This window comes from Salvia miltiorrhiza, chromosome 2 (genome assembly GCF_028751815.1).
Source record: "Salvia miltiorrhiza cultivar Shanhuang (shh) chromosome 2, IMPLAD_Smil_shh, whole genome shotgun sequence".
In the NCBI taxonomy this organism is placed as follows: Eukaryota; Viridiplantae; Streptophyta; class Magnoliopsida; order Lamiales; family Lamiaceae; genus Salvia; species Salvia miltiorrhiza.
The window spans coordinates 71,099,928-71,172,016 of record NC_080388.1 but is presented as its reverse complement, the minus strand read 5'-3'; the positions used below and the strand labels follow the sequence as shown (position 1 = coordinate 71,172,016).

Below are 72,089 nucleotides of genomic sequence, written 5' to 3'. Positions count from 1 at the left end.
TGGCAGAGATCTTCCTAGGCCATGGAATATAAACACGCTTAAAAAATTCTATGTGTAACTGCTGCCTAGCAGGAATGATCATTTGTAGACCGGATACTCTTTTTCCCCACAGGGGTTTTAACGAGGTCCGGGGCCATAATATCAATAAAACAGATATGTGGTTCTAGGGAATTCCCTGGTGTTGTTTTATTTACTTTCTTTTATCGTTTTCTTACATTACAAATGCTACTTAACATGTTCATGCAGAGCATTGCACATGTCACCAGAGGGGGGAGTAGGGTGTATACCCGTAATCCTCAATTTACAAATTCAAAATACAAACTGTTTCTCAACAGGTCAGGGGCGAAACAAACACAAAAAACTGCTCCTCAGCAGGTCAGAGGGAAAACAAACATCAGGGATGAACACCTTTTCTTCTACGATCCAACACTCCGAGTTCTTCTTCGTTACTGGGACATGCCCATCTCTCAGACCTACTTCAACTCCACTTTATGTCTGCAGAATATCAAGGAAAATAGCAAGTCAAAATGCTACAAAGAAGAAATACAGAAGAGGAACAAACCAAGGGCCAGATCTGAGGAACCAACGCTCAGATCTGAGGAATCAACGCCCAAATCGGGGAAGTCAACGTCTAGATCTGGGAAGCCTGGTTATAAAACACTCAAGCAAGGGAACTCCACTCGTTACAACCACAAAGTTAGAGATCTACACCAGAAGCACAGGGGAAAAGGCGGAGCCCTCAGGGATGTGAGTGTTTAGAGGGGAAATTCCCTTACCTGAGTGCCTTACAACCGATCTAGGGAGGCAAAACATCAACAGATCCAGGGTTTGAAGGATCGGAAGAGGATATATATATATAGAGGCGATACTGGGTTTAAAAAATGGGCTAAGGGGCAATGGGCCCGCGTGAGCTCACGGGCCGGAGAAGGGAGTAAGAAATAATTGGGCCAACATGTTCATAACAGAGTATTGCACATGTCACCAGAGGGGGGAGTAGGGTGTATACCCGTAGGTCCCAATTTTTAAATTCAAAAATTGCTTCTCAAGCAAGATCAGGGCAAACCAGAGGAATCACGCTCCACCAGAGCAGAGGGGTCACGCTCAACCAGAACAGAGAGGTTGCTGACAATCGTAAGCCGCGAAAGTTGGTTGTGCCACTCGGGCCCTCCATGCTCCGCGCAGAGGTTGCTGATAATCGTAAGCCGCGAAAGTTGGTTGTGCCACCCGGGCCCTCCATGCTCCGCGCAGAGGTTGCTGACAATCGTAAGCCGCGAAAGTTGGTTGTGCCACTCGGGCCCTCCATGCTCCGCGCAGAGGTTGCTGACAATCGTAAGCCGCGAAAGTTGGTCGTGCCATCCGGGCCCTCCATGCTCCGCGCAGAGATAGCACTTAATCGTAAGCCGCGAAAGTTGGTTGCACCCCCCGGGTTTTCCATGCTCCGCGCAGAGGTTGCTTTAACCGTAAGCCACGAAAGTTGGTTGCACCCCCCGGGTCTTCCATGCTCCGTGCAGGGTGTTCCTGACAATCGTAAGCCGCGAAAGTTGGTTGTGCCACCTGGGCCCTCCATGCTCCGCGCAGAGGTCCCTGACAATCGTAAGCCGCGAAAGTTGGTCGTGCCATCCGGGCCCTCCATGCTCCGCGCAGAGATAGCACTTAATCGTAAGCCGCGAAAGTTGGTTGCACCCCCCGGGTTTTCCATGCTCCGCGCAGAGGTTGCTTTAACCGTAAGCCACGAAAGTTGGTTGCACCCCCCGGGTCTTCCATGCTCCGTGCAGGGTGTTCCTGACAATCGTAAGCCGCGAAAGTTGGTTGTGCCACCTGGGCCCTCCATGCTCCGCGCAGAGGTCCCTGACAATCGTAAGCCGCGAAAGTTGGTCGTGCCATCCGGGCCCTCCATGCTCCGCGCAGAGATAGCACTTAATCGTAAGCCGCGAAAGTTGGTTGCACCCCCCGGGTTTTCCATGCTCCGCGCAGAGGTTGCTTTAACCGTAAGCCACGAAAGTTGGTTGCACCCCCCGGGTCTTCCATGCTCCGTGCAGGGTGTTCCTGACAATCGTAAGCCGCGAAAGTTGGTTGTGCCACCTGGGCCCTCCATGCTCCGCGCAGAGGTCCCTGACAATCGTAAGCCGCGAAAGTTGGTCGTGCCATCCGGGCCCTCCATGCTCCGCGCAGAGATAGCACTAAATCATAAGCCGTGAAAGTTGGTTGCACCCCCCGGGTTTTCCATGCTCCGCGCAGAGGTTGCTTTAACCGTAAGTCACGAAAGCTGGTTACACCCCCTGGGTCCTCCAGGCTCCGTGCAGGGTGTTCCTGACAATCGTAAGCCGCGAAAGTTGGTTGCACCCCCTCTGGGTCTTCCATGCTCCGCGCAGAGTGTTCAAAGCTTGGATGGGAAGCAGCTTGGATGGGATGCAGCTCGGATGGGAAGCAGCTTGGAAGGGAGGCGCAAAATCATGGACAGAGAAATTAACCAAACCCTCGTAAGAGGAGGCGGTAAAATCCCTATCATAAGGGTCAACCAAGTCCTCGTAAGAGGAGGCGGTGAAGCCTCCACCATAGGGGTCATCAAAATCCTCGCCAGAGGAGTCATCAAAATCCTCGCCAGAGGAGTCATCAAAATCCTCGCCAGAGGAGTCATCAAAATCCTCGCCAGAGGAATCATCAGAATCCTCGCCAGAGGAGTCATCAGAATCCTCGCCAGAGGAGTCGTCAGAATCCTCGCCAGAGGAGTCGTCAAGATCCTCGCCAGAGGAGTCATCAAAATCCTCGCCAGAGGAGTCATCAGAGTCCTCACCAGAGGAATCATCAACAAGCAACAAAAACAATATAAACAATAAAGACAAAAGAGGCGAGGAAGGGAAGGAAATTTCATTAAAACGTGCCCGGAGGGCAGAGCTATACATCAAAAATTAAAGGTAAATGTTCAGCTTATACAAATCTAAGAGTTACAAAAAGTCCTTTTGGTAAAGACAGGAGCATTAGGAGGGAGGGACAGAGGCAGCTGGGGCAACAGCAGAGGAGACAGGAGCAGAGGCAGATGGAATGGGGGAAGGAGCACCACTTGCAGAAGCGTGGCCAGAAACGGTTTTTTTCTGTGAATACGGGCAACAGGCCAGTCTCCACCACTTGGGGAAGACGAACTCCCAAATCCAACAACTTTGCAGCTTCTTGCACATACAGATCCTCATTTTGGTACAGGTCGAACAGCTGTTCCACCGCAGCGGAGGAAGAGGCAGAGTCGGTGAAAGCAGAAGCCGCTAAGTCAGAGGGCAGAGGGGGCTCTAGGCCGAACTGAAAAAATGTTCGGGAGCTCTCGCCAGAGGGATCCCGCAGCCGGTTCACAAAGCGCGCCAGGGAAGCAGAGAACGCAGGCGCATACACGGGAGCAGAGGGCAGCGAGTCAGATCCAATCCCAAGAGAAAAGTAGGGAATGGCTTTCTCTAGCACAGGGTACCACCACTCTGGCTTCTCTGGAGAGTGCTCAGGGATTCCCATCCGCTTGTTTATTTCCTCGTCCTGGAGGTTATCCATCAGGGCTCTGAAATTCAAAGTGGCAAGTTGCTCTGGGGTGGCCCCTGCCATCTCCAATGCCTTGGAAGCTGTTTGCTCTATCACATAAGCAAAGAGGGGTCCGAAATCCTCCAAGTATTCGGGAGTCTTTTTGAAAGACTCCAGAGTGCCTTCCAGCATCACCCCCAGGAAGTGTTGACCTCGCGGAGACAAGAAGTACTCCAAGCGTTGATCTCGGGCCCCCAGGACATACGCGCGGTTCTGAGCTTCCACAAGTATCCTCTTCCAGCCCCGCCTGGCTTCCCTGTAGTCTCTTTCATAGCCAGCTTTGAACCGGGCCAAGCTTTCGTGGCTCTCCTTTGTGGCCCTCGACAGTTCGGAGGCCAAGGACGCTCTTTCCACTTCCACCTGGGCTAATTTATCTTTCAATTCAGCAACCTCTGCTTCAGCTTTACTCAGACGCTCCACCACCCCAGCGACAGCATCATCACGCTTGGCCACGTCCGCTTGTTCCGTCTCTCTCTCTTTCTCTGCCATCTCATAGTCATGGATGCACTTAACAGCCCCCCACATCCCCGACTCCACCTGCAAGAAAATAAAATGGGTTCCAACAAAACAATAAAAGGTTAGTAATTTAAAAGTTTTTCTTTAACAAAAAGCATAAGATGCAGGATACCTGAAGAGCCAACCGGCAGAGATGGGTAGCTAAAGCCGATCGGGTCAGCTTCTCCATTTTCTCTTGGTCCTTCGAATGGACTCGAGCTATCACGGCATCAATCAATTCCTGCCCCGATAAACTTGAAATCGGCCCAGGGACAAGATCCTCTGGTTCGTCAGCCGGGGGCATCACAGCTTTGCCTTTACCCCTTCCACCGGCCGAGGGGAGAACCTTTGAACCACTAGCCGACTTCTTAGCTGGCCCCTTGCCTTTGTCCCCAGCAGAGGGAAGAATCTTTACGCCGCCAGCAGATTTCCTTGCTGGCTCTGAAGATTTACCAGCCTTTTTCAGGCTCGCCTGTCTCTCCTTCTCACCCACAGAGATCAGGGAACCTCTCTTCCTCTTCTTCGTAAGATCAGCAAGGGTGGCATCGGGAGCCGAATCAGGTGAAGGAACCTCATCGGTGATATCCACGACTTGGATATCTTCTTCACGGGTGCCAGCGGCATCACCAGCGCTGGAGTGCCTCCCCCTGTGAACAAGAGCCCCCGCATCAACTTCCTCCGCATCAAAGGGGCGCGAGGCTTCCACATTCCCCTCTGGGATTTCAACTACAGGGGGAATGGGGATCAGTGCGGACCCAGTAGGCTGTTCCGAGGGACTTGTTCCGGAAGCAGAACCGCTTGGGCCATGTGCTCCGCTGCCAGCAACAGAAGGGGTGTCAGGCAAATTGTCCCCACATTTCGATCTCCAAGACATATCTGCAAACCAAAACTTCACATCATTAAAAGCAGGGTAACAAAAGTTAATGTGTTTTCTAATGTATATTTTTTACCTATTGATCTCTCTGGATACAGGGGAAACAGACCATTATATGCCAGAGAGGAATTGTTCTCGGCCAGGTACCTACAGTCTAGAGGCTGGGCCTTATTCATAGCATTAAGGTGAGCTATAATATTCTGGTCACGGGTAGAAGGGACTTCGGAAGAGGCTGGTTTATAGGTAGTGCGACTTGTATGCCATTCCAGCTCCGAAGCACCATAATCGCGCCAGTTGCCGAGAAGGGTGCGCACATAACAATAATATTCCAGGAAGCCTTTATCCAAGGAATTCAGGGAGGAAAGAAAAGTAGTAGGATATTTAGGGTGAGAGGCAAAACTATACAAAGGATTGCCTTGCATGCGAAGGGTCTGGGTCTGACAAAATAGCTTGGCGGTGTCCCCAACGCCGTTAGCCCGGCACAAAACATGGAAAGCATATAACCTCCGGATAGCAGAAGGAGCGACTTGAAAAAAGGGGATGTGAAAGTAATTACAAACGTCAACCAGCAAGGTAGGGGGAGGAAGCCTTAAACCAGCATCTATCTGTGCTTTCCAAACAACTATCACCTTGGGATGACGAAGGCTTTCAGGAGGCGTTGAATCTTTAGAGAAGGTCTCGAACTTCAAACCTGCAGGACGCCTACATTTGCTTTTCAATTTTGCCACCTCCGCGACACCAAGGCGGGATGGAGGAACACTTTTGGGGGGTTGGCGGGGCTTTTTCCCTTTTTTCTTAGATGGAGAAGGAGGGGGTGCAGTTTGAGATTCGTCAGAAACAGAAGGGGAAGGAAGATTTTCAAGATCTTGCCGCGATGGGGAGGAAGATGAAGGGTCTCGGGCAGAAGGAGAGGGCGAGCGAGAGGGTTGAGGGGCGGAGGTGCAGGCCATGATGGGAGATGCCAACCCTAGGGTTTCTAGCACGCTCAATCAGAGCACCAACAGTTATACCACTACGCTACGATTAAACACAAAATTGCAGTGAAGAGGATACGCGAGTTACCTAGACCAGAGAAAGATGGACGGTAAAACCTGGAGCGGAAGGGTCGTGGGAGAATGCCGGAACAGTGAGGAAATCGCCGGAAAATGCAGAAAATTTGCTCGGAAAACTTGGAGAAGAAGAATAGTGAAAAAAGGGGAGTTCGAATCGGCTAAGTAAGATTGTACGCGGGTAACCACCAACACACGGGATGAACGACGCGTGGCACACGGGGAATAATCGACGGATGAGGATTTCTACGGAGAGACGAAAGGACGCAAAGGTTAAAAATGTAACCTCGGGGTACGGGGAAAGTACTGTAGATCGGGCAGGCATTTAATGCAGGTGACGTCATCCACGCGGGCGAGTCCTCTGGCTAGTTGCACCGCTCCAGAGTGAACTAGCCAGACCAGGGGGTGGGAGCAACAAAAACGCCAGAGAACAATTTACAGGGCTTATCTTTACTCTCTCATAACTGCAAAATGCTTATGTCTTTATGATTTACAGGGATCAAGGAAAACAACAAAGTGTTGATGCTAATAATACACCACTGGTTGAACACGAAGAGTACCCGGTTCAACCAGACTAGAGGGGGGAGTGGTTGATGAGGAGTAATGTGTGCAGAGCAGAGAAGGGACATAAATCAGAAGAATCATGTGGAAAAATGGCCATTGCCAGAGAAGCCATCGCTACCAAAAGAGTCATCCTCGTCAGAGGAGTCATCTTCGCCAGAGGAAGTATCCTCGTCAGAGGAGTCATCTTCACCAGAGGAGGTATCCTCGTCAGAGGAGTCATCTTTGCCAGAGGAAGCATCCTAGTCAGAAAGAATATCCTTGCCAGAGAAGTCACTACCGCCAGAGGAGACGCCTTCGCCAGAGAAGACGTGTTTACTAGAAGAGGCATTTCCACCAGAGATGTCAACATCACCAGAGAAGACGCCTTCGCCAGAAAAGACATTGCCATCAGAGGAGCCAACAAACGCGCGGGAAGATCTCCCTCATATTATCAAAATTACCAGCGTACCCTTCCATCACGCAACACGCATGCACCGCAGATGTTTTTACTATTTTACCCCTCCGCTTGTAAATCTATAAATAGGGCCCGAGCTCGTGTACGGTGACTTACGCTATCTCATATTTTGAATACAACTGCTATTTTCTCTTGCGCAAGATTTCCGATCAGCCACTTTTACTCTTCTCGACTAGGTAGAATTCGCGATTTCCCTTTATAGATTTAGGTGTTGGTTTCGCAAACACCAGAATCTTATAATTATAACTTAAGAATGTTAATTTGATTTGAATCATCACTAATCTAAGACTAAGAATTCAAGATTCTTACTAAGAATCTTATAATTATAATTTAAGAGTGTTAATTTGATTAGTGATTCACTCATCACTCATCACTAATCTAATATTTTTACTAAGAATTGAAGATTCTTAATCAGAATCTTATAATTATAACTTAAGAATGTTAATTTGATTAGTGATTCAGCCATCAATCATCACTAATCTAATATTATTACTAAGAATTCAAGATTCTTAGTAAGAAACTTACAATTATATATAACTTAAGAATGTTAATTTGATTAGTGATTTACTCATCACTCATCACTAATGTAAGATATTACTTAAGAATTGAAGATTCTTAGTAAGAAACTTATAGTTGTAACTTAAGAATGTTAATTTGATTAGTGATTCACTCATCAATCATCACTAATCTAATTATTATAACTAAGAATTCAAGATTCTTAGTAAGAAACTTATAATTGTAACTTAAGAATGTTAATTTGATTAATGATTTACTCATCACTCATCACTAATGTAAGATATTACTTAAGAATTCAAGATTCTTAGTAAGAATCTTATAATTATAACTTAAGAATGTTAATTGATTAATGATTCACTCATCACTAATCACTAATCTAAGATAATATTCCTAGTAAGAATTCAAGATTCTTACTAGATTGATAAAACACTTGTGGTGTATAAACTAAAATATAATAATAATAATAATAATAATAATAATAATAATAATAATAATAATAATAATAATAATAAAATTAATAAATAAATATTTTTCTGACATAAAAATAAGGATGAAAACGAGCCCAATCCGTAATTAACAACATTTTTTTGATATCATCTCGACATATTCTAAGGTTATGAATATATATGGTATTGTATATTGAAGTAGACTTTAAATGAATTAATAAGTACTAGATATTTTGATAGTCCACTGGATTCTCTCTCTAGAGAAGTCAAAAAAGAGGATTGCTCGTATCTCTCCCACCGCGCTGCCGCTCGCCGGCGTCGCGAGCCTCACGTCCAATCGCCCACTGCGAACCTGCTACCTTTGCCGCCTTCCTTGCTGCCCTGGTCCTGGTCCGTTCAGAGAGACTAAAGACGCGCCGCCGCAGCTTTGACCATCGGAGCAAGCAGCAGCAGTTTTCGGCCACTTCTTTGGACTCCCGTGCAGCCTTCTCCTCCGAGAAGCATCTGTTTCGATCAGCATCTGTTATTCCGATCAGCATATTTCCGAGCAGCGTCTGTTATTTGACAAGAGAAAGAAAAGTCACGAGGAGAGAAAAGTCGATCCTCTTCCATCAACCGCTCCGCCTCCGGAGGGGCGTCTTCGTCGGAGATCAGAGGGGATCTCCCGCGGGGATCTCTCGCGACAGGGAAGCGAACAGCTTCGAGCTCACATCCGGTTAAGCCTTCCCACTTCGGTGATTTTTTTTCAGATCTACATCTACTCCCAGTCGCTCCCACGTCATTCTCACGGCCACCGGTCCACGGCGGCCCAGCACCTCTCGCTGCCATCACGTGTCCGCCTCCGGAAGGCCGTCTTCGTCGGAGATCAGAAGGTGATGAAACTCTAGCAACTTCACGACGCAAGCACATATGGATTCCGGCGACCACCTACCTCGTGGCGAACATGATCGATCGGCGCTCAACCTCCCACCCGTTTCGAACAATTTCTCACCGAACAAGGGTGGCTCTCAACCGCACAAGGCCAGTTCATCACAACTGCTCCCAACGTCTTCGATGATTGGTGACAAGCAACCGAATGAATTTGTTCCAGTTGGGAATACTGATGATAGAACGGTGGAGCAGACCGCTAAGCAACCAGAACGAACCTACGCTGCTGCTGTCACTCCTCGACCGCGGAAGCCAGATGTCCCCGCTCACAGATTTCAAGCCCTAAACACAAGCAAGATCAATGGCGTGGACACGCTCATGATACCCAAGGAATTTTACAAGCAGCGGGTGGCTGACTTTAAGCATGCTCTTATTGGAAGATTGATACTTCGCAAAGGGATCAAGCCACGTATGGCGCACGAGCTAAAGGCGGAACTGCAGCGACTCTGGCAAGTTCCAAATGAGTGGCAACTAATACCCATGGGCAAAGGGTATTTTACGTTGAAATTTGGATCGATGGATGAGAAGAAGATAGTTAAGAAAACTTTGACTCAAGAAATTTCTGGAGGTCAATTTAGACTACGTGAATGGGTTCCAAAGTTTAATCCTTACAAGGAAGCCTCAGCGTTGGCACAGGTTTGGGTTCGCATTTATTACCTTCCCATCGAGCTTTGGCATCCGGAAGTTATTTCCGCAATTGGTAGGTATCTCGGATCTCCTTTAAAAATTGACGCTTCCTCGGCGGTTGGAGAAGTAGGACATTACGCGAGGGTTTTGATTGAAATTGATATGTCTTTACCCCTTCGTGAGTATGTAATGATTGATGAAGATGATAGTTCCTTATATGTGGAATTCAGTTATGAAAATCTTCCTGCTTTCTGCACTGTATGTAAGATCACAGGTCATTCGACTGATAAGTGTCGTCGAGCAAGGGATAGAGCGGAGAACGTCAACAATAAGGGGAAGAATGACCCACCTAAGCAGGACACGCTTGGAGTTGCTATCACTAATAAGGAACAGCAGAAGGCTGTGCTGCAGCAAGGAGCGGCGGCTGCTTGGCAACCAAAAGAAGTTGTGACAGATCAGCAATTGCAGGACATAGCAGAAAAAACGATCGACGAACGGGATGCTGGTGAAGCTGAAGACACAGGTGACTATCAACTTGAGTCTATACAGGAAAATCGGAATGCTATCTCTGGGCCTGATATGCTTGGAAAAATCTTGGTGCCTGCAAAATATTTGAATAATCACGAAACTGCAAATGTTGAAAATGTCAATGAACTTGACAAGTCCTCTACTGAAACGCTTACTACAGGAACGGTGAATGATTCTACAAGGGAGATGATGGAAGAAGTGCTTACTTTTAAAGAAGGGACGATACAGGAGACCGATCTAAAAGCTTTAGCGCTTGAGAATGCCATGAAGATTCAGAGACTTGAATCTTTTTTTAAAGAAATTCCTAAGGATGCCAATCATGCTGCTGCAAAGCGGGGTCGTGGGCGGCCGCCAGGAAGTGGACGAGGTGGGAGAAGCATTCACACTCCAGCCACAGATTCTATTAAGAACAGACTTCGAAAATCTATTGATTTGGGACACCAAGTTCATGATTTTGTGGTTGAGCATCCGGATACGCCGAGTATCCGCACCATGCATAATATGGCAGCTAAGAGCTGGGCTGCTGAAATGGAGATGGGGGACACCCCATCGCCAGATTTTTAATCTCTTTTCTGATGAATCTTCTCGTTTGGAATGTCCGAGGACTTACGGACGAGTCTAAACGACTTCTCAAGGAGCATTGTCGTTCCTTTTCTCCATTGATTTTGGGCATCATTGAGCCCAAATCAAAGTTTCGCAAAATTCAGATGAGTTTCTGGCAATCTCTGAATCTCACGCCTCGCCACCAGAATTGTAGATTGCCGCGGCGATCTAACATTTGGTTTTTGGCCCAGCCTGCTGTTGCCACTACCATTCTATTCTCTTCAGATCAGGTGGTTCTTTCTAATTGTACTTGGCAGAATCATTGTTTTCGGGTTGCTGTTATTCATGGTGCCAATGATGCAGTTCTCAGAAGGAATCTCTGGGCTGACCTTCTTAATTATATTGATGGAAACACGGTTTTTATTGGTGACTTTAATGCTGTGAAAGGAGCTCACGAGCGTCTCAGCACGGTTCTCCCTTCTAGAAGTTCTTGTGCGGATTTTTGCAGGTTCATCGATGACACGGGTTTTCTGGAGCCCTCCTCCTCGGGTCTGCAATTTTCCTGGTCGGGCAGAAGGTTTTTACCCAATCATGTGGAAACTCTTCTGGATAGAGCTCTTATTTCTTCTTCTTTCGATAATCTTTGGGATTTTGTTAATTCTCATGTTTTGCCAAGGCTTACGTCGGACCATTCAGGCATTGTGCTTCAATGCAAATCTCGTTTTGCTCCTGGAAAAAGGCCGTTCTGATTCCAGCATTTGTGGATAGGCCACGCTGGTTTTCTTGATCTTGTGCGGGACTCCTGGGATGCCGTGACTTACACTCCTTGCCCGATCTTTAAGGTTATGATAATGTTGAAAAGATTAAAAAGTGTGCTAAGGGAATGGAACAGAACTACCTTTGGCAACCTTGATGCTAAGTTAGCTGAAGCTCAGGAGGAGCTTGCTTCTGTTCAGGCGCGTATTTCAAGGGAAGGGTACACGGATGATAACTTTGATGAGGAAGTAACTAAGCAAGCTGCTATAAACACGATGCTTACCAGAAAGAACGTACAACTTCAGCAGCAAAGTCGGGTCAAGTGGCTTCAAGATGGTGATAGAAACACGGCTTTTTTCCATAAGGCGCTTCGGAATAGGAAATCGGGTATGGTAATTAATCATCTCAACTTTGAGGGTGACATGGTTTATGAGCAGTCAGCTATTGAGCGTCACATTGTGGAACATTTTACTGCTCTTTTTTCGCAAGGAGCTGCCACCAGTGTGGATTTGGTTGATTTGGAAGCAAACATCGACATGCAGGTCACCGAGGCACATAATAGGTGCTTGATTGATATTCCTTCTGATGAGGAAATCGCTGCTACTGTTCGCAGCATGGATGCTTCCAGCGCTCCGGGGCCGGATGGGTTCTCAGGGGTGTTCTTTCATCACTGTTGGGATATTATTAAGGAAGATATAATCCGTGTTGTGCGTTGTTTCTTCCTAAATTCTTTTCTCCCCGATGGTTGCAATGCTAATACTCTGGTGCTGATTCCTAAGGCAGAGGCGGTGTCTTCGGTCTCTGACCTAAGGCCGATCATCCTTTCCAATTTCTTCTTTAAAATCATCTCTAAAGTTTTAGCGGTCAGGCTCAACAGAGTTGCTTCTGATATTGTTTCTCAGAATCAATTTGGCTTTATCAACGGTCGGTCTATCCATGATTGCATCATGCTTGGTTCAGAAGGCTTCAACTGCATGAATCGCACTAATCGAAGCGCGAACATGGCTTGCAAGATTGATATCAAGAAAGCATTTGACACCATGAACTGGGATTTCATTCTCAAGGTTTTTCGTGTTTTGGGCTTCCATGAAAGATTCATTCAATGGATTTCCATCATTTTTAGCTCGGCTAGAATTTCCATTCTTTACAATGGACATCTCAGTGGTTATTTTGCTTGCACTAGAGGGGTCAGATAAGGAGATCCTCTTTCTCCTATTATCTTTGGCATCGCCGAAGACATGCTTAGTCACCTGATCTTGAATTGTGTCGCTGCTCGTCGCCTAACTCCCATGAGCTTTTGTAGATCGATGTTGTTCCCAACTCATCTTCTCTATGCCGATGATATTCTCATTTTTTGCAGGGCTTCCATTCGTAATGCTAAAACGATAAAACATATTCTGGAGTACTATGGGGAGCTGTCTGGACAAGTTTGCAGCTTGGAGAAATCACGCATATACTTTGCGAAGGGAGTTTCCTCGTCTATGAAGCGTGGAATAAATCAGGTCTTGAATTTCACTCAGGGGAATGATCATATTACTTACCTGGGAGCGCCGTTATTTGTGGGGAAGCCAAGGGCTTTTCATCTCACAAGCATCAAAGATAAAATTATTCATAAGTTTTCAAGATGGGCGGGTTTGCATCTTTCGATGGCTGGCCGAATTTGCCTTGTCAATTCTGTCATTCAAAGTTCCTTAACTCACACTATGATGGTTTACAGCTGGCCAAAGTCGCTTCTTTTTGAGCTGGATCGAAAATGCAGAAACTTTATTTGGACGGGGAACACTGAGCAAAAGCCTTCTTGTTCGGTAAAATGGAGCAGATGCTGCGCCATTAAGGAGGAGGGTGGATTGGGGATACGCTCGTTTACTTTAATGAACAAGAGCTTTCTAATGAAGCTGGCTTGGAATATGATAAAAGGTAATTCCTTTGCACACAAAACCCTATCTTCTCGTTATCTCAATCCGCAGGGCTATGCCAAAGAGAATGTGGCAAACTCCTCGATCTGGATAGGTGTTAAGCATGAAATTAATGTACTGATGGATGACTCTTATGTCATGGTGGGGAACGGGCGGTACACCCTCTTTTGGCTTGATGATTGGTTGGGGTATAGGATTCGTGATAAACTTGGCATTCCTGCCTTTTTATGGGGTTTATTACAGCAGCCAATTTCAGATTACTTCTTTGATGGCAAGTGGCATTTCTCTGAAAACTTTGTTGATAATTTCCCTGAAATTGTGTGCGATATACTTCTTATTCATTTGGGAGATGGGCATGATGAGCGCTTTTGGAAGGCCTCTTTACGCGGAGATGTTACTTCCTCGTTGGCTTTCGCCAATATATCACATAGATACCCCAAAGTTGTTTGGGGGAAGTGGATCTGGGATCCGGCGGTTCCTATACGCCGCTCCATTGTCTGCTGGAGACTCATTCATGGGAGGCTTCCTACGATTGATTGCATGATTAGGCAGGGGCTCATTGTTCCCAATGCTTGTCCGATTTGCCTTACTGCTGCGGAATCTATTAATCACACTTTATGGGGATGTTCTTGGGTGATTCCGATTTGGCAAGCCTTTCTTGGCTGGTTTAGGCAATTGCATCTGCTTGACTGCCTTGACGTTCAGAGTTTTTTGGTCATGGCGTGGAATATGAATTTTAGCTCTCTTCTGGGAAGATTGTGGAAGATTGGAATTCTAAGCGCTATTTGGATGATTTGGACTAGCAGGAATGCATGCATATTTGACGATCAGGCTTTTACTGCCATAAAGGTTCTGAGCTTCATAAAGACGGCTTTCAAGGAAGCCGAGGCATTGCCGTTGAAGCTCGGCTTCATGGCCAATGAATGGAACGATTACCTCACTTTACGATCCATTGGGGTTTCTTCTCGGCCTGCACCTCCGCCGGAATTCTTATCTGTGCATTGGTGGCCGCCGGATTTTGGTTGGATCAAAGTAAATACGGACGGCTCTGCGTCCGGCTCACCAGGTTTAATTGCTGGTGGTGGAGTGTTCAGAGACCACGCTGCAACTGTTCAGGGGTGTTTCCACACAAAGGGAGGATCGGGCTTCGCTTTTGAAGCCGAGCTGCTTGCGGCGATCACTGCCATTGCGATAGCTTATAACCGAGGATGGCACAAGCTCTGGCTCGAGGCGGACTCCTCATATGTTGTTAGTCTCCTACAGCAGCGATCGATGGAGGTTCCTTGGCGTTTCATCAGTTATTGGAAGGAGACGCTAGCTCGCTTACATGAGATCACTTTTCGGGTTTCGCATATTTATCGGGAGGGGAACGTTGTGGCGGACATTATGGCAAACCCTGCGAGACAAGAGGGTTTTTGGAGCAATGGGATTGAGGTCATTGACGACGCTGTCATCCGAGACATCGCGAGCCATAGTCATCTTCGTCGCATCTAAGTCCCGTTAGGGGTGCTTGTGATTGTTGTTGTTTCGTGCCCGTCTTGGCCTGCTTCATGGCTGCTTGGGTTCTTTGGTCTTTGTCTTTTGTTTGTTTGAGCCGGATTTACTTGGGAACGATGGTGAGGCCGGAGTTCCTGAAGTGTTTCCTTCCGCTCGTTTGCTTTTTTGTTCTGCTCTTGTCAAGTACTCTTTTTCCTTGCTACGATGATTCGCTCGTAGGAAGGTTTTAACGAGACTCGTCCCATAGTTGGCGTCTCTGTGCCTTCATGGGTTTGTTCTTCCTTTGTTTTCTCTTTTATAAAATGCCACTTTTAATAATAAGTACTAGATATTTCAATAATACAAGTGTTATGTACTGGTGACCACTCGAAAAGAACTTCAAGGTTAAGCGTGTTTGACTTAGAGCACAACTAAGATGGGTGACCGACTGGAAAGTTCGTCTAACTTATGCATTACTGTATAAATATGGAAATAAGTTGTGGATATACAATAAAATAAATAAATAAATAAAATAAAATAAATTAATTAAAAATATTAGCGACGGCATTTTGCCGTCAAGAACGCTGCGGCAAAGTCCGGTGAGTGTACCACTGCCGTCCGGTGGACATTACCGACGGTGGTGGCGCTGTCGATAATGGCGTTACGGACGAGCAAATGACCGACGACGATTTGCCGCCGGTAACATCGTCGGCAACTACTTTACCGGCCGCCGTGTCGTCAATACCAAAGGCAAATCGCCGTCGGTAATCTTTGTTTTTTTGTAGTGTTAGTCGAGCAAACACAATTGTACATATTATATGATTACATGTATTGACTTTCATTAATTTTGATTATTTTTTATAAACCCAAATTTGAATGTGCCCATATCTAATTCCATTAACACTTAGATTGAAATTCTTGTATAATCCCATTATTATTGAAGATAAGATTTTTCCAATTAGTATTTCTAATTAATCATATTCCTAGACCATGCATGTGAAGTTGCCTTAAACCTAACTAGTTTTACTTTCGTGCGATGCATGGTAATATTTATTTAACTAAATTATTTAAGAGTATAAGTAACCTATACTTTTTAAAGTTGAATATCCTTTTATTTAATACAACTATAATAAAAATGGTAATATTTAAAATAATTTAAACTTATATAAGATAGATTTCACTAATACTATAACTATTGAAATATATGTGACTTTTTATAGTTGTATGTGAGTCGAATCAATGATCGATATCTTAATTAACAACATATTTGTATCAACGATCATTATCAGCTATTTAAAATTTCCATCAAAATATCCATTTATTTTTTATTTTAGGTTTTTACTAAGAAAGAAAGATTTTCTAAAACTTTTTTAGGCATATTAGCAAATAAAAGTTTTTAGAACTTTTATTCTTTGATATATATTATACAATTCATAACTTTTTCAAAATACTTCATTCGTCCCAATAACTTTTTCAATATATCCATTAACACATGGCTTATGCACAAGGATTTAAAAAATCATTGGAAAAAAAGTTATACAAGTAACTTCCTAATATAACTATATTTATTATTTGACAATTATTAAAATACATTACATTTCAATGGAATAAATTGAATGAGAAAAATGACATAAGATAATATAAAAATTTAAGATTTCTTTTAAGAAAGTAAATGATTTTTTTTTTAAATTTAATTAAGTGAAATTATTTTGAATTGGCATTTTCACATTCTTACTTTCTTTTTACATAGAAAAAGATGCTTCATAAAAAAATTAATCATCTTCATAAGTTCAAATTGTAATAACGAATTTTATTTTATTCTAAAATTTTTAATCTTACTCTTAGTTCGTAGTTTCTATTGAAAAAATATAAAGTTGATAAAAAAGAATGTAGTAAATCAATTGTCTTGATTGAAAGCTGCTACTCTATAATGTCCTCAAAATTTTAAAGGTGAAAATTTAATCTTTTTATGTTTGTATATGTAAGTGACAAATTACTTTTAATGAACTACTTTGATTACATATAATATTGATATTAGGAGTTAATTTGTTTAAACAACTATAATTTATAATATTTGGATGTTTTTGCCCCTTCTATACTATTATTATATAGATATATATTAGATTAAATTAATTAACACCATAGACTATAATATCTTATCTGTTATATATTAAAATCAATAGTATATATACACATATATTGTATGGTATATATCACTTATATAAAATAATGTATTATTAATTGTATATAAGTAAATCTTCTTAAGTTTATTACATGCCACGATAGAAATAACATTCAGTTAAAATATTAAAATTAATTTGTTTCTCAAGCACTATGTCATTGCAACATTAATTATTAATTGTTGATTTAAAATTATCAATACATAAATATGACATGTCATTTATACATATCATTTTTAGAAACTATATATGAAACATAATTAAAAATAAAAGTTATTAATTACGACAATATGTAGTCGTTATTATATTATATATAGATTATAGTGACTTGATTAATTTAAAATGTTCAAAATTTATTTTATACTTGTTGACTAAATATTCATTAAAGAAAGATAAATAAATAGTATACATATGTTAAAAGTCCATATATGATCATAAAAATCTTATCTATATCAATATTTTGATAATTTTATTTATATTTACTAAATATAATATATATAATATTTTATGATCTGACAAAAATATGTTATTACATATTTAATTAAAAAAACATGTTATTACATACTTAATATGGTCATATAAGATAAAGTTAGGCTACAAATTAATTTTAAAATAAAAATTAAAAATCATGAAAATGTAATAAATTACTCCCTTCGTCCATGAAAGAACTTCCTAGGAGGGAGTGGCACGGGTTTTAATAAAATGTTGTATAGTGTATTGAGAGTGGAGAAAAAGTTGTAAAGTGTATTGGGAATTGTGAAAAAGTATTAATAATTTATTGTGTTGTTTTAATTAATGTTATTTGAGTGGTGAGAATTGTCTTGGAGTATTTTTTAAGTGGTGGGGTATTGTCCCAAAATAGGAAAAAGTAGGAAGTTCTTTCGTGGACGGAGGGAGTATATGAGTAGAAAAAATTGTAATAAAAGGATATTTGTATCATTTAGATTAGACGAAATAAACAAACAAATAAAATTTAAAAATATAATTATTCGCAAAGATAGTAAGGAAGTTTTTGGAGGAAAAATATGTTGGAAATTGGTTGTGAGTAACCAATATTTGATAATTTTTCGAGTACCGAAAACATTTAATTTAGCAGAATTAAATGGGACAGGATCGATCTACGTTCCGAGTAGATGATCGTAGTATATTTATTTACTCAAAACCGATTTCCGGTGAGTGAGAAATAATTATTTAAAGCTGGGTACTTGAAATATGGAGCTGTGGGAAAAGATAAGCATTAAAGAAGATTTAATGCTTATCCCACATTGAAATGTGGATAACATTTATTACAGTATAAATGCTATTACATCAGAGCATGTAATAAAACTGTGTGCACACGTGACGGGTTGCAAAGCCCACACGCGCGCGCCGCCGCCGCCGCCGCCCACCCAGCCCCGAAATATTCATTTTTCTCGGTTGGGCTTGACTAACAGATAAATATTTTTTGGGTAGGATTAATTATATCTAAATCGAGAAAATTAAAAGGATTTATTGGCTTAATTGGCTATTAGGCCTTATAATTGATACATAATGTTTGGAAGTTGAACAAAAAAATTGTACACGAGTCACATTTAATATAAAGTGAAAATACTAATTAAGATAGCATCGATCTTGATTGAAAGATTCTTGAATCGTTCACGTGAACTAAAGTTTTTGGTGATTAACATGTTAATAACCAATGATTTATTGTTAATGTGCAAAGGAGGTGGAAAATTAGTTGAGCATCCACTTCTCAATGATAGCAATGTGTGACACTCACATTTCTCATTTCTCATTTCTCATAATTGAGGTACCCTAAAGTCAATTAGTTATACATGTGCAAACATGGTACATTCCAACCAACTAGGGATCCTAACATTTTGATTAAATATTAACTTCACTATATCGTGCAACACTCCAACTTCATTAATCATTATTGTACCAAAAATTATTGATCAACCTCCTCAATATTACACACACGCACAAAATGATCAAAAATATAAATTAAATAGTATGTGTCAGAAAATGTAATGTTTTTTGCTCCTTCGTAAACATAACTATGCTAATATTGTTCACTTTTTTCTATTTATTTTATATGAATTCGAAGTTGAGATCTTTGACCTCAAACATTATTCTACTTATAGAACATGCTTACTGCTAAATTAATTTTATTTGCAGAAAATTTATTGATTTTTTTCAAAAATCGTAAAGCTACTACTTTTAGAGAAACGTTTACATTTTTGGCAGCAACGCGAAAAAAGTAAAACTAGTATTTTGCAGAGTTTGACTCCTAATTAATATGTAAAAAAGACGGCACACGACTTAATTATTCACACAATAAAGAAAAAATATATAAGTATTATCTATTATTATTATTGATATATTATTATGCTCATTAATATATTCTCTAATATTTTCATATTCTATATATCCATACTTTCATAGATCGAAATAACACTTCATTTTCTTAAATCGTGAGGCATCTAAATTTGGCGTAAAACCATGCCAATTAATTCATTTCTTGGAAATTAATTAATGAGATTGTAACCAGTTTAATTAATTAATCAATTCAATTGGATGTGTAATTTTATCGAAACGAACATGAGTTTATAAAAAAAAAAAAAATAGCAGCAATTGTTAAAAATGAGAAGAACATAAACTTGAAAATCAACCCTTTCACATTTATTCATTGACGTCAAGTTTGTCGTGCATACATAAAATTCTATTATGATAATAAGTGACCAAATTAAATTGAGCTCTAGGATCATTTCACCGTGAGATGGGTCTTCATCTTTAAATGAAAACTAGTATTTTCCCCGTGCGATGCACGGGTATTATTTTTTTTAGATATTATAATTTTTATTTTTTTCTTTAAAAAAATTATTATATTTTTTATTTTATCTTAGTATTAAATTATACTCACTCTGTCACAATTCAAATGTCTCATTTTCTATTTTGGATTGTCCCACTTCAAATGTCTCATTCCTTTTTTGGCAATACACACTCTCTCTATACTTAATATTTAAATAATTTTCACCAACTCAACCCACTTTATCTACTTTTTACACATTTCTTAATCTCCGTGCCCAAAAGAAAGGAGACATACGGAGCAGGACGGAGGGAGTATATTATATAAAAATAATGTGATTGTGATGAGTTAATATATATATATATATATATATATATATATATATTGAAGTGGTATAAATTTAGGAATATATCTTTGTAAGTGACATGAAATCACCAATCATATACTATATCAATAGTTTGAAGTGAAATTGTCTAAAAAAAATTTTAAAGTGAAATTAACTAAACGATGAGTTGCGATCATATTTATTAAGCTTCACTGTTATGTACACATCATTTATTTTATACACTTATTTTAAAATTTAATAATAATTATGCAAACAATAATTTATTATTGAAATCCATAAAATTAAACATATTTTGTTGTTGATTTTATCATAGCCATTAAAAATAATGTATTTACAATTTTTTCAATGACCACATGATATGCTTTTATATATAAATGTAGCTTTCTGATTAGACGGTTGCACTCGCGTTCAAACTCTAACCCGCGCTCAAATACAAACCCGCTTCCTGATTCGAACCTTGTAAATGACACTATTCAGTTATACAAATGACACTGTCTGTAATTGACTCTATTCGGTTATACAAATAACATCGCGTATAATTGACATTATAATATTGTAAATGACATTGTGTATAATTGACATTATTCATAAATATAAATGGCACTTCCTGTCATTGACATCATAAAATTATAAATGACACTATAATGTTTCAAAATGTTATAGCGTAATTTGTATAACTGAATAATGTCAATTATAGACAGTGACATTTGTATAAGTTATAACTGAATAGTGTCATTTACATGGTTTGAATCAAGATGCAGGTTAAAGTCTGAGTGCAAGTATAACCCGATTCTACAGTGCACCCAATAACACCTAAGTTTTTGTGTTTTGACTAATTGTTTACCTATTTTTATAAACGACAAATTAGTGTTGCTGATTATTTTGTTTCAAAATCTAAACAATTTAAAAAATTATCATCTAATTTCATGAAGAAAATGCATATTACCTAAAAAAAAAACTCCATCTTAACTATTTTTTTCCATGTCATTGTTTTCAATTTTAGGGCCGGTGAAATTGATTTTTTATTTTTTTTAATCTTTTAACCTATATAAATAATTAAATATTTTTTAATTTTATTTATGTCTCACTGAACATATTTTCAACTAACTTCCTATCCATATAATCATTTTACACAAAAACAATTTTTTATATATTTTGACGATAATTATTAAGTTTAGAATAAATTAATGTGGTTTAAGAACCTAATGTTATTAGTGTATTATATGAGAGATTATTTTTTACCAAAAAAATATCATTATACTTTTGTAGTATTAATTCTTATGAAATCCAATATTTTAAGATAAATATAAATGCTAATTCAAATGAGCATTTATATTGAAAATGATAACAAATTATAGTCGTAATTTAATAGATCAGAAATAGAACTTGCTAGTATAAATAAAAATCAGCATTAATTATGTAAATAAATGTTGAAATTAATATTGAATTGTGTAAATTAAGGTTAAAATTAATGCTACACTTTGGGCGGGAAAATAGTATAGGCATATTGGTTCCACTTTTATATATATATAGAATAGATTGTATATGGAAATGAACCATAAATATAAATATTGGATACATGAGGACCCCATAATATATTGTACTTAATACTAGAAACATTATTCGAATTCCATATCCTAAATTTGATAAGAAAGTGTTTATTTTGGTGGATAGGATAAATAAAATTAATAGAATTGAAGGATGATATCCAGAAAATATATATATATATATAGGGTTGGGTTCCAGTGGATCCCTATGCTTATAATAGATCCGTAGATCCAAATCTAGACCACACATTTATGACATGTGGCGCATCAAGATGGTGACACGTGGCAAGGCATTTCAAGGCCAAATCTGGAGAGGGGTAAAATTGGAATGTAATTTTCGAAATTCAAAAAAAAAAATTATATTTTCTCAAAATAGGTATATTTTAGATGCATAAAGTTTCATACGAGAATGCATGAACTTTCATATAGAAATGCATAAAGTTTCATATAAATATGCATAAGATTTCACCCCACCCCAACCCCACCCCCCACACCCCAGAACCCCACCCCACCCCAGAACCCCACCCCCACCCACCCCCTACCCCCCACCCCTCCACCCACCCCCCCACCCCCCAAATTTTTTTTTTTTTTTTAAAAAAACTGATTTTCTGACCACTGACCCACCCCTACCCCCACCCCCACCCACCCACCCACCCACCCCCCACAAATTTTTTTTTTCTCAAAAACTGATTTTCGGACCACTGACCCCCCACCCACCCACCCCCCCAAATTTTTTTTTTTTGAAAATCAGTTTTTAAAAAAATAAAAAAATAAAAAAAAAATTTTGGGGGGGGTGGGTCGGTGGGGGGTGGGGGTGGGGGTGGGCCAGCAATTAGAAAATCAGTTTTTGAAAAAAAAAAAAAAAATTTTTTTGGGGGGGGGGGTGGGGGTGGGGGGTGGGTGGGGTGGGGGGGCAGGGGGCAGGGGCAGGGGCAGGGGTGGGGTGGCGAAACTACCAGATTTATTAAAATGAAATGCATTTTTTGTATAATTTAATGCATTTTTATGTGAAAACTTTATGCATTTTTGTTTGATTTTATATGCATGTGAAACATGCATATTTTTGGGGGTGGTAATGGGGAGGGTTGGGGGGTGGTGTGGGCTGGATTGGGGGGTGGTATGGGGTGGGGTGGTGAAAATACCAAAACTGAAAAAATTAAATGCATTTTTCTGTTCAAAGTTATGCATTTCATGTGAAAACTTTATGCATCTTTGTGTGAAACTATATGCATCTAAAATTTTTTTTTGGGGGGGATGGGGGGTGGGTCGGTGGGGGGTGGGGGTGGGCCAGCAATTAGAAAATCAGTTTTTGAAAAAAAAAAAAATTTTTTTGGGGGGGGGGGGGTGGGGGTGGGGGGGTGGGTGGGGTGGGAGGGCAGGGGGCAGGGGCAGGGGTGGGGTGGTGAAACTACCAGATTTATTAAAATGAAATGCATTTTTTGTATAATTTAATGCATTTTTATGTGAAAACTTTATGCATTTTTGTTTGATATTATATGCATGTGAAACATGCATATTTTTGGGGGGTGGTAATGGGGAGGGTTGGGGGGTGGTGTGGGCTGGATTGGGGGGTGGTATGGGGTGGGGTGGTGAAAATACCAAAACTGGAAAAATTAAATGCATTTTTCTGTTCAAAGTTATGCATTTCATGTGAAAACTTTATGCATCTTTGTGTGAAACTATATGCATCTAAAATATATCTATTTTGAGAAAATCTAAAAATATATATATATTTTTTTAATTATTAAATCCGAAAATTACATTCCAATTTTACCCCTCCAGATTTTGCCTTGGAATCCTTGCCACGTGTCACCATCTTGATGCGCCACATGTCATAAATGTGTGGTCAAGATTTGGATCTAGGGATCTATTATAAGCATTGGGATCTATATGATCCCATTTATATATATATATATATATATATATATATATATATATATATATATATATGCACAAAAATTCTGAGTCATATCGGACCGAGCTACTTTTGACAACTCTGAGTCCTTTAGTAGACCAATTTAATAGATTTTCCCTAATTAGTTTTTCGACACGTACATATTCATATTTATATTTTCCTTTTCTTTTTACTTCTACTGTTCTCACATAATCATTTTAGATAATAAACTTTGGAGAATCGTTCAAATGAGTTTCGATATATATTGTATTATAAAATAAAATCAATTTCAGCTTTTATATAGTGAAGATTCATTACTTTATTAAATACGAATATGAGTAATAAAAAGGGGATAGCTAGCCAATATGACAATGTCACAAATTTTGAAATGCCATAAACCATAAATATAAATAAATAATAATATACATTTTATGCGATAGAGAATTTATGACGTCTTCGTTAGGCGAATGTTTCCACTATTTTGCCTTCTTCTTCTTCTTCTTCTCACACCAACCATCACTCTAGAATTGCCACCCAATCACTAAAATTAATTCCACAAATTTAATGATATTTTCTTTTTTATTTTTTCTGTACAAATCATCTTCTGCAAACTTCCATAATGGAAGCCGCTGTCACCAAAAATTAATTATTTTCAATATAAATTGGACTTCTTTCTGTGACACGCAAAATTGAAAACGATTGTGCCATGCATATGCGAGGCATAATCATCGTAAAATATCGTTTACAAGTGTCACAACTGTAAGGCCCATTGGGCCCGCACCCCATGCTTAATTCCGCGGGCCCTCCAAATCGGGCTTTGATGTACGACATCTAAGGCATATGGTGCACCACGTGGAGTTTTGATGGGCACGTTACACATGAAGACAAGAAATGTGGGGATGAAAATTCATATGATTTGTCACAATTGAGCCCACAATCGAAAAGGTATAATTTATTTCCTTTCACATATATATATGGCCCGGCCCGTTGCCCGACACTGCTAGATATAGTGATGGGCGACTATTAAAGTCGGCTTGGTTCTTTTATTAGCTCATCTCACATTGTCGACTACTACATTATATTTAATTAATCGAGTACATATTCAAGTTATAAAATTAATAGTGATAATAATAGAATGGGGGTGAGTTCATTTTGCAACATTAAGTAGGATTGGTTAGTTTTATTCAGATTAATTCATTATTTACTTTACTGAGTAACGTATGATTGTTGTCTCAAGGCCCGATATCATTTCATAAATTTTTAACTATTGTTTGAATATGAATCTAATTTAATAAACGGGGTGACCGGTTACTTCAAATTAAATTGATTCGAAATTATCAAAAATTAAATTTATCTGAATTTAATTTTGTCATAGATATATGAAGGGCATGCAAACTCATAAAACAAAACTAATATGATGTGAACGATTTAGGTGTAATTGTCTTTTATATACTCCCTCCGTCCACCAATCAACTACCCATTTGCCTCTAAAATTTTGTCCACCAATTAACTACCTACTCTGCTTTTTGGACACATATACCCTCCCTTACTTTTTAAATTACTACACTCTACCAATTAGACCCACCACACTCTTTCATTACTTGTCTACTTAATCCAATTTTGATGTTAATTAAATGGAGTAGTATATTTTAAATTTCAAGTTTATTTATTTTCTAAAAAATTTATTTCCAATTTATTTATTTTCGAAATTTCAAGTATATTTATTTATTTATTTTCGAATTTTCAGTTTATTTATTTTCTAAAAAATTTATTTTCCAGTTTTCAATTTATTTATTTATTTATTTATTTTCTGAAAATTTTAATTCCAGTTTATTTATTTTTGAATTTTTAGTTTATTTATTTTCTGAATTTTCAGTTTATTTATTTAATTCCAGTTTATTTATTTTTCAATTTTCAGTTTATTTAATTGTTTATTTTCTGAAAATTTTAATTCCAGTTTATTTATTTTCTGAATTTTCAGTTTATTTATTTTCGAATTTTCAATTTATTTATTTATTTCCAGTTTATTTATTTTTCAATTTTCAGTTTATTTATTTATTTTCTGAAAATTTTAATTCCAGTTTATTTATTCATTTATTTATTTCCAGTTTATTTATTTTCTGACTTTTCAGTTTATTTATTTTCGAATTTTCAGTTTATTTATTTATTTTCGAACTTTAAGTTTATTTATTTTGTAAAAAAAAATAATTTTCCAGATTTTAATTTATTTATTTAATTCTAGTTTATTTATTTTCAAAAAAAATAATAAATTTTCCAGATTTTAATTAATTTATTTATTTTCGAATTTTCAGTTTTTTTATTTATTTATTTTCTGAAATTTCAGTTTATTTATTTATTTATTTTCGAATTTTCAGTTTATTTATTTATTTATTTCCAGTTTATTTGTTTTCTGAATTTTCAGTTTATTTATTTATTTTCGAACTTTAAGTTTATTTATTTTATAAAAAAATTATTTTCCAGTTTTTAATTAATTTATTTATTTATTTTCGAATTTTCAGTTTATTTATTCATTTATTACCAGTTTATTTATTTTCTGAATTTTCTGTTTATTTATTTATTTTCGAACTTTAAGTTTATTTATTTTGTAAAAAAATATAATTTTCCAGATTTTAATTTATTTATTTAATTATAGTTTATTTATTTTCAAAAAAAAATAATTTTTCCAGATTTTAATTAATTTATTTATTTTCGAATTTTTAGTTTTTTTATTTATTAATTTTCTGAATTTTCAGTTTATTTAGTTATTTTCGAATTTTCAGTTTATTTATTTATTTATTTCCAGTTTATTTGTTTTCTGAAATTTCAGTTTATTTATTTATTTTCGAATATTCAGTTTATTTATTCATTTATTTCCAGTCTATTTATTTTCTGAATTTTTAGTTTATTTATTTATTTCGAACTTTAAGTTTATTTATTTTATAAAAAAATTATTTTCCAGTTTTTAATTTATTTATTTATTTATTTTCGAATTTTCAGTTTATTTATTTATTTATTTCCAGTTTATTTATTTTCTGAATTTTCAGTTTTTTTTTTAGAACTTTAAATTTTTTTATTTTCTAAAAAAAATATTTTCCAGTTTTTAATTAATTAATTTATTTATTTTCGAATTTTTAGTTTATTTATTTATTTATTTCCAGTTTATTTATTTTCTGAATTTTCAGTTTATTTATTTATTTATTTTTGAATTTTCAATTTATTTATTTTTCCGTTTATTTAATTAAAGAGTAAAAAAAGAAAGAAAAAAATAGCGTATAAAAAAAAGAACACTTTAATAAGTCAAGGCATTAAAATAATGTCAAATAGCTAATGAAAGATTAGTAAAAGTAATCAAAATATATTAATACTACCCTTTTAGTCTTTTACACCACTTTTACAACACCTTTTTCAGCTTTCTTAGTTTCCGTGCCGACCATCAAATGGGTAGTTGATTGGTGGACGGAGGGAGTAGTATATAACTTGTATTTGTAGTTAACTAGTTATCGAAATTCTAGATTTGCTCATCTAGGAAAGTAAACCCCCTTAAGTTAGATAAATTGTAAGATGTATATTTTTCGTTTTATTGTTTAAGATTTAGATTATACCAAAATATCAAAAATAATTTAACTTTTGGACCACACATGGTGTCTTTGTTGCCGTGTCTCATCATTTTCTAGAAGTTTCAAATTACTCTCTCTCTCACAAAAAAAAAAAAAGAAAAAGAAAAAGAAAAGAAGAGAGTCATAACGTAGAAGACGAAAAGGTAGGTTGAGGCGCAAAATCTATTTTGACACTGTGTGCTACAAGAGTGGGTTCTACTTCACTAATTGATGTTATTCTTCTTACATTACAAGATAGATTAGTATGTGATACCTAAATGTGAGTAGCTTTATTCAAATCGTTACAGACTATATTTACTTATTCACAACATTTTATTATTTTGCTCAAACCAACATGCATGTGAGAGCAATTATAATGATTGGCATTTCTTGATATGACATTGGGTACTAATTTTGCTCATCCTTGAATACGTGTGCGCGTACTGTTTTTGTATTTTATTTTATTTATTTGTTTCATTATTATTTTATTCCTATTTGTTTTTTTTAGAAAAATTAGTTTCTGTCTTCTTCTTTTTTTTTTCGTTTTTTAGTAGCCATCAAACGCAATGTAAAATATAGATTGCGGCAAATGGAGGAACGACCCAAACAAATTTGTCCTGCAAAATATACGTATTTTTTTACTTTTCTTTAAAGATGATTATATAGTGGACTGCACGTGGATTATGTAATATTGGCCGTACGACTACAAAGTACTCCATGTTTGAATGACATTTGATTTTATTTTTAGTGACTATGGTGGGATAAACATGGATTTCGTATAGCTAGTACTCATGATATATACAAATAATTCTAAATATAAATATTAGATATTTCTATTCCCTACTTGAATATCAAAAAAGGATATGCACTTCTTTTAGAGGATATGCACTTCTTTTTAAAGAACGATAGATACACCGCACACGTATTATACGTTTTATATTCAAAAAGTCGTGTATTTAGAGGATATATGCTTCTTTAAAGAACGATAGATGCACCACACACGTATTATATTTTTTTAATTCAGAATTATTTATACGTTCTAATTTCAAAATCATTTATTTAGATGATATGCATTTTTTTTAAAGAACCATGGATACACCAATCATTTTTTTGTTTTTTGTATAATAAACAAATATTTAATACGGATGTGTCAATATATTTATGGTCCCTCATATCATATAGTACTTAATTCAAAACCATTTATTTCGACCTCTAAACTTATAATTATTTACATTCTATTTCTCTTGTATTAACATGAATTGGAATCATTTGTCCTCTTGAAATAATTCAACATCACCACTTAGAATTAAGACATAAATAAAATAGTTATTTTTATTAAGAGATGACAAAGAAGACAAGAAATAATAATAGACTTAATTTAATTTATAATTATAGTATATTTCATCAAGCTTAACATCTACCGTAACAATCGTATTGCAAATAACGGCCCCATTTCCGACAAAGGATTGAATGCATATGTGTGAACATACATGGCTGCGGTGTTGACTTGGTGAGTTCAAAATTATGGGGTTGAGAAATATGGTCACATGAAATGAAATAATCACTTCCAGTATTAAAATATAAATTAAAAATTGCAAACTTAATTATCAAAAGTCAAACCTTTTGCAATGCTGTACGTGGGCTCATTATCGAGTCATGGATATGATCTGCTGTTATATACATTTTGACAGTGGGTCCCTTTTCTCAAATCCAATCAGAAACCGCCAAGTTTCTCCTTATAGATAATGTATTGGGCTCGAAAATAATTGCACCTGCATTTAAGTTTAATTTAAAACTTGTTTAATTTCTTCTATGGGACAAAAATATTTCTCCTCTTTCCATCTTATCGATAAGGATGTCGATTTAAAAATAGCTTTAATTTAGTATTTTGTAAACAATGCAAAATACTCCATTCATTTTATTATAAGTGGTATAAGGATTTTATGTGAGTGTTGAAATAATTAAAATGGAGTAAGAATCTCACCTATTTTTACTAAATAATCAAAAAATGAATACAAAAATATGAAAGATCCAAAAATAAAAATAAAAATACTAAAAGTTGTGATCGAGATATTAACACAAAAACTCCCATGAAACCGATTATACGGTGAAACCGGCTTCACAATGACACTAGTTTAACATACAAGTGATATAAAATATTATTTGTATGTTGAAGTAGTGTCATTGTGAAGCTGGTTTCACCATGAAATCGGTTTTACCGGAAACCATATAGAGTATTAATTAATGAAAAGATGGTGGTGTCCACTTTATATACTATTTAGATAAAATTTCTTGGGTGATTAAATCTATTTCTAGTCGCTCCAAAATCTAAGATTTTGGCTTGTCAATTCTTTTACTACTTAAATTGCCAGGCTTAGCTCAAGAGTCTAGTGCGCATTGACTCCCGAGCCCCCACTAGAGGTGCTATAACCTCATTTGGTGATACGTTTTGGATAGTTCAATCTTAAACGGTAAAATTCTAATAAAAAAAATATATGTAAAATTCAAATTATAATCGTTAATAACAAAATTAAAGATTTCTAACTGTATGCACTTAATGCTATTTTTCAACTGTAATTCACCAAAATTTTTGGTAGTGTTACCCGTTGTGATGGAACTTTTTAGGGTTAATTTCGCCTCCAACCATCTAAATTTATAGACAAAATGGAACAGACAATGAATATTAACATATAGTAGTTTTTTTTGCTCAAATTGTATTTTCACTTTTGTAATTTTACTGGAAGTTCCAATAATTCTCGACTTTATCGTCTCAAAGGGAATAAAAATCTCGAGTTTGTAGATATATAAAAACCATCATCGCATTTCAGTTACTATGACATAGCTCAAATAAATATAAGAATTTACATATTTAATTCGATTTAAATAGAAAAACTATAAATAATTAAATAAATAAAGAGTTTGGATGAGAACTGTCACACATATATGAATCCTAAACTTCATAGTTTTATAAACACTAGTTAATGATATGCGTGTAAACATGAATTCAATTATATGATTTTAATAAAAGGAATTATTTTTTTCTGATCAAATTTTTTTTATGTGATTTAATTAATTATTTCAAGTTGCAAATTTATTCTCATTTCTCAACGCATTTAATTTAGTCATTTTTATTGACAAATGAGAATGAATCTAAAACGTGAAATATTTAAATTATATGACTGATATTTATCTGTGCAAGTATACTAGTAACTCGTGTTCATAAAAATAAAACATATAGTATAATATAATTATGTCGTGATCGATTTACAGAAATTTAAATACATTTTTTAATTATCAAAGTAAATACATGTCCTTATAAATTATAAGTAAGAGCATTATAATATATCAAAATTTGTAAGTATTCATATTTTTACAGTACATAGTACTTCCTCTCTCCCATTTCAAATGGTCCAAAACTATAAGACTATTTTAAATGGGCGCCAATTTGAAGTGGTTCTATAATTTTGGGCTATTTGAAATGAGACTGATGGAGTAATAGGTTTGTGTCGGTATTTCTCTCTTTTATTATTCTACTTTTTATTGTGCAATCCACTATGAACATTTGTCATAATGGAAGGTATCGATAAATCCTAAATTTTCTATAATTATATCAATTTCTTAAGCCATCAACATAAAGCTTCCTTTAAAAATTAAAACCAATCCACATCCTCTGTTGTCAATCTACGTGACAGCTCATATTACATTGGTAGACGATTGAAATGTTAAAATATTAAGAAATTAAATTTTAGAGTTTATATAAAGAAAATATATATACACTCTAACATTGAACAATCTCAACACCTTAGAATTGTCACATATTCTTTATTTATATATGTACGTAATAGGACATGTCATACAATTTAATAATAGAGACTTAAGAGGCATTTGTAAGAGAATTAACATTTATTTTGTATGACCGATAAGATGAATGATTGAATATTTTTATTCTCGAGAACAAGATTTCTTCAATCCCAACTTTTCAATGGGACGCGAATCAAGTAAAACTAGCTCAAACGATAGAAATATTCAATGATATTGAGATATCTCAAAATTTCAATCTATCTAACTATACAAATAAATATTCTTTCTATTTGTATCTATCAAAATTAATTCTCAAAAATGAAACACCCCCTAAATACATAAGAACTCAAGTCAAAATTAACAGTACGACAACATTTATTGGGAGATTAAGATTGACACAATTAGAAGTATAGTAGAAATTATATAGTATGGTTTGAAATTCACGAGACATATTTAGATTTAGTGACTGATTAGGGCACCAAAACCACTCATTTTTTTCGTATATTAATTCAATCTCATATTTAATTTTCTAAGAATTAGATGGATGAATCTGATGTCAAAGTGAAAGTACCGTACGGCATAAAAAATGGTGAGTTGGGATTGTTGTACGTATATATATACGTCGAAGTTTGGCCTTATTCTTGAAATGAGGTAAGCTAAGCCACATTCACAATTTCCAATAGATAACGATGAATGTAGGAGTAGGACCAAGCATTTCAATTCGGACACAAGCATATTTGTTCATGCTAGGCAGCAAGAGTCAAAAATAAACGAAACTGTCGAGCTGCATACACACCAACAAAGCCAAAACCAACATAATTTTGTATGCACATAACAATTAATTTTTGCATATTGTCATTGCATCAATCGTTTTCGATATTTTACACACAACTTTTGGTATTAAGTTTGCGAAGCCACGCACCACAAATTAGTTCACTCAATTTCTACGAAGCCTTAAATTGTCAGTAGATGTTAGTTAAGGAGTAAGATGTGGTTAGATATATGGAGAAGTTGTTAATATCTGCATTAAAAACATAACATATATAGCTATCAACCTTATTAATCACAACACTCACTAATGCATCAAATATGATTCAAGTGTGTATGACTATTTCGAGAAAGGCCCTTTTGATCATCATTATCAAAGGTTCAATGAAAAAGCAACAATAGTTAATTTCAAGTATTAGAATGGAAGAAAAATACACAGCTTCACTTTATAAAATTGAAGATACTTCAAATTCTCACCTTATAAGTCTGGATTGTCTTTCCATTTTATTTGGATACAGTCTAATCTGTACTGATTTAATTATCGTGCAAATTGTTTAGAATTCTTTGTAGTATTTAATCGGTTTATGATATAAAATATGGAAAAATTAAGAAAAAGAAACTCAAATGTATATATCTACATCTATACATACATATATATAAATATAAGGGTCAAAATTTAAAATACCCACCTTCATAACTTATCTATTAAAAATACCCACTTTCACAAAACCCCTATCAACCATATCCAACTCATCATTCATACCCAAACTATCCCTCAACCAATCCTCAACAAATCCATCATTAAACCATTTCATGTTCAAATTATCATAATTCAAATAATACATAATCAGGCCCAACATGCTTCCGTACAACTTCTAAATAATTCAAAACATAAATCAACAGTATACCTTTCGTCGACTGGTCACCTTCCGGAGCTTTAATCGCGTTTTACGGACTTCTTGCCTCCTCGGCCTTCGTCCAACCACACGCTCGCAAGTGGTGGTTGCAACCTTCTTCCTTCACTGTGTTCCGGCTTTTGCCGAATGGTCACCTTCAGGAATCAGTTTCCCTCCTTCGCTGTGTATCGACTCTAAATATTTTTGTTGAAAAATGAAAAGAAGATATTTATACTAAACCGAAATAGTTGGGCAAAAACTAAGTGTTTATAGAGGAATTATATAAAATTTAATTTATTTCATAAAATACTCCCTAAGGGAGGAGACAAACTTGTTTAGCTACTCATAGTAGCTAATACTTGTGTACATAAAAATAAAAAGGAACTAAAACTAAAAACGAAAACTTTAAAAACAAGAATTAAAAATTACAAAGATAGATTCTGAAGAGAGAGTGTGTAGTGTGAGAAAGTTGTGAAATTTTTCGATGATCTCTTCTCTTCAGCACTTGTCCATATATAGAGGTCTGATACCCTCTATTATTGCTTGGTGGTTGGCCTCGGATGCTATCTTCGTGGCCAGCTTGCTTGATTATGACATCCACCTTCTTTTGTCGGCCTTGATTGCCGACACTTGTTAGTGGCATCACATGGTGCTGGACCCTCGCCTTATCGTCTTGTGATAATGCTAGTAGGGGCCGGCTACTTTTCCTTCCACTCACTTTTGTCCTGAAGCTTTTGGTGAGTGGTCCTCCTGTTCTTCCACCCACTTTTGTCGTTTCTTTTGTGGGTGCGATCCTTGCTGTGAATCACATGATTCACTCTGCTTTGTCGGCCACCTTACTTTTTTGGTGCCCGAGGTGTTCTTCCCTTTGGTGTCTGACGTTCATCATGTTCATCAGACCGGAACCTTCTTCTATCAGGTTTCGGGAGGAAACCTTTGCCGAATTCTGGCTCCTTCTGCGACGAACATTGGTCGCAGATTCTCTCGATCCAATGGCTAACATGAGCCATATTGCAGAATTTGCGACGAGTCTCTTTGCTCCCCGCGATCTTGTTTCCCCAAATAGTTTGCCTCTTATTCTCGAAAGAATTTTCAGCAAACTGGGTTGTGGTTCCTGTCATTGTATTGACCAGGAACGTTCCCAGATCTGAGCTCTGAAAGAACTTGAATCTGGACTTCATTTTGTCCATCTCGGTAAGACAGACCCAAAGACCCCATGCTCGTCTCGTGGAGATTTGATCCTCCGTAAATGTTGAGACGATTGCGGCATTAAACTCAGGAACTTTGATCCGGTTCAAGGCTCCTGTATCTGGTCTCCGAAGCTTGATGAAATGGAAGGCTTCGTAGACTCCTTTGCCAACTGGCTCTGGAGCTGCACTGAAAAAGTACAATTCCAGAACGTCTCCCCTTTTGAGGGACTCGTTGTTCTCCCATGCGTCGAACACCGTTTTCTGGATCCATTTGGGTAGACCCTTGATTTCGGTGAATGCCGGGGAAGTGGTATAAACTGAAGCTAATGCCCCAAATTCATACCATTCTTTAACATCGTTTGGATTGGCTCCTGGCGTGAACCAAACCCTTGGATATTTTCCTGCAACATCAACCCGGCAATTTCCCGGATTAATGCCCCTTCTCGTGAGAAGTTTCTCCCACCTGTCTTGATAATTCTGCCAAGAAGGAGAAGAAATAATAAGATTAGTATCAACCTTAACTTGGCCTGTCATGGGCCTAAGGCTGATCTCTCCCTCTTTTACCCCAGAGGTGGAGGGTTGACATGTTGATTCAGGGAGTGACCCCTTAACAACATCTTTTCCTCGAGCGTCCGGCTGTGAAGCCATTCTCTCAGGACTTGGGCTAGGGGTACTTGAATCCCCTGCTACAGGTAATCCGCCCTGTACGGAAAGCATTGCTTTAGCCCGATTTTCACGGACTGCGCGCAAGAGCGGCTTTTCAGTTGCTTCCTGAAGATTGAACATCTTCATGAAACAGACATCAATTTGGCTAGATACTTTGGCTTCGTCAGCCGCTTGTATCTTTCCTGCTTGTTTAGTATGCAGCACACATCTGTGCCACTCTTGTTGTAGCAGCTCTAGACTTTCAAAGAGCTGCCCCTGTATTGCCTCGATGGCCTCCGCTTCAGGGAGCTCCATCCCTTGTAAGGAAATCTGCAAGAACATTCTGATCAGATTTCAAGACGACAATATCATAATCATAATATTGACATTCGGCTTGCCATCTAAGCAATCTAGATTTTTCAGGCTTAGATTCAATCTTTTTTGTTAAGAAAGCTTTAACGTTAGTGTTATCTACTTTCAAAACAAATTTCTTAGCAAGTAAGAAAAGCGGCCATTTTTTAAACGCCTTTCGCACTGCAAAGAACTCCTTTTCGTTAATGTGCCATCGCACAGCTTCGTCATCGGAAAAGAGACCGCTACAATATCTGCAAGGTTCTTCTCCATAGGGGGTGATCTTTGTAAGCACTGCTGCCCACCAGAAATCACTCGCGTCTGTATAGAGGACAAGGTCATCCTCATCTTGTGGTATTGAAAGTTTTGGGAGATTTTTACAAATCTCTTTTAACTTCTTCATACCATCCCGATGCTCCTTTTTCCAAATGAATGGAACATCTTTCTTCAGCAACGGACTGAAGACTTTCCGGTACTCCGCAAGATTTTTGATAAACATTCCTGCAAAGTTAACAACTCCGAGAAAGCTTTGGAGCTGCTTCTTTTCTTTGAGATCCTCCGGAAATCCCTGGACTTTTTCCACAATATGATCTTGTAGAATTATCCCAGATTCATCGATCTCGATCCCCAGAAACTCCATCTTCTGGGTGGCTATGACTGCCTTCTTTTCCGACAGCACTAGTCCTTCTTGTTGACAAACATCCGCAAAGATCTCCAGATGCCTGACATGTTCATGAATGTTTTTTGATGCAATAAGGATGTCATCAATATAAACAAACATAAACGAAGAATAATCTTTGAAGAGATTATCCATCTTCCTTTGGAATATCTGAGGCGCGTTGGCTAGCCCCATTGGCATGACATTCCAGACATAATGTCCTTGTGGAGTTGAGAAGGCTGTGAACTTCTTACTCCCTTCTTCCATGCGAATCTGGTAGAAGCCTGATTTGCAATCGAACTTTGAGAATACCCTTGCACTTCTAATGCAATTGATGAGGTGTTCTCTGCTTGGGATGAAGTATCCATCAAATTCAAGAATGTCATTAATCCCTTTGTAATTAATGACCAATCTTGGTTTTCCTCGCTTGATCTCCCCATGATTTCTCACCAGAAATCCCGGACTGCTGTAGGGTGATCTTCCTCCTTCGATTAACTTTAAATCAAGGTGTTCCTTGATTACACTCATCATATCCTGTTGATCTTGAGGATTCATCAGGATAGGTTTGAACCTGACGAACTCGTACTCCTTTCCAGCCTTAACTTTCAAGGTTGCTCTGAGTTGGTTCTTGTCCCACCATGCCAAAGGATCCTCGTGGTAACACTTCTGGATTCTCCTTTTGACGTCGGCTATAGACACCTGTTCGTCTTCCTTGATATCCTTGTGTGATATCAGGGATACTTTGAGGATTTGAATTTCCTCCTCAGAGAGATCTGGAAATCCCTCAGTTCTGCATTTGAGCAAAACCTCGCCGAATCTCCGTTGATCCTTCATTTGGGGACGCCGGAGTCTGCCATCATCACCACGCTTGCTGCGGAACTTGATTGGTATTGAACGATGAAAAGCTCCTTGGAGCCTTTGCACAATGATTTTGTGGTCACAATTGGTTGTGAACACAAGCCTCCTAGCCTCATTGTCCTGTATAAATCTCTTGAAGCTTTGCAGAAAATTATTTCCCAATAATATATCTGCTCCGGTATCATGGAAATAAATTGGTGGAGTCTTGACCTTGTACCAAGGTGTCTGTCCTGCTCCGCCAATCAATATTTCCGTTTGCTTTACTCCCTTTGATAGAAGCAAAATCTTTTTAGAGAAATCCCTTCCTGCAATTCGAGGTAGATCTTCTTCCACTTCTGCTGGAAAGACTCCTCGTTTTGCTGTACAGATTCCTGCTCCCGAATCCACATAAGCAGCAAAATATTCTGCTTTGAATTTCTCGTATAACATCCCAACAGAGATGTATATTGAGAATGGACTTGTCATTAGATCATCAACCTTTGACGCCCGATTGTGATCTCCATTCTTCCTGATTTCCATGACCATGGTTTATATTTGTCAAGGAAATCTCGTCCTAAGATCAGGACATCTGCTTCTTGTCCGGCTTGGCCTTCGGTCTGGATTTCGAAACCTCCAACCTCCAGAGTTCCGATGTATCGGTTGTCACCTGGATTTGCCAAATAATACAACGAACTACAAGGAAACTGATTTTCCCTGCTTGTTGTATCAAATTTTGTGGAAACTTGTCTCCATCCTTCGGGACATTTGAGTTTAACCCTCATGTCTGGAGCTGGTGTTTCCTGGATCGCCATTCTCTCATATGATTGAGAGAAACTTCTTGTAATAGACCCTGAAGTCAGTCTATTTCCTTGAAATGATAGCCTCGGTGCTCCCAGTCTGAGACTTTGAGTATGGCTTAGCACCGTCTTGTCTCCAATATCGATGTCGATTTCTCCGATCTGAGGAATCTCCACTCGGTTTGGTTTGACTGCCCTGGCTACCTCCTTGAATATTTCTGGAATTTCAATAAATTCTTTTCCCAGAAATAATTCCGTGTGATGAGAATTTGATAGGGCATACGAGACTTGATAAGTCAGTGAGTATGGCCTATTCCCATCTGTCAACAGCTCCTTCTTTTTGTAGTCCTGATAGAGGGTCAGGGCTCTGCTGAAGGATGAATCTTGTAGATTATAAGCGATCTGTGGATAGAACTCGGTTATAATCGTCTTGGCATAGAGATTGCCTGAAAAGGCTCCCAGAACTGATGCTCTAGTATCTCTGATTCTTTTGTCGCAAAGTGCGACATCAATTGGTTGGTCTGTCCCAGGGGATAGGGATGATTTGATCACCAACTGAATTGCTCCAATATGAATCCATTTCATCGTATTTGCGACTTCTGGCTTCATTTTCTTAAGATCCTGCCTAATATCTTCGGCAGGTACCAGCTGGATCTCCACCTGATTACTTGTAATCTCCATTGGAAGCGCCATTTCTCGGTTTGTGACACCAAAATAGACATGATGCTTCCTCTTTGATGGTATCAAGCTATTAAAAACTCGATTTAATCTCCCATTGGAAAACCCTTGGTATGTTTGTACCTCTCCAGTTTCCCTATTGAGTTTCTTCACGAGCTTTTTCACCACTTCTTCCTGTGGAATCAAAAAATGGCTAGTGAATCCATTCTGATCCTCCTTCTGGATGTGGTGGACCTCGTGCTCCTCTTTAGTCTGACTCGTCTCCGGTTGATCCATCGGACATTCCCGAATCTTCAGAACTAAAGACTTCTTCTTGCTCATATATACTCTCATCAGAGGATATATCTTCAAATTGATACACGGGTATCAATTTCTGTTGGTAGATTGCGTCTTCGATATCCGGTGTGGATTCGAATCTCCTTATCTGCCTTTTCTCGTTATCTGGGCAATTGGTTGAAATATGCCCCTGTGCACCGCACGACCAGCAGTTGCAATCCTTAAAACTTTCATTTGCTTTGGCTTGAGTGCGCCTGAAAGTTTTTCTCGCCGGGATTCTCTTTTGATTTGAGAATCGGTTTCTTGATGGTCCGCTCCGTTGGCCTGACTTGTAGGAGCGTGCCTTCTGTCTGGTCCACATAGTTCTTGGCTTCCAAGAACTCCTTCTGGACTTTCTTTCATAGGGTTGATACCTATGTTTCTTTCGGCTCCTCCTTTGATACAGCAACTCAGCACCAATCTCTGTTGGAAGATCAATGTTGTCGCACATCAATGGGGACTTCTTGTTGAGTCTTCTCAATTTCTTGAGATTCCTTAAGTCTGCTGCCTTCTGGCACCATTCGGACAGCTTCTTGTGGACATAAGACATCCTCCTTGAGGCACTATCAAGGGGATATTCTCCCGGTGATACGTATTCGTTGATGAGCATCTCCCTCCATGGACTTGGAAACTTTGTGAAAAAGAGGTGCTTGGCGGTTGTATCATCAACTACCCCCATATGAACATATAGGGTATAAAGGCGTAGAAATTCATCAAGGAGGCTACTAAACAGATAAAGATCCATTTCTTGGGAATGGGTTTTTTCGAAGGATCTGCAGAAGAGAAGCGCAAGAAGTATCATCAGGCACTCTACAATCTTCGATTAGTGGTGCTAGAGCCAAAAGCTCTCGATGAACCATTTTGAGAAGCGCGGGATCAATTTGAACAATTACCAATTTTAATCATTTTTTGCTTAACAGTACGTGGCGTTGTCTCACAGTCCAGACCCAGTTTACCGAAGTAACCTATCGGGCACGAGGAAAGTTTCCAGCCGATATACTAGTCAAGCTTAATTAGGCAAAAGATGGTAAATAAAGAGAAATTAAGTATAAGGGTAGAAATGGTATTTCACTATGAAGTGGGTATTTTTCATAGATGTTTTATATAGGTGGGTAGATTTGATAGATGTATTATAAAAGTGGGTATTAAAAACCATTTGCCCTAAATATAATACTTGAAGAGTTTCAAAGAAAAGTTATTTCAAATAATTATGGTTAGAGAATTAAGATATGTTATAAAAAAGGTAAGACACGTGGTACATAACCAGAACATGAGGTAGGGAGGGCCGACTCTTCACTGCATGCAACTGGTTCTGCACATCAAAATTCATTAATTTAAGCATTGGTTACATGTACTAGTACTTATTTGTAACAGTGGATTATAGTTAATTCATTAATTTAAGCATCATGTAGTACTTATTTGTAACGGTGGATTATAGTTAAGTTAGTAAAACGCTTCTCTTTCCATCATTAAATTAAAATTTTTAATTACCACAGAGAGAATAAAAAATCATTATTAATCATTCTGTAGAAAAAATACGGGTACAAAGATAAGAAAAACACGTCCTCATTTCTAATCTAGCTAACAATTACTCCTTTGTAGTCGAGCAAGTGTCCCCTTCTATCAAAACACATATTTCCTATAATTATCACATTATAAACGACATGAGTTTTAATAAAATGTGAGTGTAGTTATTAGTGAAATTGGAATCCCACTTTAAATGTGAGTGGAGTTTTGTGAACCTTACTATTACAAGTAAAAGTGATTTTTTTTATAGAAAGATCAAAAAGAAAATTGTAACAATTTTTTCGTGCATGGAGTACCAAGTAAGTGTACAATTATACTCTTGTTGGCATGGAAACAAAAAAGGTAAAAAAAAAATTTGTAAAGATTATAAAGAGACATTTAATTTGCATGATTAATAAAATACATGATTAAATAGTTTTATCCTTAAGAATAGGATTTATTCAATCTCACTATTTTAATGAGATATAAATAAGACAAATTTAGCTCAAATAATAGAAATTACCAAGGATCTTAGGATATCTCAAAGTTTCAATCCATTTTAATAAATAATTGATTAATTTTACTATTTTTATCTATTTAAACCAATCCTCAAAAGTAAACGCTATTTGAGAGTAAAATGGAAAATTTTGCATTACTTTACAATGAAATTATAAGATGGGAATCTATTCAAGAACGAAATAAAATTCATTACCAAATAAGACAGCAATCCGAGGAGGGAATATGATGGCATTAGAGAAAACATTTGTTAGGCATGCACTTCTCCAAGAAAGCACCCATTTCAGTCGCAACAATCTCAACAAGAACCTTGGAATATATGGTGGAACAAATCATATTAAAAGAGTAAATTTACAGAGCTCTGTTCATGGTGGAACAAGGCCATTCTCCCCAAAATAAACGTGATGCTTGATTAAAATATGAAATTTGATTGAGGCAGAAACAGGTTTAAGACCAATAAAAGAGCCTCAAAGAAAACAAATGCATCATGCCACTGGAAAAAAAAAAGAGAGAGACCTTTTATTAAAATCGCTCGCAATTGTAAAATGAAATCTGAATACAAGTATTACAAATCTACATGGTCGTCATTGAATAATGAGTCAAAGGTTTTATGTTTTTTATCCACAAAATTATCACACATAAGAACATGACAAACTAAAGAAATGTGTGTATGAGTGTATATGACTTTGATCTGATGATTTACCTGTGTGTTCCACCATTTTGTGAGAAATGTGAGCAGTTTCCTTAAACATCCGGTTCGAAATTCTCCAGCAAAAACCTGTATAATTCTTCGGCAACAACCTTCGGATACTCCTCCTGAGGCAGAAGAGCACCTGGCACTTCCACAAATTTGCTCACACCTTTTGCTCCCCTAAGAGCCTCCATTTCAGCTTTTGACCTTTTAGGTGCCTCTGAGGTTGAGACAACGAGAATGGGAACGCTTCCTTCTAGTCCGGCGAATAGTTGAACAAACTCCTCTCTGGAACTTACTGGATCAAGCAGTCCAGTCAGAAAGGCAGCGGGCACATAACGGGCCCCTTTCCGTTTGGTGAGTGCGTATCTGCTCTCGACTATATCAGGAGTGACGTTTTCGGGATTGGCATATACATGGGATTTGTACTGCGACGTGATTGCCTTTTCGTTGCTGACAAGAACATTGTACATCATCCAACCCACAGCAGGAGCCCTCAAGGTCCCTCTTAGAAGGCCATACCTGTGAATTCACAACATTTTGAGGCAACATTGATTAAAAAGAAATTGTTGGTTGGCTTTAAAAATTAAAATTAGCTTGTATTCACTGATTATAAAGTTTTGAATATTCAGCTCCTCTTATAAACTACATTTAACCAAAATATGACGGCCCCATAATAAAAAGCTTTGGCTATTAGAATTTATCAGTTATCAAGAATGTAGAAGGTGTGTGAGTTATTTTGTACCTAGTTTCCATATTGGAATCTTTACCAAATACGATAGGAAGGGGGCCAGCCCAGGTCGGTGCAACAGCAGCAATGGCCTTTGGCTTCAAAAACCCTTTTTTTGTAGCCCGAACAGCTACGGTTGCAGCATGCCCTCCTCCAAAGACCACATACTCGTTATCTGTGCGCGGCAACAACAATCATTAGCAGTATATTTACGTGAATGTGATCACCGTGCTAGGAATTATAAAGAGGGCATTATCAAGAACTGTCAATTAAGCTGGAAAAGTAAACGGTGGAGGCCTTCAGCGGAAACCATCTTATTCAAGATCTATTAATGTTCTGAGAAATGGCTAAGATTCTCTCCAAAATTCTGCAAGACAAAACTACAAATGGTAATAGAGCCATCTTGAGGGTATTATTCAATGAAGTGGTCCTACAAGTGAAGGAGCACATGTAGACATTGTTGCATCTCCAACGAGGGTGGTTGTTGTGACATCAGGGAAACCCATGTGTCAAAGGTATAAAAATTAGTACAATCGACTCTTGTAGCAACTTGGGTAAACCAATTTAGCAAAGTGAGGACAGATGACAAGTAATTGCTAGCGGAAATTATTGTGTTGTAGTATGAGTATCGCTACAGGGCCTCGAGGCATGGTAAAGTTTGATTGAAAACAAAGTTAGACAAAACAATCAATCATAAACCTTGTTATTGCCCCTATCCATGCATCATGATGGTGTGACTCTAGTTGACCTGAATCCCTGAGCATGAACTGAATGTAATCATGCTCGGGCGAGACCAATTGGTCAGAGAGGAGAGTAAACAGACAAACTTCCTTCAGACTTAGAGGCTTTACTTACCATGAAGATACATATAAGGCACCAAAGAAACTGGAAATCAACCAACCCCTCTAGATGACCGGAACCCTCGACCTGTTAGTTGGAACGGAAACGTCTTACTAACTGAGTTGTGCCTCAAAAGACAGTTTTAATTAGCTTGAGAGAAAAAAAATATGATTGGCGCAACACTATTATCATGAAACTCTTAATTCAGATTAAGATTTTATCTTTATTCAGGTACTATCCCAACCTTACATTATTCATTGCCAAGTAGTTTCTTCGGCCCTTTTCTTTTCTTTTTCCCTTTTAGCAAGATAATCCCTAGTATCCAACTTCGAGTGGTCATGCATTCCCATTTCTTTCTCATTGGTTATCAGTTCTCCATTAACAAATTACAGTCATTTGATCTGTCTACACCCCTTAAGAAATAAAATAATTATTTATTTCCACTCCTCTTCTAAAATTATAACTTCAATAACCTGTCACTTGACTGGCTATTAAGTGCTAGTTCCCACCCATTAAGTTATCCAGTAAGAATCAGCAATGTCAATTCCGTAATATAAGCTGAACATAGTAAATCAAGATAGAGACAAGTCCAGGCATCTAATTATTTGGTTTTAACAATGCCATAGACAAATGAGGTGTTTGGTTTGAGTGATAAGACGTGATTGATAAAATAATCCAACTTAATCAAGTGTTTGGTTCGGATGATTCGGCCCATGATGGATAACTCAACCTGCGCTCTAATTATCCAATTGAGTGATTATTTATCACCCCAAAGTTGGGTGGATTATTTAATCACCTTCCAATCCTATCAATCATATCTATCTCATCCACCACAACACCCCCAAAGGGAATGGATCAAGGATAACTATACGTGTTCAATGGTTACAAAAACCGTGATCCCAACCAATGACCAAACGTAACAGCAGTTAGAGGCATAGAGGAACCACCGTGATTCAATAACTGGCCCATCAACAGTAAACCATGTTATCGTTGAATGTCCCTCAACATAATCCTAGTATTCAGCTACCAGAAGAAGACCCCAGAATAGGATAACGCATGATGCATCACACATGGTTTATCCCAAACAAATAACAGAAAAGCTCAGTTTCATAGATCTTAGAGACCTGGAAAAGTTTCACACTCAAGGGGGATATTTACTTTGAGTGATAGGATAAATCGATAAACTAAGGATTGAGTATTTGAAGGATAAGATGGTCAAACAAGTTTAAAATTAATCAATCCATCGAAGTAAACAGCAAATTAGCATGGATTATTTTTTATCAATCAATCATATCACTCAAAGTAAATGACCCCTCATGGAACGTTTACTTTTGAGGATTAGCTTAGATAGATAAAAATAGTACTTACATGCTAATCCATTGTTTACTAAGATGGGTTGGAACTCTGTATATCATAAGACCCTTCATAATTTCTAGCATTTGAGCTAATTTTACTTTATTCATATCCCGATTAAAAGGGTGAGATTGAAGAAATCTTAGTAATGAGGATAAACATACTCACTCATATAAAGTAAACGCCCCTCAACAACATCAAAGATTTATTTCTTATGGCAATTTGATTTCATTTCTCCATATACACAGACAAGCCAATACCAAATTACTCATCACAATAAACCTATTCAGCCGCAGAATACAAGAAAACACAATAACCACTCCACACACCAAATTAAAGAGTATAAAAACATGTTTGACCAGAAAACCAAAACAAGAACCGCCGAGACAAATAAACGAGCATCACAAATTGGAAGCAATTGCGAAGTAAAAGTAACTAGATCACAGACCTGCAACAGAGCTGGAAATAGGGCTATCAGGCGCGGTGACAAAATCCACCAAAAACTTCTCCATCACATCAGCATTATAATTGAGCTTCGGCCGGTCCGAGTAGCCCAGGCCGGGCCAATCCACAATCGTCGCGCTCCAATTGATCCCGCCATCCTTCGCGACGATTTCTTCGGCCACTTCTCTCCACTCATCCACGGTGCTCACGTCGGAAATTGTGGGCACCAAAAGGATGTCCTTCCGCGGCTGATCGGCGTCGGCGCCGCCTTTCTCGAGGCGGTCGAAGTGGATGTTTACGGAATTTCCGTCGAATTTCCACCTCCAGCTTCCGGAATTGGTCGTTGAAATTGGGGATGGCTTGGACGGGGCGGAGAAGTCGACGGATGTCGATGCCTTGACTTTGAAGATTAGGGTTTTGGAAGCGCAAGGCGAGATTGGTCGGGAGGATTTTAGTGGTAGGGAAAGAGATGTTGATGGAAGACGAAGAAATGCAGTGGACGCCATTGATGGTGCTCGGAATTCAGCTGCGTTCACTGAGATATTTTGGGGTTTAAGTTATGTCTTTGAATTTAGTTGTTTTTTTAGTTGAAATTTTGTGGTGGTTAGGTGGGAATTTTTTCTCGATTATTACCATTAAAAAAATAAAAATTTCTAAAAAATCTTGTTAATATACATAAAATAATTCCACCACGTCTTAAATCGAGACAGTAGCATCACTTGAACTCATTGGATTCGATTGAACCATGTTTTTTTTTAAAACCCGATTGAACCATGTTATTTTGGAGATAATTGTGGAAAAAAAAAATAATCTACTTGCTCAAGTTCATATTTTGCTAATTATTCGACACATAATTTAGTTATATCTGCATGTAAATTTTTGAGCCCTCGTATTTGATATTTGGGTTGAAAAAAATGATATATGTAGTTTTTTTTTTTTTTTTTAGAATTATGATATTATGTAGTTCAAATTAAAGGATTTAGAACTCTTCGCTATAAATTTGAGGCATCATAAGATTCATAACAATGACATAGGGCTCAAGTCAACAAATTCACAAGTTTGGTTTGCTTTGATAAAGTTTCGTTGCATTAATTTTTCACCATTTTAATATTAATGAATTCGATTGAATAATGGAAAAAACAAAGGGAAAATTTGAGAAAAAAAAAATCATTTTAGTATTGATGAATTCGATTAAATAATGGAAAAAACAAAGGGAAAATTTGAGTCTTTTTTTACAATTTTAATATTAATGATTTCGATTAAATAATGGAAAAAACAAATGAAAACTTTGCTAAAAAAATAAAAATGTTGCATTAATTTTTCACCATTTTAATATTAATGAATTCGATTGAATAATGGAAAAAACAAAGGGAAAATTTGAGAAAAAAAAATCATTTTAGTATTGATGAATTCGATTAAATAATGGAAAAAACAAAGGGAAAATTTGAGTCTTTTTTTACAATTTTAATATTAATGATTTCGATTAAATAATGGAAAAAACAAATGAAAACTTTGCTAAAAAAATAAAAATAAATGTCAAGAGTGGGATTTGAACCCACGCCCTTTCGGACCAGTACCTGAAACTGGCGCCTTAGACCGCTCGGCCATCTTGACTTGTTGTTTTAATTTGGTCTCTGCATCTATATATATATAGTTTTGTATTATAAACATATTTTTGCAAAGGAAAAATGATAAATATTAAACTTGTCCCATTATTAATAGGCTCGATTTCCATTTTGAGTGAAAAATCTGGATGGCTAGATCATGTGTCCGTCTGGCTGGACATATGATCTAGACACCCATCGATCATATGCACTTTTGACTGATAGTTGTCAAATCGTTAATTTTTTTGATTAATGGCTATCAAATCGGTCAAATGTATAAATGTATAAGACTTTTACAAAAAACCAAACAAACTCATCAAATCACATGGTATTTAAAGAATAGGGCATAAAATGCTTATGTTCATACAAAAGAATATTTTTCACATGCAACTTAAGGAATAAAATATTTTAAATTTTCACAATAAAATAAATATCCTCAAATAACACTTTAATTTAGAAAACAAAAAGGAATTTAGCAAAACAAACCATCAAATTTGAAACCAATTTTTGAGGGTGCCCCAAAATGAACGCAGTGTTCCGAATATCAAACAGTTGAAACGGCAACGATTTGCATGTCATGCAATGAACAACAGCGCACACCAATTCTGCTTCTCGCTCTTGAGCAGCTGCAAAACCCTGAGATCCCTCCAACAATTACAAGCCCACGCCACCAAATCCGCCCTCGACGCCGACCCACTCATCGCCGGAAAGCTCCTCCTCCACTGCGCCGTCCACGTCTCCAACGCCCACGACTACGCCCAACGCCTCCTGCTCCACGCCCCAAATCCCGACGCCTTCATGTACAACGCCGTCATCCGCGGCTTCTCCGATTCGGACTCCCCCCACAGCTCAATCTCCACCTTCTCCCTCATGCTCAAGAATCTGGGCTCGCAGATTGACAGCTTCACGCTGGCTTTCTCTCTCAAATCCGCCGCCAATATCCGGTGCCCCCGCACTGGAACCCAGCTGCACTGCCAGGCGCTACTGCGCGGGCTCGACACCCACATCTTCGTCGGCACTACTCTGATCAGCATGTATGCGGAGTGCGGGCGTGTTGAGTCTGCGTGCAACATGTTCGACGAAATTCCCGACCCAAACATCGTGACGTGGAACGCGCTGCTGACGGCTTTCTTTCGGCGCGGGGACGTGGGAGGCGCGGAGAGAGTGTTTGCTTCGATGCCTGCAAAGAGCCCGACGTCGTATAACTTGATGCTCGGAGGGTATGCGAAACTGGGGGAGTTTGTGTTGGCGGGGAAGGTGTTTGATGAAATGCCTGTGAGGGATGAGGTATCTTGGAGCATGATGATTTTAGGGTTGGCGCAACACGGGTGGTTCGAGGAGGCGTTTGGGTATTTCAGGAGGCTGCGTGGGACGGGAATGAGGGCGAACGAGGTGACCTTAACCGGGGTTTTGTCAGCGTGCGCGCAAGCTGGGGCGCTGGAATTCGCAAAGATGGTGCATTGTTTTGTTGAGAAAGTAGGTATGGCTTGGATCACTCCGGTAAACAACGCGCTAATGGATACCTATTCCAAGTGCGGGAGCGTGGATATGGCTCGCCTCGTGTTTCAGAGGATGCCGGGGAGGAGGAGTGTCGTTTCTTGGACAACGCTGATTGTGGGCTTAGCGATGCAGGGATATGGAGAGGAAGCGCATGCTCTGTTTCTTGAAATGGAGGAGTCCGGGATCGAACCTGATGGGACAGCGTTCGTTGCTCTGCTCTTCGCGTGTGCTCACGCCGGTTTGGTCGAAAAGGGGAGTGAGATATTCGATAGAATGTCTAAAGTGTATGGGATCGAGCCTGAGATCGAGCATTATGGATGTATGGTTGATTTGTACAGCCGGGCGGGGCAGCTCACCAGGGCGTACGATTTCGTGTCTCGGATGCCGATTCCTCCCAACGATATCATCTGGCGGACGCTTCTTGGCGCATGTAGTTTCCATGGCAACGTACAGCTGGCGGAGCAGGTGAAGGACCGGCTCTCGGAGATGGATCCAAACAATTGTGGCGATCGTGTCTTGTTATCTAACATCTACGCCGTTGCCGGGAAGTGGAGGGACGCGGCAGCAGTGAGGAAGTCGATGGCGGAGCTCAAGTTGAGGAAGGATCCGGGTTGGAGCAGGATTGAAGTTGATAAGATGGTGTATACTTTTGTAGCGGGTGTGAGGGAAGATGATGTGACGAAGGAGGCCTATAAGAAGCTCAATGAGGTGATGTTGAGGATTAGGGTTGAAGGAGGCTACGTCCCGGAGGTTGGGAACGTTTTGCACGACGTGGAGGAGGAGGAGAAGGAGGGCGCGGTGGCTGCGCACAGCGAGAAGCTAGCTGTCGCCTTTGGGATGACGAGGTCGGGCGGGCGGGCGCGGGTTATTAGGATTGTGAAGAACTTGAGAGTTTGTAGAGATTGTCACAATGTGATGAAGTTGATTTCCAAGGTTTATGAGTTGGAGATTACGCTCAGAGATAGGAGCCGGTTCCATTGTTTCAAGAGTGGCATTTGCTCTTGCAGAGATTACTGGTAAGGAGCGATGACTAGGGCCGTAAACGAATCGAATCAAATTGCAGTTAATTAAAAATAGCATGCATTGATGACATATTTCAAAACTCAACCTTTGTATATTAGCAATTTTGAATTGAGAATGTGACCAGTCCCCAGACTAGTCGATAGAGTGACAGTGGCAAAGTCAGGTTTTTGGATTTGCGTATGCGATAAATAATTATATTAAAATAAATATAACAATAAATACTCCTTTTATTTCATTAGAAATAGCTTGTATTTATAAGTGACATATTCAATAAATGCTAAAAAATAATCTTTAAAAAAGTGTAGACTCTATTATTTTTAATTAATTTACACATTTTTTTTAATTCTCGTGCCTAATAGAGTAATAGTTACTATGTGTTATTTATAATGAGATGGAAGGAGTATTAAACTTAGTAAATTCTGCAGCATTGTTTAATTTTAAAGTCATATATATTAAAATACAAAAAAAATTGCATAGTTGTCTAATTTTTTTTTCGACTAGTCTCTATTTGTTGAAAGCCATCAAAAACATCTTCATCTGAAATTTGTTGAAATACATCCCTCTCAATGAAAGTGACTAAACAATTATTTAAAAATTGATCACTCATACTAATTCTTGACAAAAGTTATTCTAAAAAACACTCTATCTAAACTTGCAGTAGCAACCGAATGAACAGTAAGTTGATGAACAAAAAATACTAGAGAATAAATCACATGTCCTATTTTTTTTTTGAAAATAAGGTCGTGCGAAATAGGGTACACATAAAAATTCAATTTTTATATATACTACTATTTCCATCCACAGAAACATGTCCTAATCTTTTTTTGAAAATAATTACCCTTAAGATTCACACATCTTTACACATATTGCCATTCATGGACCTACCATTTTTTAATTTGTCCGGTCCTTTCTCTCACTAACTTTCTCCATTTTTTTTTAATTTGTGGGGTCATTTCTCCTCTCACTAAATACACAATTAACTTGTCTTAAAAATTCCTTCCGACCTACCTTAAACACTAGTTCGTAGACGGAAGGAGTAGTATTTTCTTAGTATAGTAAGTGACAATCTCATGATTAAAGGTGGTTGGCATTAAACATGAATTACGTAATGTAACCACACTAAGATAAAACTCAGCTCATGAGCTCGTGAATCATTATCTTCTATCTATCTATATATCTATCTATCTAGCAAGAGCACCATGTAAATTGTAGTCATTACCTTTTACTTGTAGCAGCAAAGTTACTCTTCATACTTGAAGCTTTACCCATAGAATTATTTCAACCAGACAAAACTGCAAAAATTCCAACCACACTTCTTCAGTTCATCTTCTTTTATAGGTTAAAACCACACCACAATCTCAAGCAAAACTGCAAACTCACCTTCAACGTCAACCAAAAATCCGGCCTTGGAGCTTCCCAGCATAACCCTACGAAAATCCGACACGAACGTGACGAGAGCCAACACGAGGAGATCGTTCCATCGTATTCACTATTCACATCACTCCGTGAGGTAAGAAATGCAGCTCTTCCCCGCTTCCTTGGAAGCTCCCTCAACAACCATGATGTCTCTGCTAGAGACGACGTCGTTCCATCTCCCAGCTTCGGCATACATGATAGAGGAGATCACGAAACTGGCAGGGTCGGGAGACGTGTCCAGCTCCGCTAAGCCGGTAACGTAGATCAACCCGAGATCGATGTGGCCGTGAACCCTACACGCATTCAACAGCATTCTCCAAACGAGCGCATTAGGCTTCGCGTGCATATTCTGAACAAACATTTGAGCATCTCCGACTCTCCCGGCTCTAGCAAGCATGTCGACCACGCAGCCACAGTGCTCGACCCGTGGCTCGATATGGTACACTTCACTCATCGTATTATACAATCTCATCCCTTCATCAACCAGACCGGCATGGTCGCATGCCAACAGAACTCCAAGCAAGGTCACATGGTTCGGAACAAATTTCTCCGCACACATCTGCTTGAAAGTAGCGAGAGATTCGCCTCCTTCCCCGTTGACAGCGTGCCCTACTATCATAGATGTCCACGAGATCACATCTCTCCGCGGCATCCTCTCAAAGACGGACCTAGCCTTCGAGGTGCTCCCACATTTTGCATACATGTCGACAAGGGCATTCCCCATAACCATGCTTCCTTTAAAGAGATCATCGCTCTCTACAATAGAATGCACAAGGCTACCGCGATGCAGCTCCCCTGCATCACGGCAAGCCATGATCAATCCCAAGACGGTCACTTCATCTAGCCGTAAACCCCTAAGCTTGATCTCATCGAGTAGCTTCAAGGCCTCCCTAGCAAGCCCGGCATCAATATACGCGTGTATCATCGCGTTCCAATATCCAATCTCTCGCTTTGGTAGTTCATCGAAGAGTTTCCTCGCAGACTTGAGGCTTCGACACTTTGCATACACGTTGATTAGAGCCGTCCCCACGGAGACATCAGACTCCATCCCGGCAGCTTTCACACGGGCATGAACCATCCTCCCCGACCAGAGATCTCTACGAGCAGCACAAGCAGACAGCAAGCAACTAAACGATGCTCCATCAACTCCGACGCCTCCGTTCCTCATTTTCCCAAACAAGGAAAACGCTTGCACATAATCTCCACTCTTAACATGGCCCCAAACCATCGAGTTCCACGAAATCAAATCTCTCTCCGGCATTTCCGCAAACACATTCGCAGCATCACAGACAAACCCTAATTTAGCATAGAAATCAATAAGCGCATTGCACATTTCAACATTCCATCCAAATCCCATCTTCCAACTACAGCAATGAAGCGCCTTCCCCGTTGCAAATCCCCCAAATTCGACACAACCGGATATCAAAATCACGAAAGTAACACAATTAGGCTTCACATTCGAACCAAAACAGCGACGCAGCATCTCAACAAACAACTTCAGCCCCAAATCAAAATTTCCCCTTCTAACATTCCCAGAAATCAAACCGTTAACAATAACCACATTTTTCTCCGAAACCGAATCAAACAACACAGCAGCATAGCTCATCAAATTCACAGAGCCCAAGTAAAAGCTAACGAGACTGTTCAACACATTCGCATTGTAACCTAATCCGAGCTTAATTACACGACAATGCACCGATTTACCTTGAAGAAAACCCCTAGCTTTACCACAAGCTTTGACCAGAGAAGCATAAACAAAAGGGTCGTTGTAAAAAGGGGCGCTTGATGTATCGCTTCGCATTTCTTGAAACAGAGACAGCGCCTTTAAAGGGCTGGTAGCTGATGCGTGTCTGATCATGAGATTCCATTTGTAGGGCTCTTGAACTCGTGGGAAGAGTTTGTCTGCGTGTGTGAGCGTCGAGGGGTTAGAGAGAGAGAGCTTGAAGAGAGAGAGGAGAACTGAGGGGTGCTGGAATTGGAGGCCTGTGGTGATTGCTAGAGAGTGGAGTTGGAAGAGCTGCAGAGGGGAAAGGAGATTGGAGGTTTTTTCTTGAAGAAGCAATCGAGCTAATCGAATTTGGGGAGGATAATTCATGAAATTTGGGGTTTGATTGAAAATTATATGTTGAATCGCAAGTTTAGAACTGTGAAACAGAACATTGTTTCTGCATAGTTGGTCGATCTCTGTGAAGCGTGCAATAAATTGTCATGATTTTAATGTTTTTTTTAGAGCATAATAATGAATTCGAAGTTTTTCTTATTTCACGAGAAGTTCCACTCGAAAATTTATTTTTACAAAAAAAATAGAAATAAAAATGTTTGTAATGTCGATAATTTTTAATTTAGAAAGAGTTCATCAACAACTCAACGAATTGCAGGACTTTAGCTAGAAAGTTCTAAATTTTATGTGAAATAATGAAATTGGGATAGTAGGAAAATGATATCCTCTATGTTATGAGATCAAACACGCATTTTACATGACTGAGGTTCTATTCGTTATGGTTAATTTATTTAAGTAGATTTGACAACAAAGTGCAATTATGTTGATAAAATGTGTTTTTTTTTCTAATGAATATATTAAAGGTTCGAGTCATTTGAGAAAAATAAGAAAATATTATTGATTTTTTTTTGCACAAAAAAGGAACTACTAAAAAAGATTTGTCAAATTTTTTTTTCTATTTTGAAATTTATACTCTTTCAATTATACATAAAAACAATAAAAAAAATACACTTTTAATCTCGCTAGCCAAAACAAATCACATTTCTAGTCTCAATATATTTACTTCATATGTAGATGCGTTTTATGTAAATTCTACTTGTCTCCTTAAGAGGTCTTATTATACGTTTACTTTGCATGATTGATAAAATACATGATTGATTATTTTTATCTTTAAGATTATGATTACTCCAATTTCATTATTTCAATCAAATATAAATTTATCAAAATTTGCTCAAATGATTTAAATATCCAGAATATTGAGATATTTCAAACTTTCAATCTATTCGATTAAATAAGAAATTAATTTTACAATTTTTGTGTATCAAATCTATCCTATAAACTAAATTAATGCCTTCTAGTGATAAAGTAATAATTATTAAAGTTAAATGTATAAGCTCGAATTTCATTAATGTTTTGATAGCTATGAATGTCTCAATCATATGATTTTTTATAGTGATTAAATATCATATTAAACTTTGAACTATTTCCATTTTATTAAAAATATCATGTAAGTTTCGAAATGCTCTCTAAATCCTCAAAGTATCATGGTTTTATCAAATATATCCTGCATCTATTTTTCGGTCACCAGAAACGTAACGTGGCTTGTCGGATGACACAGTGTAATTTAAGTTCTATTTTTTTTAATCCATGTCATTTTATATTCTATATTTTTTAATTCATGTCATATATCCATACTCTCTCTCTCTCTGCGTTTCCTCTCCCCCTCTCTCTACCGTCTCTCTCTCTCTCCGGTAAGTGGCGTCGATTTTCGCTGCCTCCGGCGCGGCGAGGCCGACTCCTCTTCTTCCCTTCCTCTTTCTTTCCTCTCTTTCCTACGTCTAATTCCCCAAATTCTAAAATTCAATTCCTAGGTTTTATGCCTCTCTTATTCCCCCTGAAACTCCCCCATCCGGCGAGTTCCGCCACCACCGCTGCCGTCCCCGTTGCACTACCACCCTCTCCGTCTCAGGTATGTTTATTCTCTCTCCCTCTCGATCTCGTTCTGCCCTCTTCCTCTTCTCTCTTCTGTCTGCCTCTTTCTCTCTTTTAGTATCCTATTTTAAATAAACTCATTTTTTATTTTCTATTTCAGGAATTGATCGAGCGTCGTCGACTTGAGATGTTCCCGGCCTCGCCGCGCCGAAGGCAACGAAAATCGGCGACACTCCATCGGGGAGAGAGAGAGAGGGGGGGGGGATAGAGAGAGGGGGAGAGGAAACAGAAAGAGGGAGAGGGAGAGTATGGATGGCATGGATTGAAAAAATAGAATATAAAATAACATGAATTAAAAAATTAGAATTTAAATTACATTGTGTCATCCGGTGAGCCACGTCACATTTCTGGTGATCAGAAGATAGATGCGGGATATATTTGATAAAACTATGATAATTTGAGATTTTAGAGAGTATTTTGAAACTTTGAGGGTATTTTTGATAAAATGGGAATAATTCAAGATTTAATATGATATTTATCCTTAATAAAATAAACGTTGAAAAGATTAGTAGGAAAAAAGAAAATGCCCGACACGTAAAACCCATCTAATCAATGGCCCTTATAGGTCTTTCTTACATTAGCCTACTCCAAGTCTCATTCCAATTCTATGTGAATAGCATGGATTCATGGAATAAACTATAAAAAGAATAAACACATTTGTGCAACCACACAAACACAAACACATATATAGTGTATAATTCGAAAATAATCGATGATCTTTTTTCCAATTAATGGCATGATCATATAACATATCTAACAAATTATGTGCACAGCTTACTCGGAGCATAAAGTATTTGGAGAATTAAATGGGCAAATATTATTGTGATATGGACAATGTTGTCCCTACACTTTGTTGAATGAATGGAGGCCCTTCAGCCTTGTTTTTCAGCCACCACTTTCACTTATGCCCCTCCCATTAAATGCCTATTTCTAAACTCAATAGAATGTAATAAATACACTTACATATAGTATATCAAATTCAATTCTAGCAACTATAGTGACTCTTATACATAATTGCATTCTATTTTATTCTTCAAATCCAATTTCTGTATTCATTGATGTCGACATTTCTGCAACTTGGGCAAGAGAGTATGTGCAAGCTGTGATATTAAAATTAATTGGATCAATTTAGTTGAAATATTGATCACATTATGTATGTACACATACATAAAACGATCGAACACTCGCAGATATTTTGTAAACACGTATGGGCCAAGATCAGTTATAACTATTAATCAACATTTTTTATCAGTAATTAATTCCAAAGTAGTTAAATGACTGGCAGTCAATCTTCATACCTGCACAGTATATGTTTTGCCATGGCACATAAAATTGAAGCTGTAAAATGGCATTTTTTTTATCATTTTATAAAAAATGATCAAAGTTGATTTTTTTTAATAAAAAACGAAAATTGAAGACATTTTATGAAACAAAGATACTAAAAAATGCTAAAAGTTGGGGACATGTAACACTATAGCTACTAACCCTTTAATTAATTAGTTGTTACACATTGTTACTATGGTAAAATCTATCCATTAATATATATATATATATATATATATATAAATTATTTTCTACAAAAACTATATGTGTACGGACTTTTATATGTGCAATTTATTTTATAAATTTAGTGTAAAAATTTGTAATGTTTACGAAAAATCAAGTTTCTGTTATAACTATACCTATATATGCATATACTTACAAACCTATACTACCTTTGCCTACACAAAACCATGCATGGTTTTTTAAATATCTTAACTCGTGCAACCATAAAGTAATTAAGTTCACATGTGATATAATACGAGATAGCTAGCAATATGAAATTAAGAAAAATCTTTAACCCTAAAACCATGAGAAACAAAATGAATTTAATAAGTAAAGTGACCACAATAAGCATGTAGGATCCACTGTCTTGCTGTTATCTGCCCATCCCATGCTACTTAATCCCCACCTCTTCTCTTCTAAACTTCAAACCAAACTTCCCACAATTTTGCCTTCACTTCCTCCATCGCCCATGGACGCCCAAGACGGCAGCAGCCTCCGCGTCGCCTCCTTCTCGTGTTACCTGGACACAGCCAAGGAGAGCTTGGTCCATCGAGTCTCCGCTCAAGACAACAACATCAGCATCAAATTCTCTAAGAATAAGGATCCTACTCACCTCAGCGCCGCCGCCGCCGCCACCACCGGCAGCCTCCGTGTGGACTCGTTTTCCCGCTCTTCCGACCACAACCTCCTCTTCCAAGTCCCCGCCCCCATCCAAGACCCCACCGCCGCCTTCACCTTCTCCCACCACCACACCCCCAAACACCCCCCCGAGATCGGCGTCTTCGGCGCCGACCGCTACTTCAACATGAAGCTCGACTACCAAACCGCCAACAACCAGCCCCAGCCCCCGCCCCCGCCCCCCCTCCGCCCCCGCCCCCGCCCCCCTACTCCCACTACTCCGAGCCTCTGCTCCGAGGTAACCAGCACGACGTGGAACAGCCAGACAGTGCTGCTTCCGAACGAGACGAAGTCGAAGAAGGGCGGCGCGAGCCTCTTCATGGGGCTCGGCTGCAGATCCGCCCCTTGCTTCGACAAGAAATCCGTCCGCGTCGACGAGATCGCGGCCGCCCCCGCCCCCGCGAAGAATCATGATCTGATCAAGAAGATCCAAGACCTGGAGGAGTCGCGGCGCTCCATCGAGGTGTTCGGGTCGCGGCGGCAGAGGCCGTCGAAGGGGAGCGACGTGGCGACGAACATGGAGCGGAAGCTGTCGATGCTGACGTGGGACGCCATCCCGACGGGGAGGAACAATCTCCCGACGTCGACGGTGGGGAGCTGTGACGTGGCCAGCGACGCCAGCTCGGATTTGTTCGAGATCGAGGATGTTTCCGGAACCATCTTCCCGCTTCTAGAAGCATCGGCGGCGGGGGATGTCGACGACGCCGCGTCCGCGTCCGGATGCATGAGCCCGGCCACGTCGCTCTATGCGCCGAGCGAGGCCAGCATCCAGTGGAGCGTGGTGACCGCCAGCGCCGCGGACTACTCCGCCCCGTCGGAGTTCAACGACGACAGCGTCAGCGCCGCCGGCAAGTCTGTGAAGATGATCACGAGGAATCATCCGGTGCAAGTGGTGCAGAAAGCTAGTAGGCCTTCTGGGCTGCTGGGCTGCAAGAGCGTTAAATCTGTAGATGTTGCTCATCAGAATGTGTGTGTTAAGATTAGTAAAGATCAAAAAAATCCTAATTAAATAATCCTCAATGTGTCTGCGTGATTGCCACTGCTGGAGAGTTTTATTTGTTGGTGTAGTTGAATAAAGTCGAATATCATGATTTTGTATTTGTATATTATGTGGATATTTTTTGAATCAAATATTTGTATTTAAATTTGAATAATAAAATGTCAAATACGAATACTAGCTAAAATTTGAATATCAAAATTGAATCTTTTAATTATTGATAAAAGTTGTAAACTCTTATACTTTTAAACACTCACGATTTTTCATTTAAGTGCGTATGCTATGTTTCTTCGCACTTTCCTTTACTAAAATTGGCCAATTATTATAATGTCGTAGCTCTTTTATATAAAAAAGGTGTACTTGTGTAAAGCATGAGGTAACACTTCATATAATTGAATATGTCGTGTGGTTCCAGTGAGATTTCAACTCTTGTGAGAAATGGAAATAACGAATAAATTAATAAAATCTACGAATAAATCAATACTTATAACTTATTAACGAGTAGCCGCACCCAATTAATATGGTGAAAATCTTGCCTCCTTCAGGATTCGAACCCAAATAATAATGTTTATTCATGTGTTACATTGATTTATTCATATAAATTATTGACTTAATTATTCGCGCGTGCATTCTCAATTTTCACAACATTTAGCATTTTCAACGGAAACCTTCTAATTATATATGCATATATATTTAAATATTTAATCGAATATTTATGAATATTGAATATCATTATATATTTTGTATTTATATTTTTAGTTGAATAATAATCTAATAAAAAAATATTTATATTCAAATTCAAACCATGATATTCTAACCGAATACCAATTTGATAAATTATTTGATTCGTTTATAACTCTAATGATGATCATGATATGGTTTAATTTGTGTTATTTAAGGATGGTGATGATTGATGCCGGGTAACAAAGCTTTTGCAATTTTTTGTACGTTTTTTATTGTGTCATCCAAAGGTACAACATGCTCAATGCGTGGGAAAGTTTGTGTGTCGAAAACCCTAAAAAGATTGTGCATAAATGTTGAGGTGGGCATTTGTTGTCTGAGAAATTTGATAAAAGAAATCTGAGTTTGATAGTTTGATGCTCTGATTTTGTCCGTGTTTGTTCTGTTATAGTTGGTTAAATATAGTGCAGATTCTTGAGTTGGGGTCACCAAGAATGTTTTCTTTTGTGGCATAAACTAAAGTTTTGCTGAATTAAGAACCAACAATTCTATTATTTTCCCATGTTGCCCATGCATGTGTGTCTCAAAAGTTGAAGGTCCTACGTATATATTGAGATCAATAATTTCTTGTTAAGATGTTTGTATTTAGATATATATTATTCAATTGGTAGGGTATAAATGGAAGTAGCTATGTGCTAACATCATGGTGACGCAATGGTGAAAAAATATTCGCACGCAGACGGAATTGAACTCAAGACATCTCACAAATGAGAATCTTTGGGTGTCTCAGCTTTGCCACTTAAGCTAAGCCTTCCTGACGTATAAAGTTAAGTAATTAATGGTGAGAAAATCCTAATGTCATTTAACTTCATCCTGGTGTATTAATTAATTAAAGAAAAAGATCTACCTATAACTCGAGCTAATTGTAAAAACAATACTCTAATTTTCAGTATTTTCAAAAAGAGGATTATATGTTACGGAATTTGAAAATGAGAACTATAGCTTTCATTTCTTACATTTACACTTATATTTCAGGGCCGTGATTAAAGCTATAATCCTCATTTACAAATTTCGTAACATATAGTCCTCTTTTTTGAAAAGAGTAAAAGTTACGGTTCTTCTGGACACAAAAATGGGCAGGGGAAAAATCGCTATCTCTATGCTTCCCCAGACTTTTTAATTTGAGTGGTAATAAGGAGGCTAAGGTGGGCGAGATGGGGAGGTGGGAGAACGGGGTTTGGGTTTGGAAGCTGCTTTGGAGAAGGGAACTTTTTGATTGGGAGAAGGATGCAGTTAATGTGTTGTTATCTTGTCTCTCTGGTTACTCTCTTCATGCAGGGGAAAAGGATAGATGGATTTGGAAGGCAAACAAGGACGGAACATATTCCACACACTCGGCTTATAAGACCATCCAATCAAAACGATACGAAAGCTCGTTGGGCAGCGAGAAAATGAAGGCTGCAGCGCAAGTTTGGGGCATACATGCACCACAAAAAGCTAAAGTCATGGCTTGGAGAGCTTTCAGAAACAGACTACCATCGTGCGAGAATCTGAGAAAAAGAAGGATTGAGATTGCAGAAGCGGAAACTGGTTGCAATGCATGTTTTGAACTGCTCGAGTCTACAGAACACTCCCTTTTTGGATGTCCAAAGGCTTCGGCGGTCTGGGACGGAGTTTTGAAATGGGCGGGTTTTCAGTCAGCCCGGCCCCGGGAGATTCAAGCGCACTTTCAGTGGTTCTCAAACTTGGGGACTGGGAAGAAGAGCAAGAAGTTCTTAAAATCCTTGTGGGTGTGTACAGTTTGGGTCCTTTGGAGGTGTAGGAATGAAAGTAGACTCCAAGGCAAGGAGTGGCTCATTCATAACACTACCGTGGAAATATTTGCAAGAATGTGGAGTTGGAACAACTTTTTTCATTTTTGCACTTGGGAGAATAACTTTTCTTCCTGGTGCTTTTTTGGCCCTGTGTCTCTTTTGTTGTAATCTCTTTGGTTTGGTACCTCCCGTACCAGTTTTTCCTCCTTTATAAAAGGTTCTTTTTCTGATAAAAAAAAAAAGTAAAAGTTACGGTCCTATTTTTAGGATTGGCTCATACTCCATAACTCTATTGATTAGTATATGTTTGATATCGATGTATTAAATTACATAGCATTATATATATTCGACAATATCATTCATAAATTACATATATACGCGTAATTACATGGTTAATTTGTTGTAGTGTTGGAGAAACGAAGAATCCAAATGGCATATATGCGTTGTGGATAAAGTTGGTTTGCATCATTGAATACCGCAACTGTACTGACAGGGAATGTGGGAACCATATATAATCCTGTTGGTATCAATTAGTTATAACTAGTTTGCTTCAAAGTATATTAAAAAGGAAAAATGTAGGAGCAATTTAATTATATGCCCATTATTTTAGGATCAGAGAAGAGGAACTATACTGATGTTATGTATCATTTATAATTTTATATATAAATCATGCCTTTTGTAAAATGTAAACAAGTAATGGTATGCATTAATTTTAGTGTTATTTACTATTCTTTGATGTCCACGCTAGCTAGCGTGCACACTTATGTAAATTTGTAATTTTCATCAAAATTCGTGTATTCTTTTTGCTCTAATCCCTAATATAATATTTACTTTTTATTTAAAGACATAAAACCTTGACAAAGATCCCTTGAATAGTGAATTTGTTGTAGGGACCTCAAACATAACTGTTATTGTTGTTGATGCTCTATATATATCCCTGATCAGTAGATAAGATTTTATTGTACATATATATATGTCGGACAATTATTCCAATAGTATTTATCTCATATTTGAATTTATCAATAGGGATATCTGTCATAACATTATTCATGATATAAGACCAGCATGTTAGGTGATGGTGATGATTTGTAATACGATAGCGTCTTATTTTTTTTAGCACAATTATTTAAAAAATATTATTTAAATTATTAGGTGTACAGTTAAAACGAAAATATAGACCCTAAAGATTCTCACTTTATCAAAGCCTAATTGTCTCTATAAAAAATAAACATGCATGACACTTGATGTGAGATGGAAGAAATATGCATATATTATTTTTGATTAAGATTTAAGCATATCGCTGTTTGTAGAAGTATTAACTCAAGGAAGAGGTCCCGGAATGAGAATGTTTCTTGAGGGACCAAATATAGGTGGAACATCAATTTCATAGTGGAACTATATATATATATACTTGTAGCTGTAGGTTTTGAACAAAACACACTAAAAATTTTAAAACTGAAAAATATAAAAATTAGGACCACGTCAGAATTCTATAACCAATGCCTTGGACTCTTGATAATGCGTCATAAATATTGTGGTTGTGTGCGTAAAAATAATACTCCATCCGTCCGTCTTATAAAATGTACATTTCTTGGGGGTATGTCATGAATTTTAAAAAATATTTATTAGATAATATGCTGAATGGAGAAAAATGTCCAATAATTTTTTAAAAAAGTGATGTGTGGTAAATATATAATTGTGGTTGTGATTTTTTTTAATTATTTTCATATTTTATTCTTATTTTAAAATTATTGAAAATTTCTTAAAATCGATCGCTAAATAATGATAATATTATTTTTTAATATTTAAAAATCGATCGTTACTTTATATGTATAGATGTAATGGGTAAAATTCGTATAAGCCTAACTATACGGCTCAACGAGCTAGCCCGGGAAAGCGGTCCATACCACACTCATAGCACAAGGTTCAAAGTAAGCTCATATGCGAGAGGCACGTGAATCCGCCAGGAAAAACCCTAAACGCAACAGTTACTTGGCGACTAAGTCAAACGAGATTCGCGGGAGATCATTTCCTAAGAAGTCGGAACCGTTAGGGTTTTAGCGAGCATTCCAGCAAACTCTAACCCTAATCGCCTCCCTGCAGGTCCGTGACTTATATATACTAACTTACTAACACAATGAGGATCACCCACAATCACTCGTATCCACCTTAGCACTCGCACACGATCTCTCACTCTAATTCTCTCTCGATCGCACTCCCCGCTCTTCCGTTCCGCCTCCATGCTTACAAGGGTTTCGATCGCCCGACTGACCCTGCTAGCCCGGACATCTGTCGCTCTTTGTTCCACATATCTCAATAGCTCTGGCTCCGACCATCGGGACACCCCGATCATCCGGAGAACACTCTTATTGTTGTCTCTTTTCTAGTGTTTATTATTTCATTATGTTACTTACGTCTGATTTTTATAACAATTCACTGACTTGAGCGTCGGAGTCCCTTCAATCGACACCCCCACCGGTGCTAATCGGAGGGCTCTAGCGTTGCTTGTGGTTTTAGGTTGCTAGTGCCCGTCGATCCAGACATGACTGACGTCACTTTCGTAATTGTCGGATTCACCCCCAACAATAGATATCCTCTCAACATATTCTAAGGTTATGCATGAATGATATTGTATATTGAAATAAAATTTAAATGAATTAATAGGTGCTAGTTATATCAATAATACACACGTTTTATACTGGTGACTACTCGAAAAAAACTTCAAGGTTTAATCGTGCTTGACTTAAAGCACTATTAAGATGAATGACCCACTGAGAAATGCGTCAAAATGTATGGGATTGAGTCCAAAATACATTAGAAGTACCGAAATACTTGTGGGGCAAAAAACTATATATATATATATATATATATATAGGGGAGGGATCCATGGAGAATCCCTTAAGTGTAGAGAATAAAGAATTAATCTACACCATTAAATCCCCTCAATCAGACGGTTTAAACAAAATCAATATCTAAATCTTAAATGTATTTATCAAAATCCGAATTACATTTTATTTCCAATTAAGGGTATTCAAGTAAATTGGCAATAGTTGAAAAATGGTATACCTAAAAAAACTCCTCATTCACCCACTTTCACTCCCCCATTGCCGACTCTTTCTCTCTCTCTCTAATCTATCATTCTATTTCTTCTTCGGTGGACGGCGAGAACTTGACGCCTGAGTCGTAGAAGAGGACCATGGCCACAGTCGGCGCGGAGGGAGGCGTCTTCGGCCTTGCAGGTGAAGGAGGTCGGGGTCTGCTCGCACATCTCAAAAAATCCGACGCAGCCATGGCGCAACGCCAGCTTGTTGGCGGCGTGGATCTGGTACAGTAATTAGTTGACTCAGTTTGTTCTTCAACGTTTTTTAGCCGCTATTCGAACTATTTTTTCGATTGGACAGAGCAGAAAGCCGACACCAAGATCTGCTACAGTAATTAGTTGATTCTATAGAAATCGTTCGTAGATTTGTGCATGGTTTGCCATTTTCTTAGTTTGAATTTCTCCTTCTATTTGTTTCTAATTTCGTTGGTTCTAGTATTTTTCTTTCAATGTTCAAGGATTTATCATTTTTCTGTAATTCATTTGTTTGCAGAGGATCTTCATTCTGCATTTTCTGTTATTGTGTATTCATATGGAATTTGCTCCTACCGAAGAGGGGATGAATTGTGTTATGTTAATATGAAGTATTGGATTTGTATAATATTTATTTTTTATTCAGAAAATTTGTATTTTTAATCGGCATCTTATAGTGACATGTTCACTATAATATACATAGCTATACTGTATTCATTGTATTAGTTAATTTATTCAGTTTCTTGTTTTACTTATTCAATTAATAACACAGTGGTATTTGATGCATTTTCAATATTATTCACTATAATTTTAGTGAATAATACAATTAGCTTATGTGTTATTCAGTATATATTGTAGTTTATTTGTTAAATTTATATATTTATTCAGTATAATATATAATTGTATTTGCAAAATTTATTATAAATCATTTTGCACCCAAAAAAAATATATATATTATTATCAAGATATTATTTCATTTTATAATATTAATCTTACTGAATGCATCTGTATTAACATATGATATTTATAAACTGAATAAACTTTTAATGTTTGAGAATAAAGTGAAAAATATACTAGTAAATATGTTACAAAATATGAAATACAAACTCGGTTGAATGGACATATAAATTTATGAGTATCATATAAATTATTCAGCAAACTTTATTCCTTATTCACATAAATATGATTTTTATTCGATAAATCTTGAACAAAATTCAGATACAATTATTAATGAAAAATGCTACTTTATTCAACAAAATAGTTTTCTTATTCACAATTTATGAGTATCATATAAATTATTCAGCAAACTATTATCCTTATTCAGATAAATATGATTTTTATTCGATAAATCTTGAACAAAATTCAGATACGGTTATTCATGAAAAATGCTACTTTATTCAACAAAATAGTTTCCTTATTCACAATTTATGAGTATCATATAAATTATTAAGCAAACTCTTATCCTTATTCAAATAAATATGATTTTTATTCGAAAATGATATATTCATGAATAATGTTACTTTATTCAACTAATATTTTTCTTATTCATAATTTATGAGTATTGAGTAACAGTTACGTTATTCATCAAATTAGTATCCATATTCACAAAAATATAATTCTTATTTTGGTACGTTTTAAACAATATTCAAATACAATCTTAGACTACATAAAAATTCCGAACATCTAAATAAAATCTTTGTTACTAATATAAAGTAAAATAATTAATATGAAACCTTTTGAATAAATATACAAAAATAGCGAAGTAAATCGTTTTTGTAATGAATGTCATTTGAAATAAATTATATTAGAATGAATAATATAATTGATATCTGATTGAGAATTGTAAAATTATTTTATGAAAAATATTTCGAACAAAGTGTACAAAAGTTACGATTATCTAAATTAAATTTTCGAACTTTACTTGTTGAAATGTTAAAATATTTCATAAAAAACATTTCGAACAAGTTTAAAAAAATTACGAACATGTAGAATAAAAAGTTTTAATTTTAATTAATTATTGAAAAAAATTATTATGTGATAAAATAAATCATAACATTAAACTACAAACAATTAAAAACAATGGTCTTACATACGCTCGAATTTATGATTAAAAAAAATAAAAAATTTGAACTAATAAAAAATTAAATAAGAAAATCATGAAAATGTATGTAACTACCACCAAAAATACTACAAATTTTGTCAACCTCATTAATATTAATTTGATAACTACCGTAAATAATAATATCTCCATGACTGAAACAAAATAATAAAAAAGATTCGGTCAAAAAATCATTAAGTCAAAGCGGTTACATTAAAAATCAAAATTACTTGATTAACCTTAAGATAAAAATCGCATCTAATCTTCAGCCTAATTATGGGCCGTTTGATTACTATAATCTAAAGGCTTATATTTATTCTTTATTCTTCCTACATTTAGCTTTCTTTTTTGATCCCTTCCCTATATATATATATATATATATATATATATATATATATATATATATAATTAACGATCGAAAATTCGATCATTAAAAATAAAATAAAATTATTAAAAATAAAAAATAGAAAAAAATACGACCAAAATCAATATTTATAACGACCTAATTTTCGGTTGTTATTCGGTCGTTAATGTTTGGAACGATCACACAAACAACGATCGATCAAAGCGGTTTAACAACCGCTTTTTCGATTTTAATGACCGAATTTTCGGTCGTTAAAGTCGCATTTTCTAGTAGTGTAATGTGTGGGGTTGTGTCTCAAAATAGACATGATATATTTTTATGGGACCGAGGAAATATAAGACAGGTCAATAAAAATATTTTACTTAAATTATCAGCAAAGTGCAACTCAATTAATAAAACGTTTTTCCTTCATGGTTCGAGTCAAAGTCCACAAGGGAAAAAATGAAGAACCATTCTTCTTCTTCTTTTTAAATAAAGAAAGAAAAATACTTAAATTGTCAGCTATTCTTTATTAGGTACATTATTTGAGATAACTAAGTGTGTAAGGTAAGGACGTTACTTGAATGAAATATCTTCTTTATATATATTAATAATAAATGTATCTATAAAATCTATGTGTATCTATAAAATTAATATATAATAGCTCAATGGAACATTGAACGCAAGACTATGTGTATCTATAAAATCTATCACTATGAGTCTATGACACTACATTATTGTAACAAAATGTACTGGTATATATTTCTTTCTTGACCCAAACTAATTTTGGCCCATTTATCATTTGCAATAAACGGGCAAGCCCAAACCTCCAATTCATTCATATTTAATACTCCTATTTAGATGAATTTTAAATTTTAATTATTCCAAGAGCAGAACTAAAAAGATGTATATAAAAAATAGTCTTAAGACTTAAGAGAACAAAGTAGGTTAACTATTCATTCATGATTCATATGAAGTTTGAGTCATGACTCTCTGGCCAAAACGTGCACAATCTATTAGTACAACTTATTGAGACAAACTTGAAACTTGAAACTTAAAAACATGGAGCATCCCAGCAATATCAATAATTTCCGATTCCGTAACCTTGTCATTAATTCTAGAATATTCTCCTATATCAAGAATATTTTCATCTATCATGAATATCCTTCAATTTGTAACTTCGATATATATATATATATATATATATATATATATATATATATGGTGAGGTTCAAATAAGAATCACTAAATAAAATAAGAATGGAGAACCATTTTTAACCATTCGATCATCAAGATTTACGATGGATGTATTATCTGGATTCGAATCCTGAAGAAAGCAATTTTTTTTAGTACATTAATTTTAACAGCGAATATATTAATTTTTACAGTGAATGTATTAGATTTGATGGTTCTCACGTTCTCATAAATAATGCAGTTCTCTCTAAAATCACATCATATATATATAACTTCTTTATAACTCTCTACGATATTTTTTTGGTTAAAGTTTGGTTTTTCACTTCTCACAAGCAAATTGGAGAAATCCGACTAAAACGTCGTATGCAAAGCATATTTTAGGAGATGAGATTCAGTGTCCCACAATTTTATGTGTATCATTATGTTCCATTCTTATATCTATTATTTTAAAAATATTTTTTATAAAAATAAAATTTATTTTAATACTATGAATTATACTTAAATTTTTATTTCAAAAAATTACTTTTTTTTAAAAGTATATACCATGACTTTGAATTTATCAATCAATTAGATAATAAAAGTGAAATTAAATGATGAAAAAATAATTATATACCCTAATTTGATGGAATAAACCGTAGTTAATAATTACAAAATTAAACTAAAGCATATAAAATTGAAATTTAAGAAAAAAAATATAAGAAAATAAGTAAAATTGAAAGTGGGACACGAAGGAGCTCCATGCGATGATGATTAATGCGATTGGGTTTTGTTTAGAGCATGATTACGCTGTTGTGCTTTACTCCGACTCTCTACTGGCTATACACATGCTTCATGATTCTCACCATGGCTCAGATTTTCTTTGTGACGATCTTTGGGAGGTGTTTAATCATGCCCGAACAACGGTGGTGCTCGAGTTCTATCACGCTCGACGTGATGCTAATAGAGTGACACATGCGCTGGCTCGTTTCGCTTTTTCCGTTTTTGATGTAATGATCTGGAAGTCAGAATTTCCTTCATGGCTTACAGATATTGCCATTTCGGACTTGTCTTAATAATAGCAACCTTTCGCTTCAAAAAAATTTTCCTTCAGAAAAAGAAAATGGGACACGAAGTGAGACATAAAATGTGGTACATTGAATCTCATTTAGTGCAACACCTTTCATGATCGTAACACTCCTAGCATATCTTCTAAGCACGTTCAACATATTAGAACTTTTTTTTATAGTCGTAATTATGTAAAGATATTATTCAAAAATCACGGTCAAACTTTTAGATTACCTAAAAAATTAATAAGGAATTTACCAAAAATAATTCCTGTATTCAGCAAATATAATCATATTTATGAAACATTAATATTTAGACACTGCGTTGTCATTATGTAACCTAGAACTTTAAATAAAATTTAAGAGATTAGATAAGAAATTAAGGGCATAGATGGCAATCCAAACAAAATGGTAACATTAGATAGGGTTTACACAGTATATTGATGATGAGATTCTTTTGGATTATTGCAATTTGCCTTTTATTCTTTTCCATTTCCACTTTCTAATTTTTCTATGCATGATATTTTGCGAACTCGGGAACCCTAACCCTTATTATAATTTCCCATCTTCTCTGTTTTATTTCTCTCTCTCTCTCACTCTTTGGGTTTATTTAGGGTTTAAGGACAGCGTTCAAAAATCAGTCGAAACCCAAACAGGAATTTCCTTTTTCCTGTAAATTTCTAGGGTTGCGGAGAGAAATGGGAGCGGACAAAGGGAAGAAGCAGAAAGTGGGAGGAGCGGACGAAGAGAACAATGGCACCGAGCAGATTGACGGGGAGCTCGTCGTCTCAATTGAAAAGCTTCAGGAAATTCAAGACGAGCTTGAAAAGGTGAGTCCAATTTCTTATGTTGTTTTTGTTAGAAATTGAGGGAATTTTCGAGCGCAATTCTCATAAATTTCTTTTTGTGAAGCTGCGTCCCTTTTTTCTTCTCTCTCTGTGCTTGTTTTATGATTTTATTATCTGTTGAATCAGTGATGATGGAATGGGCATGCTTTAATGGTTGTGTTATTGTTCGGAAAAAGAGGGGAACATAATAACACAATTTGAAGTGTTTAAGGTTGAGTAGGAGTTGAGTCATCGGTCACTTTGGAATATGGAATAAATCAAAGAGAATTGTGGCTTTGTTGTATCTATATGCTGTTTATACATGTCATCCCTTTATGTTGGCTAATTGCCCACTTTTAAGGCATAGTTATTAAAGGTGCAAGGTGCATTAAGGGCTTCGGAGCCTGGAGCAAGGTGCAGGGCATAGCACATACCTTTCCAAAGTGAGGTTAAAAAGAAATTATATATTTTGAATTAACTAGGCTAGTAGCATAAGCAATTAAACACACATAAGATCGTATTCTAACGCCAATGTTCCAGCTCTTCTTGCGCCTTCGGCATTAGGCTTCAGCAAGGCAAAACTTCTATTTCCATTCATCTTTTGTAATGCCAAGCTGAATATCAAATGTAGAAGTTGGAAGAGAGACTTCAAACTATGTCCTTCTTTTGGTTTCCTGTGAGAAAATTGACCGTTTCACGAACTTGTGGAGTTGTAAGTGAAGGGTTACCGTTTCAGTTTTTTTTTTTTTAGAATGTCACTTATTGAATGGTTGAGAGGCCAAGTATCTAGAGCTGAAGTTAGAATATATGGAGTCGAGCGATGCTCAATTTTATGACCATTATGGTTGAGAATAGAGTTCAATGTTAAAGTTGTAGGATCTAGTCTTTATTTGTGATAATCATGATATGATATTTGGTTTAAAGGGGATTCCTTGTGTTTGACAATACTTTTGAGTTGTACTTTTGAACCCTTGATCTAGAATATAGACTTTTCTTGTGTATGCTGGCTTATACTCATTCTTGTCAGCAACTGGAAAGCTAGCTTTATCATATGAAGATGATAATGTTTGCACCTTTATCATATTTATTTCTCTGTGCTACATGACATGATTTTCTTGGGATTTTTGAACTTGTTCTTTCAATTTATTTCTTCATAGACATTATATCCATAATCATTCACTTGGACTTGTTGATCTGCTGGATGGAGATACAGCCCAAAGTGGATACCATAGTAACATGTTTTTCTGTTTTCCATATGCTTTCAGATCAATGAAGAAGCAAGTGAAAAGGTCCTGGAAGTGGAACAGAAGTACAATGAGATACGGAAACCTGTCTATGATAAGCGAAATGACATCATTAAATCCATTCCTGATTTCTGGTTGACTGCTGTGAGTGGTTTATCTTATTTACTAGGTTAAGAAAGTATGGCTTTAAGCTAGCAAATCCTTCGGCTGCTTAAATTTTGTTCTTTTCCTACTTAACATTCTCTTTGCTCTTGCAGTTTATGAGTCACCCTGCACTCAGTGAACTTTTGACTGATGAGGACCAAAAGGTTTTCATATTTTTTCTTTCATTTATTAAGAATAGACTACAAACACAAATTTATCTTACGTATCTCATGAATATGCTATATTACTTATGGGTTTTAACAATAATTACTAATAAGGGTATTTTGAACATTGACTTTTACTTATTTTAAAAACTTGGATCTTTTTATTGCTTTGCTTTTATGTGATCAATTTAAGTTATTCCTTTTTCTTGTGCCAGATATTCAAGTTTTTGAGTAACCTTGAAGTTGAGGATTGCAAAGATGTGAAATCTGGTTACTCCATTACATTTGTGAGTTTTCATCTTTTTGCCAGTTCTGGATGTGTATGATGTTGAAAAGTATGATTTATGTCTAGTCCATTTATAAAGTTTGAACTCGTTGGACAATCTCTTGTTTTTTATTTTTATGTCAGCACTTCAAGCCCAATCCCTACTTTGAAGATACTAAGCTCACAAAGACCTTTACGTTCCTTGAGGAAGGAACAACTAAAATCACAGCGACATCAATAAAATGGAAAGAAGGCATGGTAAGCTTCCATTTATAGTTTGAATAATATGCCCCTCTACTTTTAATGGAGATTGAGTCTATGTTCATCTCTGGCATTTGAAGGGCATTCCTAATGGTGTTGCTGCTGAAGAGAAGAAAGGAAACAAGCGACCTCATGCTGAGGAGAGGTTGATACCTTCCATTCTCCACTTCTGTTAATCATTTTTATCTCCAATTCTTATGGGAGCTGGTAGAAATTGTCATATGCTAATTCTAAAGTCTTTATTCACTTCATGTGATTCCTATATACCTTAATATAAGTGGGATATTTGAAATAGATAATGGTAAGACTTCTTAGTCTCACTATGTGAAAGTTATATTACCATCTTCTTGTAACTTCATATGGACACTATTGCCTTTTTTATAAGCTGGAAAAGCATAAGCCTGTAGAGCAACCACTGTTCTTGGTATCTCCCATCAACCTGGTATTCACTTGTAAGATTAAAAGGAAACCCTCATTTTTTTAACAATCAATTCTCTCTTGTTCTTAGTTCTTTTCCCCCTTCCATTGGTGATCCATTAGTTAAGGGACTGCTATGCTGACTTTGGGTTGGTGGAAAGCGTTGCAAGCAGTGGGTTGGAAAAGGAGGGTTCTAGGCTTTGGCTGGTGGAGGGGCATCAGTGTGGGGACTGCTGCAAGTTAATTTAGAGAAAAAATTTGGAAAAGGGGAAGGTCAACAGAGCAAATAATTGGAGCGTAAGGGACATGATAGAGAAGAAAGAAGGATGAGATGGGAAAATGTGAAAGGAGGCAAAAGAAAAAAATATATCAGCATTAGTTCTGTTGGGGAGAGTGAAAATTGTGTGATAGTATTGCACAAGCATCCCCAATTTTTCAGTGTTAACAATTATTTCTTACTTTAAATACACTGAAAAATACAGTTTCTTTTTGAAAATTGTGTGATAGCACCACATGATTATCCCCAATTTTTAACTGCGACAATTATTTCTTACATTAAATACACTGTGAAATGCAGCTTCTTTTCCTGGTTCAATGACAGCCAGCATAGTGGTGATTTGGAAGATATTCAAGATGAGGTAAACTGCTCAAGCATATTATTGAATGAGCGTAGGCTTTATTTACATATTGTTTTTTAGTCAAAGAATATATTTTTATGTATTTTGTGCCTTGCCTTCTATAGCAGGTTGCCGAAATTATCAAGGATGATTTATGGCCAAATCCCCTTACATACTTTAACAACGTAAGCATTGCTCCGTGACTTCCTTCTCTTTACTTTTTACAAATTAATCCAACTTTTAAATTGCTTTTATGGTCCACTTTCTAACTCTTCACTATCTTTAATGATCTTGCTTTAGGAGGCTGATGAGGAGGAATTTGAAATGGATGATGACGAGGTAAGAAAATACCCTATATAACTTGCCACTTCCAGAGGTTTTGTTGAATTATTGCTTAGTTTTTGCAACTGTTGACTTTATTAGGATTTCCTTGTTTTAGGCCTTTATTTGTTTGTTTGTTAACTGTATCAAATGCATGTAGTGGTTTCTACTACCATCACTAGCACTAATAAAATATTTTGGATATTTACTTGTGTGAATTCTGGAGTGGCCATATGTGGTATTATTCTGGTGTTAATAGAATGTATAGCTCCTTGCCAACAATTTAGTGAGTCGAGATCTTGTGATTTGCAAAGTCTAGAATTTAATTGCTAAGACTTTTTTTTAGTTTAGCCATTATAATCTTCTATAACATTATAATTGGTTAGTTGATCCGAAGGCCAGAATGTTACTGATTTTATAAAAAGCTCCAACCAAAATTATAGGGGATTGATATTTTCTGTGGCTTCAATTTATTTTATGTGGCTTCAATTTCTGATCATGCTTGGGCTTCTGCATTCCTTCTCAAATTAGATTTTTACTATTTATGAAAATTATTTAAGCATTTCATGCACTGTGGAAAAATAGTTAGTTAATTGTTCTGGTTGATTCATTGTGACGTGTGTGCAGGACAAGGACAGTGATGGCTCTGAAGATGATGACGAGCAAGACGATGAAGATGATGACGAAGTTGAAGATTAAACGAGAAAAAGGGTATTAAGCATCTGCAGAAAGTTCAGCTTCCTGGCTTCCTCTGTAAACAGGTTTATAGGTTTTCTACAAGAGAGGAATTGAACCTAATCATCTCTGCTTAAATTCGCGTGTCGTACTTGAAACTTCTAATTTTGTTTCATTGTTTCTGATGCTGCCATCGAAAAATATAGCTAACTCGTGTAAAACCCGGTCTCTCTGCGGTGCGTTAATCCTCTTATCTATCGATAAAACGAACCATATTTTTTTCCCAAGATGTGGTAATTTTATTATTATAAATTGTATTATTGGTCGAATGTAACAG

General features: G+C 37.1%; 5 protein-coding genes, 1 long non-coding RNA gene and 1 other non-coding gene across 8 annotated transcripts; 4 read left to right on the top strand and 3 right to left on the bottom strand.

The window, feature by feature from the left end:
* Window positions 1-40,538: 40,538 nt before the first annotated feature.
* LOC131008972 (uncharacterized) lies at window positions 40,539-44,730 on the bottom strand. The gene is made up of 3 exons (XM_057936131.1): window positions 44,101-44,730; window positions 41,475-41,634; window positions 40,539-41,251 (listed from the first exon to the last, which is right to left on the bottom strand). The coding sequence occupies exons 1-3, from the start codon at window positions 44,600-44,602 to the stop codon at window positions 40,783-40,785; spliced, it is 1,131 nt and encodes a 376-aa protein (XP_057792114.1). The 5' UTR covers window positions 44,603-44,730; the 3' UTR covers window positions 40,539-40,782.
* A 900-nt stretch (window positions 44,731-45,630) lies between these two features.
* On the bottom strand, window positions 45,631-45,710 carry TRNAL-CAG (transfer RNA leucine (anticodon CAG)). Its single transcript has one exon. It is a non-coding gene; the product is annotated as a tRNA-Leu (tRNA).
* A 359-nt stretch (window positions 45,711-46,069) lies between these two features.
* LOC131008927 (pentatricopeptide repeat-containing protein At1g74630) lies at window positions 46,070-48,321 on the top strand. The gene has a single exon (XM_057936047.1). It carries the CDS (start codon window positions 46,283-46,285, stop codon window positions 48,218-48,220), a length of 1,938 nt encoding a protein of 645 aa, XP_057792030.1. The 5' UTR covers window positions 46,070-46,282; the 3' UTR covers window positions 48,221-48,321.
* A 973-nt stretch (window positions 48,322-49,294) lies between these two features.
* Window positions 49,295-51,933, bottom strand: LOC131008924 (putative pentatricopeptide repeat-containing protein At3g05240). The gene is made up of 2 exons (XM_057936044.1): window positions 49,604-51,933; window positions 49,295-49,515 (listed from the first exon to the last, which is right to left on the bottom strand). The coding sequence occupies exon 1, from the start codon at window positions 51,732-51,734 to the stop codon at window positions 49,722-49,724; it is 2,013 nt and encodes a 670-aa protein (XP_057792027.1). The 5' UTR covers window positions 51,735-51,933; the 3' UTR covers window positions 49,295-49,515; window positions 49,604-49,721.
* Window positions 51,934-55,263: 3,330 nt separating this feature from the next.
* On the top strand, window positions 55,264-56,733 carry LOC131008956 (protein PHYTOCHROME KINASE SUBSTRATE 3-like). The gene has a single exon (XM_057936104.1). It carries the CDS (start codon window positions 55,285-55,287, stop codon window positions 56,581-56,583), a length of 1,299 nt encoding a protein of 432 aa, XP_057792087.1. The 5' UTR covers window positions 55,264-55,284; the 3' UTR covers window positions 56,584-56,733.
* A 5,228-nt stretch (window positions 56,734-61,961) lies between these two features.
* Window positions 61,962-62,767, top strand: LOC131009057 (uncharacterized). The gene is made up of 2 exons (XR_009096381.1): window positions 61,962-62,541; window positions 62,660-62,767. It is a non-coding gene; the product is annotated as an uncharacterized LOC131009057 (long non-coding RNA).
* Window positions 62,768-67,157: 4,390 nt separating this feature from the next.
* Window positions 67,158-72,039, top strand: LOC131009018 (NAP1-related protein 1). 2 transcript variants are annotated; one of them, XM_057936203.1, is made up of 10 exons: window positions 67,158-67,647; window positions 68,910-69,032; window positions 69,146-69,196; window positions 69,412-69,483; window positions 69,606-69,719; window positions 69,803-69,867; window positions 70,717-70,777; window positions 70,882-70,941; window positions 71,057-71,095; window positions 71,705-72,039. In XM_057936203.1, the coding sequence occupies exons 1-10, from the start codon at window positions 67,516-67,518 to the stop codon at window positions 71,774-71,776; spliced, it is 789 nt and encodes a 262-aa protein (XP_057792186.1). In that variant the 5' UTR covers window positions 67,158-67,515; the 3' UTR covers window positions 71,777-72,039. The 2 variants fall into 2 exon arrangements, with proteins under 2 accessions (XP_057792186.1, XP_057792187.1); XM_057936204.1 differs by having other exon boundaries at window positions 67,259-67,647; window positions 70,885-70,941.
* The last annotated feature ends 50 nt before the right edge of the window (window positions 72,040-72,089 follow it).

Coding starts and splice junctions, on each gene's coding strand:
- LOC131009018 (XM_057936203.1), top strand. CDS start 67,516: ATGGGAGCGGACAAAGGGAAGAAGCAGAAAGTGGGAGGAGCGGACGAA. Junction 67,648..68,909: donor TTCAAGACGAGCTTGAAAAG/GTGAGTCCAATT, acceptor ATATGCTTTCAG/ATCAATGAAGAAGCAAGTGA. Junction 70,778..70,881: donor TGGAAGATATTCAAGATGAG/GTAAACTGCTCA, acceptor TGCCTTCTATAG/CAGGTTGCCGAAATTATCAA.
- LOC131008924 (XM_057936044.1), bottom strand. CDS start 51,734: ATGAATTATCCTCCCCAAATTCGATTAGCTCGATTGCTTCTTCAAGAA.
- LOC131008927 (XM_057936047.1), top strand. CDS start 46,283: ATGAACAACAGCGCACACCAATTCTGCTTCTCGCTCTTGAGCAGCTGC.
- LOC131008956 (XM_057936104.1), top strand. CDS start 55,285: ATGCTACTTAATCCCCACCTCTTCTCTTCTAAACTTCAAACCAAACTT.
- LOC131008972 (XM_057936131.1), bottom strand. CDS start 44,602: ATGGCGTCCACTGCATTTCTTCGTCTTCCATCAACATCTCTTTCCCTA. Junction 41,635..44,100: donor TATTTCCAGCTCTGTTGCAG/GTCTGTGATCTA, acceptor TGCCGCGCACAG/ATAACGAGTATGTGGTCTTT. Junction 41,252..41,474: donor GATTCCAATATGGAAACTAG/GTACAAAATAAC, acceptor GTGAATTCACAG/GTATGGCCTTCTAAGAGGGA.